The 72089-nt window shown below is 40.0% G+C and overlaps 1 protein-coding gene and 1 long non-coding RNA gene across 2 annotated transcripts; one reads left to right on the forward strand and one right to left on the reverse strand.

Moving 5' to 3' along the window:
* Nucleotides 1-18195: 18195 nt before the first annotated feature.
* Nucleotides 18196-34240, reverse strand: LOC123366155. The gene is made up of 4 exons (XR_006577946.1): nt 34105-34240; nt 30459-30550; nt 19242-19437; nt 18196-18822 (listed from the first exon to the last, which is right to left on the reverse strand). It is a non-coding gene; the product is annotated as an uncharacterized LOC123366155 (long non-coding RNA).
* A 30004-nt stretch (nt 34241-64244) lies between these two features.
* On the forward strand, nt 64245-64739 carry LOC123361741 (ribonuclease H-like). The gene has a single exon (XM_045001865.1). It carries the CDS (start codon nt 64245-64247, stop codon nt 64737-64739), a length of 495 nt encoding a protein of 164 aa, XP_044857800.1.
* Nucleotides 64740-72089: the final 7350 nt, after the last annotated feature.

Below are 72089 nucleotides of genomic sequence, written 5' to 3' on the forward strand. Positions count from 1 at the left end.
CAACACTGGCAGTTTTTAAAGTGTATGGACTATTCCAAGGTGACCAGGCAGGTGAGGTAATATCTTTTATTGGACCAACTTCTGTTGGTAAAGACACAAGCTTTTGAGCTATTCAGAGCTTTTCTTCAGTTCTGCGTAAACTGGAAAGTTTGTCTCTCTCACCAACAGAAGTTGGTCCAAAAAAGATACTACCTCACTCACCTTGTCTCTCAAATGTCCTGGGACCAACATGGCTACAACAACACTGCAAACAATATGACATAATATCTTATGTGTTCTATAGCACTGGCTGTAGTCAGAAGCACATCCCTCACTAGCACCAGAGGTTCCTCAAGCATCTAACAGTTTAAACCATTGAATACACTTCTTGAGAGCTCTTAATGTATCCATAAATGAATGGAAACAGGCAGTGAGGAATTAATTGTATCAACACTTCAGGGTTAAGAAAAGATCAACATACACTGTTGAGGCACAAATTGTAACTCCATATCTGCCATCTTTATAGCAAAATACCCAAAAGATGATTTGTCCTGGATGTTAGTTCCCTTAGCACCAAATTAGACATTCTGTGGAAAATGTACTGTCAATTGCACCAGCATAAATTTAAGGAACCCCATTGACTTTACACAAGTCAGACTGAAATCAGAATTCAGCTATTTCACAAGTTTGTAAAAAGGCAATTAGATTTCCTACTTTGTCAACCACTGTCAGTTAAAAAGGTCTGGAAATAAAAATCTCATTTAGAATATAAATGCCTGTTTTAAATCTCACATCTACATAAATCAAGAGTAATTCCATTAAAGTCAGTGGGATTACAGCGAGGTAAAAAGGGAGTGTATGTGAGACCAGAATCAGACTCCAGGTGTTTCCAGAAATGCATGACTGGATTTGAAACGAAAAGGTGGAAAAAGCTTTGTCAATTTTGGGAGTATCCAGTCAGCTATAATTAGAGGTGCCAACTGCTGACAAAACGCGGCTTTGCATGAAACTTCTCCATGGAAACAAAGAAGCCTTGCAAAGAAGGTGTCAAAAAAGCAAGAGACTTTTCTGAGCTTGGGAGCAATAATTGCCTTAATAGGAACTCCTCCTTACAATGGAAAATAAGCATAAGATATGAAAGCCAGCCATTACTGCCAACCAGACAACTATTGGATGTGAACTCTGCTCATAACACATTGTTATTCTTTATTTCGGCTAACTTTATACATATATAAGTAAGCTGGGAATATTCATGGAGAATTTGAATTTTCCAAATGCAGAAGCTACATCAGTTCTCATTTGATATCCACATGTGATCTGACGTGACGTGTCTCAGACTGGAGCACAAACTATAGCAGGCATTTTTCAGAACTGGTACTGTGTATGTACTGCAGTCAACATTCAGAATGCCAAGGAAAGGCATCTACCACATTGCCCGAGTCACTGAAATTTGGATAAAACAAAGCACTATTTTCTCTTGTGTCTTTTTCTCCTTAGTTATGTTTTCTTTCTCATCTTCTCTCCACTTCTTTCCTTCCCATCTCCATTTCCTTTTGTTTTGGCCCCTCCTCATCCTCTCTTATCCCCTTCTTGTCTTTGGCCTCTCCATTTTAAAATTATCTTAGTTGTACAATAACTCCTACCACACAAGATTTGGCCTTTAAGTTGGAACCTCAGCATTTTTATACACACATACATGGAAAGATTCAGTAGTATGGGGTACATCTGTACAAAGTGCGGAGACAAGTTTAAACGGTGCATGTTCTGTTCACAGCATACTGTCAGTACTGAATAGAGAAGTGTTTTGTTTCAGAGATTTTTTTCTTCCCCCCCTACAATTTTCATGTGAAAAGAAGAACTGTCAGAGAACAAGGTAAAATAACACCCAGAGGGAAGAAGGAGGAGTTGAGCTGAGGTTATCTGGAGCTTGGGCTCCCTTTGAGCTGAGCTACAATACAATGGGACAGCTTGGATTTCAGTGTTGGCTCCTCTCCATGTTTACTTTTCTTTCAAAAGCAAATGCTTACTTTGCAGAAACTAGAAGGACAACTTCTTAATGCTCTGCTCCCTGATTAGAGCCCAACCTGGAATTTTTATTTATTTATTTACTTATTTATTTTAGACAAACTGTATATTAGAAGCTCTTTAACTGTTTATCAGAATGATTTTGTGTAAGCCTGGCAATTTTCATGCTCTTCTCACACACCACACACTAGATACACCATTACATATAAACTGCCTATTCTCTTAAACTCCATTCCATCTCTTTTGTCACTCCAATAACCAAGGTATCTGAATGTCTTCAGATGGAAGGCTTTTCCCTGATAGGGAATCAAAAGCATCAAAATCTGGCTACTAAACCCTCTGGGAGGGCATGTATATATAATAATACTCTTGTATTTAGCCACATGCAACCACTGCAGTACAAAGAAGAGAAAGAAAAAGGGCTTTTGTAAATCTTTCAGGTGAAATATTAAACTTACAGTAAGTGCTACACACAATGATCCAATTAAAAACTTTATTACAGTTTAATTAAGAATATTAGTTCATGATTATCACACAAAGAACAAACAAAAAAACAGCATTTGCTCTTGTTTGTTTCTATATGAGGCAGTGGTCCAATTTACATTTTTTATTCAAATTAGACACTAGTTCATAGAATACCATGTTTGGACGCCAATAAGATTGATGGTTTTACTTTCCTAGAAAGACATAAAACTACCTACTTTTAAATTCATTTTGGAGCAGTAAATGTCAGATTTGGTGAACAGCAGCCATATAATGGATGTGTTACATTATTTTATCATGTGAGATTTCTGTAGCTTCAGTGTCTGAAAGTATTCAAAGAGGCTGCAAATTTTATATACTTAATGAAGTTTGTATATCTGACATCACCGGCAATGTTCCAGAAAATAAATAGTATATTTAGCCACTCTAAGTAATTATTTAAAGTAGTGTATGTGTTTCTGAAAAGATAATTCAAAGATGACAGTTTTAAGAAACTATTAATTAGGGTGAACTAATTAGAAACAGATCACATGATGATAAATGAGCTAATTTGATATGGTGGCTTGTCTGCAAGCATGTAAGTATGTGGAGTGATCCTGCAGATAATTGTATTAGTATCTGTGCTAATTAGGGCTTAGGGACATCCAAGCCACAGTGTATTCCCAAAGCAATCAAACAATCAAACATAAAGATTAAGGTTGTAAATATATATAAGCTAATTTAAAGTGGCATTATTACAATGTTTCAGCTATTTTAAAAAAGTGTTTGAAAGCTTTGTGCTTTGACAAACAACCTTAACTCTGACCCAGCACCCTGCTCTCTGTTCACCTAACAGTGATATTGGTATGTCATGAGTATTGCAATGTCTGAAAGTTTTTACATCATTGACATCACTGTCAACAAAATTAAAATGTAATTCCACAGAGAAGCCTCCGTCTGTTTCAGTGATCATGATACTCTGATGTCTGTAGACAATTTTTTTAGAAATCACTTTAAAATATTAGAATATTAGATATAGATTTTATATATTCTTTACTTTCATAAACTCTTTCAACCTGATTGGAGTAGTTCATAAACTCCATAGCCACAAGGAAGGTCAAAATAGGGTATTTAGTTTGGCTTTGATATGGCCTAACTAAGACCTTGTCTACATGGGGAAATTTACTAGTATTACTATACGGATATAATTATACCACTATCACAATACTGGTGTAACTTCTTCTGTGAACACACTCGTTTGGAACAAAAGTGGCTTTTTAAAATTTAGAATTAAGCTAAACCAAAAAAGACACTCGTATTCCAAATAAGAGTGTCTACATGGGAAGTTATACTGGTATAACTATATCAGTATAATTTTACTGGCATAACTATAGCTGTATAGTAATGCTGGCCTGAGATACTTATATGGTAACTCACTCATTCCCCATTATTACCATAGTTTTGAGCAACTCATAATCTTTAACTGGACACTCCTGTGAGGTAGGGCAGTGCTATTATCTCATCTTACAGTTGGGAACCTCAGACATACAGAGTAGCTTGCCCAAGGTCACATGGGAAGTCTATGGCAGGTTTCCAAAGTCCCAGGCTAGTACCACTATCACTGGGCCATACTACTTCTCTCTTCATGGTCCTATCTACCAGGAGTGGGCAGATATGAATGAAAGAAAACAATGGAAGGAGGCTGTTTCCTTGTTCCCTGAATATCTGCAAGGGGTATGTCTACACTGCACACTAAGTATGGGATCTAACTCAGGTTTGAGCCCAAGCCTCACTTCTGTTGACACATAAATCAGTCTAACTCAGCTAGGAGGTCCAAGCCCTATCATTTTGCAGTGTGGATGCAGGTTAAGCCACAGACCCGAGTCAGAAGCTCTGCATAATGTAGTATGGATGCTGTGAAACCCCTGTCCAGCAATTGTATACTCAGGTTTACAGTACAGTGTGGATTGTAGGCTAGATCCATTTGAAGAGTTAAACAGGACATTTAAACAATAATTAGGCCTGTGATGCAACCAGCAGTGCACATTCTGAAAATACATTTAAAGAACTGCAGCAGCTGACAAAGGCACAACTACCATGAAAGCAAAAATAGGCCTATCTATTTCTTCCCGGCTCACTTGAATTGAATTAGAGACATTATTATTAGAGCTGGTCAAAAAGTTTCCATCAGATCTATATGTTTTTATATATATATAAAAATTGCATTTGTTTTTTTTTTAATTAAATTTTTGTTTCCCTCAAAATTGTTGTTTTTTCAATGAAGAACTGAAAACATTTTTTTTCCATTTTTTCTCTCTTTTGTGTGTAGAAAATATTTTCTGACGATCTCTAATTTTTATTATGCTATTTGTGTTGTTAATTTATCCTTTAAAAGTTATACTCTGAGCTCTGAAATCAACACAGCAACTCAGAGCCTTGTTGGAAAAATCCTTCTAAATGAGGCAAAACCAAGTGACACTGAGATGCCTAGATTCCAAGGCCACAAGGGACCATTGTGATCATCTAGTCCAACCTGTGTAACACAGGCCATAGAACTTTTCCTAAATATTTCTTAAAATGCCTCTTTTAGAAAAATATCTATTCTTGATTTTAAAAATTGCCAGTGATGGAGAATCCACCACCACCCTTGATTAGTTCTTCCAATGGTTAATTACTCTCAATGTTAAAAATGTATTCCTTATTTCCAGTCAAAATTTGTCTAGCTATAACAAGAGCCATTGGATCTTGTTATATTTTTTTCAGCTAGACTGAAGAGCCCATTTTAAATATCTGTTCCCCATGTAGATACTTGTAGACTGTAATCAAGTCACCCCTTAGCCAACAGACCAACATCAAAGAACCTCCTATCAGGTAAATGCCTCTGGACAATGAAAATCCGTAGTGTAGTTGCATTTGTAAAGGAAATTCGGTTTATAATATCTGAGCACTGTACTACCTAGTCTGAACACCTGATGGAATGTGGCAACTGCTTTTGCAGGGTATTTTTAGGAGCTTCACCAAACAGGTCACTGCATAGATGCTATTAATTTTTGCAGAGATTAGCTGTGTTTGAACATTAAGGCGGATTTTCTTCCAGAAAATATTTGGAAGCTAGTTTTTTTACAAAACAATGTGCCTCCTTCCCCACTTTTTAAAAATCTATTTTATTGAAGGGAAAAGGAAGTGTACTTCTGTTATTCAAAAACATATATAGAACCCTCCAAGTAGATGTCCCACAATACTCAAAACAATTAGAACAGTTACAGTAGCTAGCATTACAGTCAAACTTACAGGTTTTAGTCTCAGAACACACATAATATTGAATTAATACACAATAAATAATTAAAATTAAATAGAACACACACACACACAAAACTCTCCAAAAGATATGATAATAATAATGATGATGATAATAAAATATAATATAAAATATATGGAGATATACCTATCTCATAAAACTGGAAGGGACTCTGAAAGGTCATCAAGTCCAGCCCCTGACCTTCCCTAGACAGGGCCAAGTACTGATTTTTGCCCCAGATCCCTAAGTGGCCCCTTTAAGGATTAAACTCACAAACCTGGGTTTAGCAGGCCAATGCTGAAACCAATGAGCTATCCCTATACAATACCTGAGGTTGTATTGCAAGAAGGGTCCACTATCTTCAACCTACTAAATAATGCAGGCCATACAATTTCACCCTCCTATAAAGGAAGAAATTATCCTTCCTTCCCATGTAAGTGAACAGTATCAAGCACAATAACTTGTGCTTGAAATAGGGCATATCTGCTGATTTAACAAATAAAAGTGTCAATGAATTTACAGCATCTCTTGGTGACATGTTCCAACTGTTAATTCTCCTCGTGTTAAAAAGGTTGCAGCTTATTTGCAATTTGGTTTTCTCAACTTTAGCATCCAGCCACTGGATCTTGGCCAGAAGGGGAAAAATGAAAAAAATTGTCAGCAATTTAAAAACATTATATTGTTAATCAAACTTACTCATCATAATGAACTGAGTCATTGCCCATGGGATCTCATAAGCAGCTATAAATTGCAGAAACTTTATTATACAAACAGAAAATTATGTTAACCTTTGGGTCTCCCGGCATTTGGGAAATTACTGTCCATGTAAGTATAAAATGGACATGGAGACCAAGTCACAACAAAGTTCTGAAACTTGCCCTGCAGGCACAACATGAATTTGTTCATGACCAAAGTGAACACTAGACTTTTCACCCACTGTCTCTGTGGGAGGCATGACTCTTCTTCAAGCTCTAATGATTACATTCTTCATAGAGATGATAATGCTTTTTAACACATCTGTTATACTGCTGGCAAGTTTATACATGTTAATGTATTGATATATCACTGTTCTGCAAAATGACTTCACATTTTTCCCCTTGCTCGTCCAACATAAAGGAAGAATCCCATGGTCAAACCCTTCTCTTGCTCCTAGAGGCAGTATCTCTCCTCCCTTGCTATATCATGCCACCTGCAACCATTTCACCCAGCAGAGTCCTAGAGAAAGTGTTCTTCACCCAACAAAAACTCTGATTACTTCAGCCTAGCTTGACACCATTTTAGCAGTACTGACCAATGGCTACACAAAGTGCAAGACAGTGGATGAAGCCCATAATATCAGCCATGCTGAATCAAAACACTGTATCCCATCTAAGTGACAATCTACTAGCTAATCTCCAAATTACGTTTAACTAATTTGCAAGGTAGTTTACTTGCATATCTGCTGCTTTCAGGTATATTGCCTTTCTTTTCATTCCACTCTGTCTTTTTTTCATATATCATTTTTATCTCCCTTTACGAAAACTTGTCACTCTCCTTTCACTATTCCTTTCTTTATAAAATATTTTGTATACGCTGCAATAAATAAAGTGTATTTTAGCATCAAAGGCTTTTTTGTGTGAAAAGGAATGCTAGGACAGAGAGACCTGTATCTTTTGTAATGAAATATTGTATTTGTCTCCATAAATTGAATATGGCATTTCAAAAGAAAATAGCTAGGGCAATAGAAGAAGCAAACCCTAGAGAACACCTGCAGAAGACCATTTCAAATCAGAACATATGCCACCATCTTAAATATAGTTGTTTCCCATTATTATTTAAATATGATGATAACCAATTTAGGGATTGACATAAAACCCATATTGCATTATTTTGAGGCTTTGTTAAGAGCAAAGAATGTGTGACCAAATGAAACATTTCACTAAAGCCAATAAACACAGCTTCAGTCATATATGTGGCCTTTATCCACTGCTTGATTAATATCACATTTAACCTAGAATAAGGCTGAGGTTATGGAGTGCTTTAAACAAAAGACAGATTGAAATGGAGGCTGGGGAGAAGTAATATGTTTAAATTAATAAAGTCATTGATCTGTCTACGCACCAAACATTTGGAAATATTAGCTAATGGCATTAAAACAGCTGAGGGTCTATAATTATTTAAATCCAAGAAAACATCACACCATCTTGGTGTGATATGAAATGTCTTCCAAATGCTTTAGGGGTTCAGCAGGCACTTAGATATACTGAATAAATCTTGAATAGGATGTCAAGGATTGTAGCTGCAAATAAGAATCTCATGCATCAGTCTGATTACATGGCAATTAATTATGTTTAGTACCTCATTAAAATGCACAGTAACGAAGAGAAAATTGATCAGATAAAATCCCATAAATTTAACTTCTCAAAGGGTCAGTATTCTCCCAAATTTGTTAACGGGAAGAGTGATGATTATTTAATCTCTTAACTATTTGTTTTGTCTGTTACAAGTTAGCCCAAATCTTTCATTCATTAATATGAGTCGTTCTAGCTTTGCAAAAAGTTCTTTCATTCCTTTCCAAATGTTCTCAGACTCATCAGCCTTTTCAACAAGATAATCTAAATAGAATTCAGTTTTTGCTTTTCTCAATTTAATTTTATTTCCATTTCAAAGCAGAATATAAATATCCAAATCAGCAACACATCTGCTTTGTCTGTTATTTTTGCCATGTCTTATCTCCCTGATGAGAAGCATCATTTTGTCGTGGGTCATGTGAGGATAACAATTCCTTGCCTTAACCTGACTAGTAGTTATGAATCTGAGAGGATTGAAGAGGTTCAGCATTCAGAAATAAAACAACGACAGGCATGGAGACTGTGTAAATATGTCAATTAATAGGCAGTCAGTCCAGCAGTTTGGTGGCATCCAACAGCTATGCCATAGAAGAGATTAAAGATTCCCCCTTCCCAAGCTGGTAGATACTAGAAACTGATTTATAGCAGACAATACCAGTTAGATCACTCCTACAGCATCCCTTGCCAGGCACACGGGGTGAAAATGAGCCCATGAGAGTTAACTTGCATGATTTGAATGTGGAAATACAGTATTGTGTTGTTATCATCAATACATCATTTCAGGGATACATAAAAGCAGTAGAAAAACTATTCCCTTTCTGTTATGTCTTTAAATTTGTTAGAAAAGGAATTCAAGAAATAACTCAATTTCTCACCAAAATATCAAGAGCAAAAGTTATTAAAAGCATTTCTACAGAGTTGAAAGCAGAAGATATTTAATCAGTCCTGACAATCAAAGCATGATCCAGTGGAAACATGGACAATACTCACTGCAGGGAAGAAATCAAGAACCATCCTTTTTTAAGTAGCTCTGATTCATAGAATATGTCCTGTTAATGTGCACACTTCCATTTACAGGGCTCTAATCCAATAAATTCTACCCAATGATACATGTATTTCTACTGGTTTACTGGGCTTTTGTAACTGGTGCCCTTGGTGAACAGAGCTTGGCAAACACCCCAAAACATTTTGTAGAACTGACTGAAAAATGGAAATTTCATCCCATGGAAAATATCAATATTGTCCCCAAATTGAGACAGTCAAAATATCAAAACTTTTTTCAGAAAGAAGACAAAAAAAATTGATTTGGAAATGTCATTTCTATGCATTTAGTCTAAATGAAACTCTCTGACATTCCTCAATCTGCTACCTGAAGTGTGAGTGGGGCTTTTGGAACCCACCAAGGGCTACAGCTTGACGAACCCACTCATAGCATCTACACCGCTTGCCTCTGAGCATGTGGTACACCCAGCACATGACCACACATCTATGCGACTGGCGTACAACAGTGACACTGTGATATGGGGTCAGCCATAAGCTCTTCCAAGCCTTCACTTGCCATGAATGCTCTTTAGAATAAGCTTCTCTGAATGTCCAACAATTTTCCAGGTGTCTCCTCACACCTTCATCAGCCTTGAGTTTCACTTCCTCGTTTTTTCCACCTGTATCAGCTTTCCCTGCCCATACCCATTCTTCTTCTTCCTAGCATGGCCCTGCAGGCCTCTCACATAAGAGCTAAATGAATAGCATGCTGCCCATGGCCTAGTTTGGAATGATACCTCTCATTCTAACTTTTCCTTGAATAAATAATTGAATTTGACATTATTTTACACATGTTCCTTGATGTGGATGTCACTAAATTCTGCATAAATAAACAACCAGTGAAAATATGGCCTCCATTCTTCCATGGCACTACATTTTCCCCACTTCAAATCCTTCCTAGCTATATGCATCCAATGCAAGCTCTTTATTGTTCCTTTCACTGCACCATACAAAAGGGCTCTTTGCTCTCACCACTTTACACCATCCTCCTGGCCACCTAAGCTCCACCCAATCCACAAAACTAATGGCAGTCTTGGGGGCTTCTCCCATAGAACTTGAATCCCCTCCCTGATCTGGTCTGCCTATGCTGATCCTTCTTCAAGTCTTTGCTGAGAACACATTTCACCACAGAATCCTATAAAACTAAGACCACCTCTGTTCACCCTCCTTAACTTCCTGGAAATTACATGCACATAAAAATACACCTCTACCTCGATATAATGCTGTCCTTGGGAGCTAAAAAATCTTACCACATTATAGGTGAAACCGTGTTATACTGAACTTGCTTTGATCCACCAGAATTTCCCCCCTCCCCCAAGCACTGCTTTACCGTGTTATATCCAAATTCGTGTTATATCGGGTGGCATTATACCAAGGTAGCGGTGTATATATTTAGTGGCAAAAAAATACCTCCAACGTCATTGACACACAGTTAAGGTTGCGTGGTGACAGGTCATATGTACAAGCTTTTCATCTCCTTTTACAACCCATTCGCTTTCACCCACAGGATTCCATCTACCACTATTGAAGAACAAAAAGGAAAATAGAAGTTGCTCACACCACCTTCTCTCTACCCTCTTGAGGCAATTCCTCAATAGCACATAGTCACACTGGCCCATGGCACTCTAAGATTCAGGTGGTTCCAGATCCTGGAGTATACACACTTAGCCAATTCCTCAAAAAGAATTACATGTGTGCAATTTCAAAACCATTTCACAGCCTTTTAGAACTCCACTTACTCACAGGATGCCATCTCAACCTACACGTAATCATCATTAAAGCATTAGAATCCTCTCACATTCCACCTCACTGATTCGTAATAAAAGCCTTATGCCCTGCTACCGACATAACCCACACAGTTCTGCACTGAAATGATGCTAACTTCATCCTGAACGCATAGGCACCCACAGAAAAAAATGGTGGGTGCTGAGCACCCACCATCAGCCCCCATTATCAGTGCCTCCTCCTCCCCCCAGTTCCTCCCACCCGCTGGCGGCCCTGCCAATGAGTGCCTCCCCAATAGAAGTTATGCTATACACTTCAGTGGGAATGGAGCTGGATGAATTCTTTTCTCACAGAGAACATTAATAGCCAGAGAGCAAGAGTGTGAATGACTCTGTAATCCGGTGATATGTAATGAAAGACTATATCATTAGGCATATGCACAAGGGAGAATATTAAAGATTGGATATTCATCCATTCCATATTGTCTACATATGGGACGATCTGCCAGGGGAGAGCCAGCACTTGTTTGGGGGAACCACCCCCACACCCCAACTCACTACCGCAGCCTGGAGTCCCGTCCTGCACCCCAAACCCTCATCCCCAGCCCCATCCCAGAGCCCCCCCACACACCCCTGCACCCCAACCTCCTGCCCCTGCCCGGAGTCCCCTCCCACACCTCAAACCCCTTATCCCCAGCCCCACCCCAGAGCTCTCAGCCCCAGATGGAGCCCACCCCCCCCCACACACACTCCGATCCCCTTGGTCCTAGCCCAGAGCCTCCTCCTGCACCCCAAACTCCTCATCCCCGGCCCCACCCCCGAGCCTGCACCCCCAGCCCAGAGCCCGTATCCCCTCCCACACCCCCTACCCCAGCCCAGTGAAAGTGAGGGTGGGGAAGAGCGAGCAATTAAGGGAGGAGGGATGGAGCAAGCAAGGGCAAGGCCTCAGAAAAGGGGAAGGGCAGGGGTGTTCGGTTTTGTGTGATTAGAAAGTTGGCAACCCTATCACCCACAGAGAATGGATTTTGTAGACCCTTCCAAACAGACAGAAATGCAACTTCAGAAAATTAAATGCAAATCAGAAGAGAACGGTTCCAGTAATGCACGGCAATGCAGACAGCTCATCTGTAGCTTCACCGCATGACAGACCCAGAGGAAAATCTGAAACTGCCAGCATAGCTAAGTGATGCTTCTGCCAAGGAGCCAGCTGCCATGATTGGAAATATATCTTCCACAGTTTTGCATCTGAGTCTTGTGATTGTGATCCAAAGAGAAGGAAGAATGGTAAAATACACTATCCCTCTTCCCTGCATATAAATAACCTATGCTACATTATTTGTTTAAACTTCGTTTCAGAATTACATCTGTAACAGAGAAAACTATTCTTTAAATACAGAAAACATTTGAGCCTGATTCACCACTTTGTTCCTCGAGTTTTATTCCATTGGAATCAATAGAATAAAACTGGAGTCATGCAGTGGTAAATCAGGTCCACTGCCTTAGGAACATCATATTTAAATATAAAACATGAGTGAGTTACTACAAACATAGTGAATAATGTAAACAATGAGTGGATGTATATAGCTTAGCATTGTATTAACACTTTGTCTCACAGAAATAGACAATCCAAAGAGGTTCATTTTCAAAAGGGTGGCCTCACTTTTCCCAGGGCAAATTTTCATCGGCATTTTGCTTGTGAACTCAAATACAAGTGGGTTGCATCTTTTTGTACCTCACTGTTGGCATAAATCAGGGAATGAGAGTTGCAGTTGCTCAGATTTGCATCTACAATTCACTTTGTGCCCACAAATTTGGCAAATTGCATCTGCAAAAAGGCGGCAGCCTCTTGGAAATGTGGACCTTAAAATTTAGCAGTTTCTTTGAGACAAAGTATTGCACCAGCATAAACAACACCAGCACAAAAGAAAGCTGGGACTCAGGCTGAAAAGATAACTCAAAATACATACAATTAATCCTCTTTACAAAAAAAAAAAAAGTATTATACTTAGACACCCAGAGGTGACTAATGAGAACGCATGGGCAGTACAAATAGATAATCAAATACTGAATAATTCTTTTGGTTTCTGACTTTGAAACTAGCAGAGGCTATAGAGGGTTTTATGTAAAACACTTCATATGAAGTCTCGCTATATACGGAAACCCTGGGATGGCTCCAGAGAGAGCTGTGCTATCTACCCAAAAACTATTTGGCAAGTCAGTGGACTCTGGTATTGTATGAAAGTCTGGGCTTCAATACAAGTTTTCAAAAAGTGCCTGTTGGCTGAGCTACCACAGTAAAGCTATTTATTGGCAGAGAAGTTATATGGGAAGCTGAAATGAAGACCCTGTTTCTTTTCCCACTGTGATTTTTTTCTCACCACAATTAATTTATTATAGGTATTTCAGTCCAGACCTTCTGCACAGTGATCAAGGGACAAAGTCTAGACATAATTTATTGGCCAGTGCCTGGTGAAAACAGAATTGCACCATCCACATTTTCCCTCTGTCGCTCTTTTTTTTTTATTTGCCAGTCACACAGAGTGCATTAGATGATAAATGATATCTGGTATCTGATCCTAAAATAACTGAAGAAGGATTTCCTTCTCTAGAGCTGAGCTGTGTCATATTGTGAACACTTCTCTTAATTTTAAACAGTAAACAACAACAAACTCAAAAACAATGATAAAATAATCATTGTTATTCTTATCATTTTGTACTTATTAAGAATCTTTCATGTCAAGCCCCGGATAAAGCACAAGTCCTGAGTACTTGTGTTAAACATGAGAACACACTGCCTCTCTTTGGATAAATGTTAATTAAGCCATTAAGCCTCAAAACACTTCTGTAAACTAGATAATTATTTTGATGCCCATTTTACAAATTGCCAAACTGAAGCCCAGAAAAGCTAAATGACTTGGTTAAAGTCAGGCAGCAAAGCAGTGGCAAAGTTGGGTATAGAAAGCACAAGTCCTGAGTACTTGTGTTAAACATGAGAACACACTGCCTCTCTTTAGACATCTGATGTTATAGAGAAGTATCAAAATACCAAACACTATGGTATGGAAACAAGCCAAGAATACTAATATCTTAGAATTTACATAGTGCTTTCCATCTTCAAAATGCTTTACAAATATTAATTTAAGAGTCTTCAAAGTGTCCCTTTGACGAAGGCGTAGTATGGTTAACTCCATTGTAAGGGAGGGGGCAGTGCCAAGCAGAGAGATTGAATGACCTGCTCAAGACCACACAGCAAGACCACACCACAGTGGCAGAGTCAGAATTTAAGACTTCCTGTCTCCCAGGCCCATTCTCAGAAGATTAGACAACATTCCCTCTCTAGAAGCACATGCAGGTCTATCCTCTGTTCTTTGAGCTAGTCATTGCAACTCCATGCAACAAACCTGAGTTAGAGCTATGGCAAGGGGACTGGGCAGTCCTGTGCTTTGCTGTGTTAAGCAGCACCCAATCCCATTGAAATCAGTGCTGAAGGAAATGCAGCACAGTCAGCCAGAGCACTCTGCATTAGCTCAGAATACATGCAGAGAAGCTCCCACAGAACTGTACACAGTGACCAGCAAGAGTGCATGCAAAATAAAATGAGCACTGGGGCAGCAGGGGCATCATTTGCTATGAGGCAACAGGGGGCAGTTGCCCCCCCAACCTTGGATCACTTACTTTACCCCCACTTACTTGACATGAGTCTCTATGCTCCATTTCCCCCGGCCTCAGACATTGCAGGATGTAATGTAATTACTTATAATGCTCTATATGCTAACAAAATTTTGCCCCCCATCCCTGAATCTTCCAGACATGATGACCCTGGTGGGGAAAAGGGGTGAAGGGTAGGTATGATGGGGTCAGATAGAGATGGGCTGTGACCAGGATCAAGCACAATACAGTAAATGCTTATGATATGGACAAGCAGCAAAGAGTCCTGTGGCACCTTATAGACTAACAGACATTTTGGAGCATGAGCTTTCGTGGGTGAATACCCACTTCATTGGATGCATGTCACATGCATCTGACGAAGTGGGTATTCACCCACGAAAGCTCATGCTCCAAAACGTCTGTTAGTCTATAAGGTGCCACAGGACTCTTTGCTGCTTTTACAGATCCAGACTAACACGGCTACCCCTCTGATACAAGATATGGACAGTGGACAGTTATCACAATTTTCAGGTATTTTGCCTGTTAGCCAGGATCAGTGGATCACCCACATATGCTCAAGGACAGTTTTCTTCTGATTATGTAAAAATGGCACCTTTTTACTCCATAGATTTGCTCCCAGTGTGTATTCAGGGTCACATCTGCTGATTTAAGTCACAAAAATGTGTGTCTGCTTTGTACTCCTGGTGGAACTGCGGAGCCAACACAGGTTAGAGACAGCAAACAGGATTCTAGTCCTTCTTATACACAGATTTACCAACGTGTCACTCCAGGCAGAAAACCTTTATTATAGGTAAGGATGTATGTAAGGACTATAGCCCTGTTTCTCTTTCAGATACCAGAAAAATTTGCAGGGCTGACAGTTAGAAAAAATCTTTTTACTCATAAACTGAGCATATGAAAAATTATCACTCACAGCTCAGCTGCTCAGTGCCCCGTGCTGGAGAATTGGCACAATGTCATTGCCATTCCACCTGCCTGCCTGCAGCACCTGCTCCTAACTCATTTCTCCTGCTGAGAAGCCCTACTGGTGGTTCAGCACTGCTCTCTGACAACTCCCATCTGCATCCAGAATTAAGTCCTTCTGAGCTTTTGAGGTACTTGCTCTCATCTTAACTAGAATTCTTTTTTTTTATAAAGAAATAAATATATTGGGCCAAACTCTTCTGTCCTTGCTCAAAATTCAAAATGATTTCAATATAAGTTTCGTCTGAGTAAGTGGGATTCATAACATGCATTTTTATACAGTCCCTCTATCAGGCTGTCCTTGGGATGTCCTTAATGTATTTGTGGGTAGAAATCAGCAGAAGTAGAAACACCCCATAAATCTTTAGAAGCCATATTATAGAAACTATTATGCAAACGCCACCTAGAAAGTGATCATGGAAATCGCAAAAGTACTCATTAAATGTGAAACGAAGACCTAGTGAGGAGCTTCGTACAGCAAATATGTTTTCAAGAGCACCTAAAAATACTGGAATGAAGTTGCTGGAGTAAGAGGAATTTAAAGGAAGTATCTCTCAAGAACTGCCCATTTACAAAACAGATAATGCTGCCATAAACCACAAGTGGCTTCTTTAGATAATCATCTTTGATATATATGTTCTAGCAGATCACGCCAAGCTCTTACTATGTAGAATTAGCACGAGATAGTACAAAAAGCAAAACACATAATAAAGAAAAGCCCTAGCAGCTTAAGGTGATCTAAAGTTATCATTGTGAGCTTATCACAACACACCTTCCAGTGCTCCCAATCCTTCCAACCAGTTCTTACTCTTACAGGCAGATGGGCAAAGGGCCAACTTTTCAAAAGTACTTAACACCTTTGAAAATCTGGCTCCAAAACCTTAGTGCCAACATCTACCAAGCTTCTTGAGTCAGAGACGATTAATCTTGAGGTAGTTACATAAAACCTCCTGTCCAAGAAAATATAACAGAAGCAATAATGTGACAGAATGCCAAATAGTCACCCTCCTGGCACGTGAGAGCGAATGTTAAATCTCAAACAAAAAGCAACTGGTAAGCTGCCAAGCAAACAACTGTACCACTCATGCCAAGGCCACGGGTCATACATAGCCACTCTTGGGGGTCAGTTTTATAAAAGAAACAAGACATGTAAACAAAACCAGAGAATGCTCTCTGTTCCTTGAGGACATCCAGAATATTACCAGCACTGTTCATGAACTGACAGCATTACCAACCAGTCAATGACAGTGAAAAGCACAAAAAGCCATTTTTTATATTCTCATGAGCATATGAGGTCCCCAGTTAAGTCAATGGGAGCACCATTTGACTATCGGAAGGCAAAATAAGGCCCTGTGGCAGGAGATCAGAGCAGCACCCAAACATAATAGCAACCAGTAATACAATATTACATCTCAAAGTTAATACCTGTTCCCTAGTGCAAAAGTACATGTGGTAAATTTTTCTGTTTCCCTGGTGTTTGGAGAATAACTTTCAGTGGGACTACTTGTGGGGCAAAGCAATAATCATAAGTAAAAGTACATAGAAATTCATTTTATATTACTGTCCCTGTTATTTTTACATCTTTGATCTACACATACCATTCCCACTGATTTCCAGTGATCTCACAGATTTGTCTAACTAATCTAGTTAAAAGTAATACTGTCAAGTTACATGAGATTATTTTCTTTAGACGTTGCATCAGGACCATTCACATGCAGAGAAGCACAGTTTGGCACAGCCCTTGAGGAACAATAAGAGCTGCACCGCTGAGTTTACAGTGCTGCTAGGGTTGCCAACGTTCTAACTGCTGAAAACCGAACAACCTTGTCCTGCCCCCTTCCTCGCCTCTCCCCCTAAGTCCCCGCCCCTGCTCACTCTGCTCATTCCTCTCCCCCTCCCTCCATTGCTCTCTTTCCACCCCCCCTCGCTAAGTCCCCCCTCTCCCGAGACTCACCTGCTGTTTGCAGAGCCAAACTGGGAGGAGCTGACACAGAGCCTGCCCACCTGCCCAATCAGGGCACAGCGGGGGTTGGTCCCCAGAGCAAGGGGCCAGGGTGGGGAGGGGTCAGTCCCTGTAGCAATGGGCTAGGGCCAGGGCAATTGGGGCATGGTGGGGCAGAAGGAGGGGGTGGACAGGATCCCCTCCCCCATCCCCAGGCAGCAGCAACTACCTCTTGGAGCCCAGTCTGGAAGCCAGCCACTGCTCTCTGTCAGGTGGCATCAGCAGCTGAGCAGAGAGTAGCTCAACCATGTGACTCCAGCCCCAGCTGCTGCTCTTCCCCCACATCCCCCAGTGGCAGAGAGTGGTTACTGTGGCCAAACAAATTTTTAGTGTCTTGTCAGCTGTGCTGACCGGATGCTGCCAGGTTCCCTTTTTGACTGTTCCGGTCGAAAACTGGACACCTGGCAATCCTAAGGGTGCTACTAAGGTTGATCTAGAATTCCCAATTGGAATTTCTGTGGTTTCAAAAAGCAATCACCTGATTGTCAAGAACAATAGTGACCATGGGGCCATAAGAAATTTTACGAAAGATTTTTGGAAAAACAGAGGCTTCAGCAATTTACCACACACATACTGAAAGGGCTTCATTACATCATGTTACGATTAAGAAAAAAACATCAAAACATATTATCACATGCAAGAATAAAACAATGGCTTATGTTGAAAAGCATCTGCTTCAAGTTAAATACAGATGTGAACCGTTGATAGAAACCATGACTATTATCATTGGTGTTTTTGTTTTACTTCACTTTCTGTCACAAAGGACTTAACTGGTTCAGGCATCTTTTAATAAAATTGATCTTAATCCAATTAGGCAGAAATATTCAGACATTTTTAAGAAATGGCTATAGTTTTGGAGTGCTTTCAAATGAAAACCTTTCCCCAATGTCTATTCAAATACAAGGAAGGCATTTTTATCTGTATTGTATATGAGCTATGTGAATGCTATAGACACTTTGTGCTGATTCAGCGCTCACGAATACCTGTTCTATATCCTTCTAAGTCCAAAGAGTTATTTCACTTTTGAACAGTGGGAGAATGGAATCAGCCCATTTGCTATTCCTCTAGAGACAATTTGCAAGAAAAAGTAAAAGAAAAAAAAACTACACAACTTCACTAATACAAAGATGTGTAATCACCAGGAAATAGGGCTGGCTTTAGGCCAATTCCCCTGATTCCTGTCAATTGGGCCCTGCGCTTCAGAGGGCCCCGCAGTGTCCGCTATCTTCGGCAGCAGCTCAATCGCTGCTGCTGTCTTCGGTGGCATTTCGGCAGCAGCTCTTTCGAATCGGGCCCCACATGTCCTAAAGCCGGCCATGCCAGGAAAAACTAGAGAAAAATAATATATGAGACAACTTTACTTACAAATGTACATGTGGGTGAATTTATAAGCACACAGAAAATACAGCAAAAGGGCAAAGAATAACTGAGACACCATTTCTGCGTATCAGGGGTCAACCTCCAAAATAAGTTCAGAGGGTTATTGGTGAAAATGTATTTAATTAGATCAATAAGACTTCATGCAGGAGGAAGTATGTATGGGAAAGTACTGGTTTGCAAGATTGGGCCCAACAATGTGTGTATTGTTATTAAAATAATCTTAATTTACAAACCCTAGAGTCCAGTTAGTTTGGCCCTATCCTACTCACATAGTCTTGGAAGAACAAACCAAGAAGAAGCTATTTTTGACCATAAGAGATGCATCACATAAACTGTAAAAGTGCTTTCTTTAACGTTGAGTCACTTACCAAAACATGATGATATAAACAAAGGATGCCTTGATCATTTCTGTAATAATGAAGCAGATGAAAGTACAGTTGTGATTTGTTTTTAAAGATTCAGTCAAAAGTTGGAGGAGAAATCCATGCAGGACCATCCAACCAGAGGATTTGTGCCTCTGCAGTTCTTTCCAGATCTAACCCCAGCTCTCCAGAAGCACGGATCCTGCAACAGCCATTATCCAATGTGTGATAGGAGAAACTACATAATGGCTTACTCAGCATTCACTTGTACCCCAAATCTCTGCCACACTGCATGCTGCAGCCCTACCCCAACAGCCCCCTCTCACATTCACCCCCCCAGCATGTCCCCCATGCTGAAGTTTGCAAGGTGGTCATCAAGAGGCAACCTACAGATGTCTTGCACAGCACTTGCATGAAAGGAATTATGCCTCATCTGAATATGGGAAGTTTAGGGTCCTTTTATGCTCCTCCAGTCTTGGGTGGAAATGAGGACCTCATCCTATTGGCCTGATCCATTATGGCAATTCCTGTGTTTCTAGGGTTTGGTTCTCCAAAGCAGTAAGGGACATTTATTCGGTTATTTATTTATTTATTTTAATTGAATAGACCAATTTATACTAGCATACCATCCTGAATAAGCCCCAGTTCAGCAAAGCACCTCAGCATGTGGGACATACGAATATTAAGCTTAAAGTTAAGCATATGCTTAACACTCCAATTCAGCAAAGCACTTGAGTATGTGCATATATTTAAGCACATTCTTAAATACCTTGCTGAATGGGGATGGACTTAAAATATGTGCTTTCCTGAACTGGGAGAACTTCAAGCTTAAGGATCTGGTTCAATACAGTTCAACACATCTATTAATATTAAATACATAGTGCACTTTAAAGAAATATATTTAGACTGAAAAGAGTTAATCTTTCTAAAAGCAAGGTTAACACCTGAGACAAGTGTTAATTTATTCCTATAACTATCTGAACAGGGTACTATAAAAAAATAACATTGTTTTTTATTGTTTTTAGATGGGTGCATTTTATTTATAGCAAATCTGACACCCTTATTTTAATCTTTTTATAAATCAAGTAAAAATTCAATCTGTATCTCTTAATTGTGGATGATTAGGTATTCATATTTTTAAGATAACACTTAGTATTTAAGGTAGTATTTTAAGGCTACATCTTTGGTTTTTAAGGTACTATTCTCCTATTGAAGGCAGTATTGGAAAAATATATGCAAAAGATAACATGATGACTTTATCATGGATCACCATGAGTTAACACTATTAACACTTACGATCCTTAGTATTTGCAACATACAGTAAATACAGCCATTTACTGATAACACATTCCAGGTTGAAATGATACCTACAAAATGCTTAAATATAGGTAACAGCAGGTAGTATTTAATAAGTTATAATGCATAGGTTTTTTTGAAGGTAGCATTGTCTGTTTTGTCACTGATGAAGTAAAAGCCGGGCACCCACATGCATTCAATTGCAAGGTCAGAGCCCAAATGAAAAGACAAGATTGCTCATCATAAACCACCAAATAATCTCAATAAGGGTTTCTTTGCATGACTTATGGTGACTCAAATTTTGTGGATCACTGAGTTTTTAAACTTCATATCACTAGTACCTCGGTTTCCTGCTGCTCAAAGATCTATAGTCCCAGAAACATGATGGAAGGAGTTTCTCAAGAGTTGTGATAAAAATTTGCATCTCTGTTGCTTACATGTTTTTGCACATCTGAAAATAGTTAAACTAAAAAATTAATGACTGGATCGAGAAAATCCCCTTCAGGCCACAGAAAATTAGTTTAATCTGTGAATGTGATTTATGCCCTTCAGGAGACAAAACTTTACCATGACTAGTACAGCTAACCATAAAATGTGGCTTTATATTTGTTCTTCTTTATGATGCCTGTCTTTGTCATGTAGGTGCCTGATTCTTTCTCTGCACGGAGTGGTGGTGGACTGAACAGTGCTGCTTTATTGGCAGAACACTAGTTTATTTAATGATAACGTAATCTATCCATACTACTGATTTTGGACAGAAGGTCATCTTAAAATGATATTAGGCCACCTTGAGGAATAAAGGGGTTAATTCTGTTTTATTAATTATATTTGAAATATAATGGGGGGGGGGCAGATGGGAGAAGCAGATGTGAATTCAAAGAGAGCTCAGATGGACAGATTCTGTAAGCTTATGTTGAATAGTACCTTACTCCATGAATAGTCAAAGTGATTTAAGCAGGAGTTGGGTACTATTCAACCAACATAAGGCTATAAAAATTGGTCCCAAAATGAATTATTTTAAAATGTTATGTTTAAAATATAGGCAGATAAAACGGAAGGTAGCATGAGCTCTTTAACATTTAATGCTTGTTTATATTGATGCATTTTGAGTTTAATGACATTTTAATAGCAATATTTTGAAAGCAATATAATATTCCTGTTTATATACAGTTGTGGTCGCAGAAATCTGCTACTGTCCCACAATGAGCTTACAGGCCCATGTGAATTCCTCCAAAAAGCACACTTCCCCAAGGGGCAATGAGGCATTCAAGAAACAACAGCTGCACATATTTAATAGGGTTGGAGTTGTTTGTTTGCTTTACATGGAAATATCAGGATACGAGGAGGGCAGGAAAACAATTTTCTGAATTCTTGCGATAAATGTGATGAAACCACCATATGTCTTCAATATGTCATTGCTGTTTCATATCAAAAGCATTCAGCTGGTGCACTAGCATCTCTGTGATGGCCCAGGTTTCAGAACCATACAAAAGGACAGGAGCCACTGCTGTTTGATAGATACACATCTTAGTTCGAGCTGATATGTGGCATTGACAGGGTAACAAGCCTTGTGGATAGGGGGGAAGTGGTAGATGTGGTATATCTTGACTTTAGTAGGGCTTTTGATACTGTTTCACATGACTTTCTCATAAACAAACTAGGGAAATACAAACTAGATGGAGTTACTGTAAGGTGGGTGCATAACTGGTTGGAAAACCATTCCCAGAGAGTAGTTATCAGTGGTTCACAGTCAAGCCGGAAGAGTGTAATGAGAGGGGTCCCACGGGGATCAGTTCTGGGTCTGGTTCTGTTCAATATCTTCATAAATGATATAGATAATGGCATAATGAGTACACTTATAAAGTCAGTGGACAATACCAAGCTGGGAGGGATTTCAAGTTCTTTGGAGGATAGGATTAAAATGCAGAAGGATCTGGACAAACTGGAGAAATGGTCTGAAGTAAATAGGATGAAATTCAGTTAGGACAAATGCAAAGTACTCCACTTAGGAGGGGACAATCAGTTGCACACAAACAAAATGGGAAATGACTGCCTAAGAAGGAGTACTGCAGAAAGGGATCTGCGTGTCAGAATAGATCTCGAGGTAAATATGAGTCAATAGTGTAACACTGTTGCAAAAAAAAGCAAAGATCATTCTGGGATGTATTAGTAGGAGTGTTGTAAGCAAGTCATGAGAAGTAATTCTTTTGCTCCTCTCTGCACTGATAAGGCCTCAGTTGGAGTATTGTGTCCAATTCTGGGCAGCACATTTCAGAAAAGATGTGGACAAATTGGAGAAAGTCGAAAGGAGAGCAACCAAAATGATTAACAGTCCAGAAAACATGACCTATGAGGGATGACTGAAAAATTGGGTTTGTTTAGTCTGGAGAAGAGAAGACTGAGGGGGACATGATAACAATTTTCAAGTACATATAAGATTGTTACAAGGAGGAGGGAGAAAAATTATTCTCCTTAACTTCTGAGGCTAGGACAAGAAGCAGTGGGTTTAAATTGCAGCAAGAGAGGTTTAGGTTGGACTTCAGGAAAAACTTCCTAACTGTCAGGGTGTTTAAGCACTGGAACAAATTGCCTAGAGAAGTTGTGGAATCTCCATCATTGGAGGTTTTTAATAGCAGGTTAGGCAAACACCTGTCAGGGATGGTCTAATTATTACATAGTCCTGCCTTGAGTGCAGGGGACTGGACTAGATGACTTCTCGAGGTCCCTTCCAGTCCCACACTTCTACAATTCTCTGATTCTATGCTTGACACCACAGTAGTTTCTAAAGAGCATGCATAACATATATAGTCTTGCTGAGTCAATGTTTCATATCAGCAATGCAACCTTCCTCCTTGGTGACCATGGAGCCAAGATTCCAAAATGAATTGACAAATTCAACTTTTTGTCCATCAAGTATGATGTGTAGGGGGAGAAGTCCATCAGCCACTTTCATCAGTTTGGTCTTCTTCCAATTGACTTGAAGAGCGAGGATCCTCATTTCTACGGTAAATATTTTCAGGGCATTGGTGAGATTAGTTCATGAGGGTGAGAATATAGCAGCGTCATTTACATACTCCAGGTCTGTTACACAGAAGTCATGAAGTACCCATCCCCTGGCCCTCCCCGTATGTGGCTAGTGACAGCTTCCATCATTTGGTCAATAATGATGTTGAACACATCAGGGGCCAGCCATGCACTTTTGATGGATGCTGCTGTTGTACTCTGTTTTCTGAGCAGTTTTAATTATGAAAGTTTAATTATTTTCCTGGTTAGAGAATGAGATCTTCATGCTAAAAAGATCAAGATGGTAAAATATGGGTCCTGTAATGACTTCTTTAGGTAGAGTCTACAGGTAGGGTAACAGAAAAGCACTCAGCATTGGCCTAGCTCTGCTCCCAATGAAGTCTAACAGGACTTAGAAACAAACAGAAGCACTTCAGAACTCACTTCCATATGAAAGCATAATCTTCTCCTACCCCAGCTTTTTATAAGACTACAGACCGAGAGTTGGGATTCCCAGGTACCTAGCAAGCTGATGCTGTTTACAAATAGAGCCAACAATAGTTTTTAAAAACTGATCATGAGTAATCTGTGTGGAACCTGGAACTTTCCCTCTGTATCTCACGTATGTAATCCTGAACCAGACATTTACTTTCTTCTCTCTTTTTACGTGTCTCTGCTTTAACGGGAGAGATATGTGGTACTGTGTACTACTGCCTCCCTTGAATCCGTAATAACAGATTAGTATCTCTGATCAGAAATGTTCTCATTTCCAGAAGAATTGGTCACATGGTCACGTATTCAGCAACCATGTAAGCTATTACAAGAGGAGCTAGGAACAGATCATATTGAATTTCTGCCTTCACGTTGCCTCCCCATCACAGACTGGGTACCTGTTCATCTATGTGATGTACCCTGCCTTAGTGGTGACTATCCAATACCTCTTTAAGTATGGAGCACAATGTTCTCACATATACACACACACAAATAGCACCAGACATTCATAAATGCTCCTCACTTCAGAACTTTCCTCTATAATTTTTACAAGAGCAATGGGTAAATAAAATCCCTTATTCTGGAAAACTCCCATAGTCATCATACTTAATATACTTGAGAAGAGGCTATCTCAGTATCTGCAGTATTCTTCCATGTAATCTCTATAGTAAATATACTGAGGTATTAGTGAGGTTTGATAGATAGATAGATATTGCAAAGTTTATATGAACAATGCTATATATTAACAAGAGATGGGCCTGAGCTTCAACATTTAAATCTGGTTGTCCACATCCTGTGCCTTGGTTCAGGCCATTTCTAGTATTAATATTATTAAATCAACTAATTTACTATGCAACATAAATGCTTTGTTGACTATGACTCCAGGGTTTAGGTTTACCATATTAAGTGTCACTAATGCAGCTTGTGATTGCAGGGTAATAAAGAATGCAAAAAAGAAAGAAAGACATGCTGTGTTCAGGACCACTTTGAAGGGAATTATGATGAAAGTGTCTAGTAAAGTTCCTAATAAATAAGACACCATGTACGGTATAGTTTACTGTACTTGAGAATTTGAGCATTTTCAGGCCAATTTTGCTGTAATCCCACATGTGCCTGGCAGCTGGCACATGTGTCACTCTGTGTCTGCTGAGAATTACTGAAGTAAGGGAATTTTCCTTGGGTGCAGGGAGTAGAATATAATCAGAGTTCTCTCAACAAAAGGAACCATCACTGATGAAATTTACCGTTACTAGGGAACTGCAATAAGATGACATCAAATGGTCTTTGACTCATTTCCCAATGAACAATGAGAACTGAAAGAGTTACCGTATGCCATTAATTTAAAATACATCAGAGAGGACTCATAAGAGTGAGAAATGACTACCCTGAGTAATTTGCACATATATTAAGTCAGATTATTTTTGAATCCTGAGTGATATGCAAATAAAAGGAATAAAGTTTTTAGAAATTGTCTTTTGTTACTAAAATACTATTCTTTTCAATGAAGCTCTATGAGTACAATAGCTATCATTTCTTCTTACTTGGTAGAGAAAATGACTGGGTTAAAACAATAGGCATCAATTCCTTAATTTTTAGTGGCAGTGGGGTTTGAAATACAATCAGCCCCACGTTAAGAAGATAAGAAACCAATCCAAGGCATAGAAGCTCACATTGTTCTCCCCCTCTAACTCGACAGCTGCTTGTCTGAGGATCTCTCATATGGAAAATATGTGAATATGATGAAACATCTGTTAATGTATCTCTATCCCCACCCTACTCCTTAAAAGCAAAAACTGCAGGCTTGTTACTATTTTCAATAGTACCCAGACACTTGTTCTATTTATTGGAGTATTAGAACTTTAGATAGAAGAACATGCTGGGGCTGTCTGTTTGAGGATGGAATGGACTTTTCAAAGAACAGTCTCCATTAAAGAGCACTGACACTACAATAATGTATGAAATGTGAGGTTATTCATATACAGCAGACAATAGTCCTAAAAGGTATCATTGAAGAGGATTTCTATTTAGAAATGCTTAGCAGCAGGATACCTAAAAGCACAATTTAGCTACATTGGCTTGGTAATATTCTTTTACTGGCAAAATAATTACAAGTCCAGCTGCTTGTGTTCTCCCTTCTATTTTTTATTAGATGGCTACCTCTCTGATCTCTTGCATGCTGAAGACGCATGGAGTTCATAGCTGCTGGAGACACTGGCAAATTTTCCTGGCATTCATTGTGTTTTTTTTTTACTGGGAAAACTGGGAGAGTGTCAGCAAACTTGGTGCAATTGGGAAAAAAAGTCAACTCCATTTTCAGATAGAAAAAGAGAATAAAAGAAAAGAGTCCAAACATTTGTTGCTCTTGGCTTTAGCAATAGCAAGGCAGCTTCACAAACTTAATAAAACGCACTCATAGTGCTTAATGCCTATAAAGTATATATCCTGCTACAGAGACAACAATCTCACAGTAAGTTGTGGTTTTGAAAACAATTATTTTGGATCAACTGAGAGTTATTTCTGGGACTATCATTTACTGACAGACAAGGCACTGTCTGTCATTTTCAGATCTAATACCCCATATATCCTTATTTGGTTGTTTTTTTCACAGCCTGTAGACACGGCAGTAAGCAAGTTCAACCACAAGGGAAAATTTTAATTTTTAAAATGAAAATGAGATGATAATCTGTCTTGGTTGCTGCCATAATCTTCCATTTCCACTTGACATGTTTATTCTTTGGCATTTAAAGTGTGGTACAGAATGCCATGAAGGAAGTAGGCTATAAATGTTAGTTTTGATTGAGTATGACATTGAAAAATAAACAAGCCAATGTGTGACGTATGCAGTATAGTTGTAGCTGTGTCAGTGACAAGATATTAGAGAGAAAACGTGGGCGAGGAATATCTTTTATGGGATCAACTTCTGTTGGTGAGACAAGCTTCTGAGCCACACAGAGCTCTTCTTCAGGTGGTCCAATGAAAGAGATTCCCTCACCCACATTGTCCCTCTAATATCCTGGGACCAACATGGCTATTGATACACTGCAACAGACCTCAAGAAGAGCTGTGTGTGCCTCAGAAGCTTGTCTCTCTCACCAACAGAAGTTGGTCCAATAAAAGATATTACCTCATCCACTTCATTTCTCTAATGTACAGTGTAGCTTTCTCATCTTCTGTCATCCTCACTATGCTGCATATGATGATGCTGAGCACTTGCTACCAATAAGTGGATAGAAATGATGTGGGAATCTGTGGTGGGGCAGGTTCCCAACCCAGTCAGGAAGGGGTTAAAGAGCTCCTTTGGATGCAATCACCCAGTGCATGTGTGAGGCTTCCTGCACCTGGAGAGGGGCAGCTCCTTAAAAGGAAGGATCCAAGCCCAGTCGAAGGTGGCACTCAGAGGAAAGCCGAACAAGGCTCCCTAGTGCCATAGAGCAGGGGCTGCTTCCCCAGAAAGCTGCTGAAGAACTTCTCCTGCCTGGACTCTCTGCAGAGATAGAGGGACCATCTTTGCTTTCCATTAAAGGCCATGGTGCTCAGCCTGGGCCTCTCAGTCACTCAGGGGGTTAGGAACACAGCCCCCTTTGTGGAGACGATTTAGCTTTTGCCTTGTGAAGAACAGCGGGATGAGGCCAGATTGTTTTGTGGGCTGCAGGATTATTTTGTTTCCCTTTCTTTTGTCTTGGACTGCAGTCACTGGCTGAAGGAGGGGAGCCACCTCCCTAAGACTTACAGCTGTGAGACCGCACCCCCGACTCCAAATCAGTGTTACAGTGACAGCTACACCCACAGAGAGACATCTGGGATGAGAGAGGTGCCCACTCTCATCCCTTAGGGCACACAATTGGTCAAACCTATGACAGCCTCAGACCAGGCAGAGATGTCAAAAGCCCACAACACTAGTTGGTAAGTTTAGATGCTTAACCACAATGCTGGGAAAGAAAATTGTAAAAGAACTGGAAAAAACACTTGACAGTCAGTGTGAAGATTCTTAATATCCAACATTCATACCCTTTTTGAGAGAAGAAAAGAGAAACATTTGGTGGCAGAGAGAAAGAACTGACAGAAAATATGTATCATCACCCGCTGCTAAGAAAACACTTCTTTAAAGAGCAGCCTTCATTGTGCTACTCCCACTGTAAAATGGGTGTAGAGACAACTCTCATACAATGACGAAGGTGGAAAAATCATAGCAAATCTCCAAGTCGGTGCCTTTTGTTTTTACTGCTTTGGATGTGCGTATTGCAGAGCTGTAAAAGCATGGAAAAACCTACCAAACAAGCCAACTCTCTTCTTTAACCCTTTGGCACTGGGTGAGTAGTGTCTGGAAATCTTGACTTCTAGTGTCAAAGGTATCAAAACAAAACAAAAAAAAACCTGCACAACCCTCAGAAGTCTGGCAAGAGAAGTGGAGAACATAAAAGCTGTGAAAATGAGGCTAGTAAGAAAAAAAATAAAGAAAAGGATTGGCGCTAGAAAATATTAGGTCTTGCTGACTGATCTCTGAACAAAGAAAGTTCTTTAAAGAGAAAACGCTTTACATTATTTCTGCAAAATAGAATCGTTGTAATGTCGTGATTTAAAGACAAAAATGAAGTCTGGTTTATAGAAATCAAAATTACAATTAATGAAGTTACATAAGCTCTTGTCTTATTCTGATGCGCCCAAAAGCTCATGGGTAAGAGTCAAAATGAGATGATGCAACTTAGTATTATGTGATCACTTTGCTTCTTGTATTTGCAGAAGCTTTGGAACTCTTGGCACCATTATTCCAGAGGAGGAGAAGAAAGAGTTGGTTTTTGTTTTAATGTTGAGTCAATTTGAGTCACAAAGTCAGTTTGTGAGCTTCTTTTTACTTATGTAGTGATGAAACACATAAAACCAATGGGTTGGATGCTCAGCTAATGTAAATCAGTATATCTCAATTAAAGCCAATATAGCAGCATTTCTCAAACAGGGGTCGCCGCTTGTGTAGGGAAAGCCCCTGGCGGACCGGGCCGATGTGTTTATCTGCCCCGTCAGCACTGGGAGCCACAATCAGCCAGACCTGCCAAGAGGGCAAGTAAACACAGCAGCTCGGCCTGCCAGGGGCTTTCCCTACACAAGCGGCGACCCCTGTTTGAGAAACCCTGCAATTTAGCTATGCCAATTTACAGTAGCTGAGTATCTGGCCTTGTATTGAACATTACGGTGCTTCTACAAGTAACATGGATACATACACATATATAGGCCAAATCCTCAGCCTCATTCAGGCAAATGTGGAACCTTTTCCATGCTGCCCTGCCCCTGCAACTCTTGTGCCATATTTCTGGCCCTGCCCTACATGCAAGTCCTTACTGTATTGCTTGCTCTCAGTCTCTCTCTATGTGCATTTCAATGTCTGTCTGTCTGTCTCTCTCTCTCTCTTTCTTTCCCTCATATGCTCTCTTGTGTGCTTCAGGTTTTTAAATAAGATTTCTGGTGGGGTTGCTGGGAGTTGTGATGTTCACAACGACCAGAAAGTGCCTGGTGCTTGAGTGGCTTAACTTGCATCTCCTAGCTTAGTTGTGCCTCTGATGTGACTAATTCTGAAACACCTGGCTAACCACATGGGTGCTTCTGAGTGCATCTGAAAAATACTGAGATGCCAGACTCTGACTGAACCAGGCCCTACTCCCACCCTCCTGGGGTGTTCCGCACAGAGTGTACTCAGAGGAATACGTTGTGACAAAATCTTTCTTCTGAACATCCAATGAGCATTCAAACATGCACTGGATCCTGCTGAAGCACACAAGAGGCCACCTGCATGGAAATGAGACTTTAACTAGAACTGGGTACACTGTAGAGAGTTACTGTACAAGCTTCCTCTGACAGCTCTGCCATCACACTTCATTTCTGAGCTACAGTATCCCTAAAATTCCAATCTTGTGACCCTTGAGCAGAGATTACCAATCATGCCACATTCCTCCGGATTGTCTTGTTATCTGTGATGTACACAAATGACAAAAGGACAAGGAGTAGCCTAGCAAACCTATTTTGGCCTAAATTAGTTTGGAACCGAGGTCTCCAGAAGTAAAAACAATCATCAGAGAAAAACTTATGGGAACGTCCTGTATAGTGCAATAGAAAATTATAACCTTTCTATAGGATTTCTATAACATTTCTGTAGACACTGGGGTCCCCCCACAATTTAAAAGTCTTTTCTATAGGGGAATGTTTTTTCATTTGGATGTATTAACCCTAGAGAGAAACCTTTTGGATTGGGCCCCACAATCAAAAGAGACACAGGCAGAAGCTAAGGATTCAGAGCGTCTGCTGGGAGCACACAGCAGGCCCCCTGCAGAGGTAGAATGAGCTGCCTCACTTGGAAGGAAGATCAGGTACTCAGAGTGGGGGGAGAGGAAGAGAAAGGGCTGGGAAAGAGGGTCCATCTGAGGTTGTGGTGAGGGCACTAACCTGGGAGTCAGGAGAACCAGCTTCAGTTCTTTGTTCTGCCACAGATTTCCTGCGTGATCTTGGGAAAATCACTTAGTCCCTCAGTTCCTCATCTGTAAAATGGAGTCATAGTACTTCCATGCCTCACACGGGTATTATGAGAATAAATACATTAAAGAATGTGAGGTGCTCAGATACTATTGTAGTGAGGCCCCAACAAGTACCTTTGCTGGATTAATCTCCATATTCCTCTTAATCTGTCCCTAGACACAAGAATTCTGAAATAAAATCTAGCATGTTCATACCCAGAATGATCTTCTAGCTCACCCCTCTTTCAAAGACACACCGCTGTCTCAGTGCTGGGAACAAAATGACTGGTTTGGGCAGCCTGTTGGATGTATAGAATTCTTCTGTGTTTTTTGCAAGCAAAAATCATGGAAGGCTCCAGTTCTACACTGCATGTGTGTCACTAGAAAACAAATAGGCTAGAGCAATTGTGAGTGTATGAGCTGTAGGTGGGTGTCCCATACTCACACAAAGAGCAGCTGGGAGGTCAGGAAATTGCTAGTTGTGACTTGGAAAGTACCAAATAATAAATTTCAACTAAAATTAAACCATCTCTTCCCCTTTTGAAAAAATCAAAAGCATTGTTCAACCTGCAAATCATCACACTGTATATTTTACCTGCATCGGATTTGAGCAATTTGACTCTATTCAAATTATATTTCTATTAGAGGACATATAGATACTGTCCATATTTTTGGTCTTTTAACCTTCTGCCTTCTGCACAATTTTATTTAAAGAGGCAGTGTAAACTTGAAATCTAATCAATGTAAAAAATATTTGCAATTCAGCAAGTACCTTCAATTTAAAGATTACCTGAAAGAGGGGAAATGGGTTTGTGCCTCTTTTTTATAGATATGTAATATATAAAAAAAAAGCTTGAAACTTTTTATTAAAAAAAATTCCGCTTGCTTTGTGCTTTAATATTTCAGGAATCTCAAGTCTGGTCACTCTTGGTTTTGTGAGAAGAATCACTTGCATTTTCAGAATACACTGTGAACTTTCTCAGCACTTAATGAAAGACAAGAAAAGGTGTTGAAATTTTGTATAAACATACAATTTTCTTCAAAGAGTTTTAAACAATCCCAATCAAAATCTCTTCTCTCAATTAATCAGGATTTAATGGCTCACTAATGGTGATGTCATGATCCTACTAGTTCTCCAGGTGTCCACAGTATCGTCCAGGAAAAACAGGGTAGACAAGATCTGAATTTCTAATGTAAATATTATGATACAGCAGCAAAGAGTCCTGTGGCACTTTACAGACTAACAGACGTATTGGAGCATGAGCTTTCGTGGGTGAATACCCACTTCGTGCATCCGAAGTCTATAAGGTGCCACAGGACTCTGCTGCTTTTACAGATCCAGACTAACATGGCTACCCCTCTGATATTATGATACAAAGATCTATGTTTAAAAGAACGCTAAGGACACAAAGTAAATCATTCAAACAGGAAATGCCAGAATTAAGGTTGCCATTACAACCTTAATTTATCCCCCGCAAGCCGATGCATCATGATACCATCTTTAATTATATGATCAAATACTATTTTTCCACAGGACTGCTGTACCATTGAGTGCACAGGATGGACATTGTTCAGGGACTGAATCAGGATTCTACAGTGAAGGAGGCTGTTGAGTGTCTCGAGAAGTTAGTGGGAGCAAGAGGCAGACTATGCTGGAGAGAGCCCAGAGGAAGTAGAGGAAGGACTAGGAAGGGGTTCTGCCCTCTCCTACCCAGCCTGTCCACTTTGTCCCTGTCCCCCACCCCTTCTGTTCTCCCCTTCTGTTGCCCTTGTTTCTCTCTGATCCTGATTCACCCCTAGCATACACCCCCTACCCTGCTTCATAGATACAACAAGGCCAGAAGGGACCATTGTTATCTTCCAGTCTGACCTCCTATACAACATAGGCCACAGAAAACTTACCCCAAAAAATTCCTAGAATAGATCTATTAAAAAAACAAATCTTGATTTAAAAATTATCAGAGATGGAGAATCCATCACAATCCTTGGTAAATTTTTCCAGTGGTTAATTACTCTCACAGTTAAAAATTAATACCTTTACTTTAAAGCTACAACACAGCAATAGTTTGGAATGCTTTAGCAAAATAGTACTGTTGCAATTACCATTTTTTAAAAAATCAGCTGTGTAGTTTGTCCAAAGTGTCAGTCACTGGTGCAGCCAGCCAGTCTCTGGGAAATTGGGGGAGAGTACACGCAGTACAGAAACTAAATCCTTTCTCCTCCTATTAAATGAGAAGGAGACATGGTGGAACAATGAAAATGTGGACATTTTTCTAAAATTTGAAGGCTCTTAACACCCCTGCCTTAATCCTGCCATCAGTTATGCCCATTAAGGATATACAATGTGTTGATCCTATTCTACTAGCTTGTAAAAAGAAGGGGAGGAGAGGGTAGCTATTAACAACAGAATTCTAAGAAAAATGCAGCACATTTCACAAAAACACCGTTTTGTACAGCTAACATTAATGTAGCATTAAACATGCTGCCAAACCTGCCACACTATGTTGGTTTCCAACTTGTCCCTTATTAGCAGTCTGTTTTCTTATGTCTTCAATGATAGCACCAAAATAAAAATAACACTGAGGTTTTTTGTTTTGCTTTGTCATCAGTGGAATAATGTTTTGACTACGGCTATTCAATATCATATTCTCCAAGTGGTTCCAAAAGTAATACAGCCAAAATTAGCATCAATCGGACAACACACGGTAGGCAGAAAAGGGCAACATTATGGGTCATTTTTTCTTTCTGTTTTTTTGCATCTATAATCAAGTGCAGGTGCAAATAATGCCACTTAGCTAATAACTCAATTGTGCCTGCAGTTCTGATAGTTACATGTGTATTTGTCATTAGGGCCAGCAATTAACTACACATTTTGTTGCGGGTGCAAAAATAGAAGCCAAATTGATGCTCTTTCAAAAGTTTGGCCCTGGGTGTCACTATATCATATACATATTTACAACTCTGAATCATAAGTGGAAAATGTTCTGATTTGATCTTATTTACACTTACAAGATATGATTGGACTTTACAAGCTACGACACAGAATAAACACATACTCCTATTATAGACATAACTAAAGGTTACATATGACTAATATGATTTGATGTTCTAAAGTAGAAAAGGTAGATCTAATTTTCCTGCACCTTATCTGCTAAGCATGTGAGTAGTCCCACTGAAATCAGTAGGTGTGCTTATGTGCTTGAAATTAGGATTGTGTTTATGGGGCTGAAGAATTAGTAGTCTCTTCCTTCACACATAATGGCCCCAATCTTGCAGTCCTCACTCAGGCAAACATCCCTTTTAAGGCAACTGGAGTTTTGCCTGACTGGAGGATCAGTCCCAATGTTTCCTCCTCAGATGATGGACTCAGACCAGGTTGACAGAGAGATAGAGAGATAGATAATCTCAAATCAAACTGCATATAGATATTTACAGATCATGGATAGAAGAATCTAAAAAAGAAGCATACTTATAGAAAACAAGTCTAACAAAGACACTATGGAATTTGAATCCTATTTCCAAGATGAACTTAGAGCAGTAACTGTAAAGAAGTTACAGAAACAGTATTAATTGTCCACCTGTGTCAGTGAAGAAGCCACAGGCTTCCCTGAGGTGCCTTCTGTCTAACCTCAGGAAGGTATGAGTCCTACCACAGATCTCACCACCTTCAGTACAAATTGTAAAACCCATTTCTTTGGCCTAGAGATCTTCTGTGTGTTTACTTTTGGAATGTGTATGGTGTTGTCATAGCACATTCTAAATGGATTGACAACAAATGTAGACCCTGCCACTCTGGTGTGACATACTCTGATTATCTGCCATATTTAGCAGGCAGCGTCCTATGTTCTGAACCAGCTGAAACTTCTAAGCTGCCAGATTCAGCAAGGTACCTAAAATACTTAACATGTAGGATAACTTGTAACTAAACACAAAAGAAAGATTCTTACCAGTTCTTATAAGAGAAGAATGGACTCAGTGGCTGGGAGGGCATGACAACACTTGGAATCTCCAGGTCATTTAGTCCTCTCATGCTGAGTAGAGCTGTGTTTGACCATCTTAAGGACAAAGTATCTATATGTCTTTCTCTAGCATTACTCCAAAAGGATGACCACAACCTTCGCCATTGCCAGGAGTCCAGTATACAAGGCATCACACTGGTCTCCAGGTCATCAGTCTCCTTGTAGAAGGACTAGAATGATATTCTTTTGAAAAGCATGAGGATGAGGGGGAGCAGAAAGAAGGAGAAGCAAAATGGAGGAGTGTAGAAAGTAGGTGGATATGAGTTCAGAAAGCTAGAATGGAAAAAAAATGGAGAGCTTTAAAATAAAAAGGCAATTTTGCAATAGATGTGGAGCTAGTGAAGTAACTCTACTAGAGGTGGCAATTAGGTGGGGCCAGAATGAGAGAGTAGGCTCTATTCAGAAATCTGACCCTGGTGGAAAGAACTGATCAAAGTGTGCCCATTGTGAATAAAATATCTGACTAATGTAGCCTTTTCTGTTCATGAATCATTTACAAATGGAGTCTGAATTCTGCAAAGGTCTCACAGGTAATTGCCTTACAGTTTATGGAAACACATTTCAGTCTTTTATAGGGTGTTCACAAACTGTTCACTGAATAATTGCTATTCTTTATTTGAGGGTTGTGGTTGGTCAGCTCAATCATATGTTATAACTTCTGTGCCCTGATTGGATGATTGAAACTTTTTAACAGAAGTATAACAAATAACATTTAGGGACTTATGAGCAATGAATATTCCTGTCTGCACAAAAATATCTCTGTTTGTAAGTGAATATGGGTATTGAGATTAAAAGTAGCCATTCCCCAAATATTCACGTAAACAAAAATCCATCAAAGAAAAATGTTCATGAGTAGCAAATAATAAAGGGTTTTGATATAGCTGAATTGTACAGCCATTCAGAAGGCAAACAAATGCTTATAAACTCTGGACTAGATCCTTAGTGGGTGTAAATCCAGTGATGTTGATGGAATTGATGGAGCTTTGTCGGGAAGCTTAGAAAGAAAGGATTTAGGAAGATCATAATAAGATGCAATTGGACCAGATGAGCTGGGAAGTGATTAAGGTATGAATCAGGTATTCAAGGGGGGCAGAAAAAGGGAAAGACAACTTCTGGCAATGTTGCTGAAGTGGTGACAGGTGGACTTACGGATCAGGGAGATGAAGGAGACTAAAAGAAAGTCTGAGGTCAAGGATGACTCAGTTTTATTTAAGATTTAAGACTTAGGAACAAAGTCAAGGTTTGTCAGAAAACTGGGATAAAAAGAGTCAAGCACTGTTAGAATAACAGTTACATTCAGGCATGTCTAGAAATATAGATTGATCTAGGTTCTATAGGATTTTAATATTAACATTAGGCAGCAGATGAAACTCTTAGACAGATTAACTGAGTAAGTGATACACTGGATGAGCAAAATGACTGGTCAGCAGATTTACCACAGTGCAGATTTAGCAAGATTTAGTTTACAGAATTTTCTCTGTAGTGAGGGTTGGTTAATTTTTTTTTATACTGAATGAGGACTATGAATGAATGCCCTTTTCTCAAAACCCATCTAAAATCACAGTGACACCACAGGGCTATTTCTAGCATAACACAAAACCTGTCCATATTGTAAATATGAAATATTTTCCACTAAGGTTAACTCAGAGCTCCCATGCTGTGATGAAAAGCCACACTGCCTCAATTTAAAAAACAAAAACAAAACAGTGTACGTACATACGTCGTTAACAGGCAGAGGGGAGCAGAATGCAAACCCTATGCACCATCTCTGCCATAGCAATGTACTGTTACACACGCACATATCCCTTCTTTTTTGTCTCCTAGACAAACATGAGTTGGGGAGGGACTGTTATGGGAAAGAATAAAGAAATATATCTTTAAATCCAGGAGCCAGACCATCCCTACTCCTCCTCACACAGATACCAGATTCTGCACAGAGTTCTACACAGGGTCCCTAGAAGTGGGAACAAAGCCAAGAAAATAGCAAATCACCCCCAGCACATGATTGATGGATATATGTGCACAGCGGGTTTCATTCATATACAAATCCAGGTCCATGTTACTAAATTTGATGGGTTGGAAACAAAAATCATGCAGAAGGGAACATGACGTAAAAGGAACCCTGGCTGCATATCTTCATTACAGGCATCCCAGGCATTGAGGAGAGAAAACCCAGGGCCACCAGCACCAAAACAGAGCCCTTACTACTTGAGCTGAAGAAAACTTAGTCAGCTGTAAAAAAGTAATAGACTGTCATAGTCACTGGGGCCAGCCATGTGAGGAAGACATGATGGCCTGCAGTAGGCCAGTGTATTACACATATTTGACAATCCTACAGCTTTCTCCCACACGGACACAACTAGTAAAGTTTGCAGATAACACAAAAATTGATGGAATAGTAAATAATGATTGGGCAGGTCAATTATACAGGTCAACCTAGATCACTTAATAAGGTGAGCTCATCTGAACAACACATTTGAAAACACTACATAAAAGTCAGGTCTTATTTATTAATTATGATTATTATATTTACTATGCTATACTATTAATTATTATTATTAATAATAATACAGCCAAATACAAGGTCATACATCTAGAGCATACTAATCAGATGGCAGACTTTATCCTGGAAAAACAGTGACTCTGAAAAGAACTTATGAGTCACCTCAGAAAACCAATGGAACTTATATAAGCTCCCAATGTGATACTGTAGCTTAGGAGGCCAGTGCAATCCTTGGATGAATAGACAGGAGAATAACAAATAGGAGTAGGCAGGTGGTATTATCTCAGTATACTGGAATACTGTGTCCCGTTCCAATGTCCATACTTCAAAAAGAATGCAGACAATTTGGAAAGGGTTAAAAAAGAACTACAAGAATGATTTAAGGTCTGGAAAACCTGTCTTACCCTAAGAGATTTAAGGCTCAATCTATTTAATTTATCCACGGGAAAGTTAAGAGGGGACTTTATCACAGGCTACAAGTACCTATATGGGGAACAGATTTCTGATAATAGATAACTTTTTAATGTAGCAGAAAAAGGCATTGTGATATCCAATGGTTGGAAGCTGAAGCTAGACAAACTCAGACTAGAAATAAGACACAATTTTTAAACAATGAGGGTAATTAACCACTGGGGACTTGGTGGGTTTTCCAACACTCAGAGTTTTTAAATTAAGACTGGATAACTTTCTAAAAAATATGCTACAGCTAAAACAGAAGTTATGGACTTGATGCAGAAATGACTGGGTGACATTCCATGGCTTGTGTACTGTAGGAGGTCAGAGCAGATGATCAGAATGGTCCATTTTGTCTTTGAGATTTAATCTACAGTTAATCATATGGTGCACCAGGAAGGAAAAGGCACTGAGAGGTGCAAATATATTGTGAGTTTCTTTGTTTCCCTGCCATTATAACTGAACGTTATTTTTATGTTTGTACAGGCTTCTATCATTTCTATTTTACAAAACAGCCACTGCTGGCTGGCGCTGCATAAGCATCTCGACCTACACAGCTGCAGCTGAAGCTCTCTACAGCACTACAGTGACAATAATATTGAGAAAAGAAGCAAAAGAAACTGTATGAACAACTAAGTAAGAAAATAAGCATAGGCCTTACAGGGAATGCCCATGAGTTTCAGCCTATGAATGAAGCAAGGAAAATATGTGCTTCTAATGGCATCCTTTTATAAAAAGCATTCAACTCCTAAGGTTTTTATTTTATCAGTGAAAATCCTTATTATAAGCTCTCCCATCTCTTCCTTTGTATTTGGCAAAATAACCATAAGTAGATTGAGTTGGGGTACTTGTATCCTTAAGTACAACCCAAGGTTTGCATAAACAATTCATGTTTTGTTATTAATTTTGGAAACAGAGGCTGGAGACATCCCCATCAGATTCTAACTCTCTTAAAGCACATTAAATTTGGGCACCTTATCTATCTACTAGTACACCTTTCACTCATTTTCTAGAAGTATCCCCCTAGAATGGATAGCACTTTTGGAAGAATCTGAAGACAGACTGTGTCATTTATATCAAGAGGGATGCATAATTATTTTTCAATTTGCAGAATGCTATTTAGAGGAATCCTAACTGTTTAAACACTGTTTACAAAATTCAAACTCTAACCAGATTCAGGTCTACATGTACAAATTATACGTAAATATTAGAAAAAATTGTAATATCCATCAAGTTATTGCCTGCAATTTCTTACAACACCATGTTATTTTACCATCTTCAGGCACAAATTACATTGTTCCATACACATCACATCACTACTGTCAATTTCCATTGATATATTTCACTATTCACATTTTAAAACTGATGGTTAAGGTCATTCCCACACTGTCCAAGATATCATATATGCTCTGAATATACAGTATTATGGAGGTCTAAGCATCAGAGTCAACATTTTCAAAAATGGCCACTGATTTTGGGTGCCCAACCTGAGAAATATAGGGATTTATTTTCTGAAGTGCTGAACAGAAGTTAATGGGACTTGCAGGTGCTCAATGCCACTGAAAATGAATAATCTACAATTAATTACCACATTTCAAAATTTGGCTGCAGGTGTGTAACACCAAGCTACAGCTTTAAATTCTGGTAGGGCTTCAAATTCTGGTAGGGTCAATTCATTCCTTTTAACTTTCCAAATTGAGAAAGTTCCTTTGCTTTATGGAGAGTTTTCAGATGAGATCTTATATTAAAAAGGTCATGTATGCTTCTCATGAACATTAAAGAGAGTACAGCACTTTTTCTAAGAGCAGTCGTTTGTCCAACTGTAAGGCCAAAACTTTTCCCACTCTCTAACTATTTTGCAATGTGTTGCATTTGATTGTCTGCTTGACTTCATCCCCGGAGTGGCTGCATTTCAGAGATGCTTTGAGTATAGCTATATAATAAGATCCCAGGTCTGTCACCTCTTTCTGTGTGTCACTCTAATGGCTAGAATGTCAGTTGAGTCAGTGTGAAGTAATGGAAACAGATACAAGCTGACAGCAATTTTTGTTTAGAATATTACCAGGTTAAACCATTACTGGGATTTGTGGTGTGTTACCATAAAATCTTAAAGTTCTCAGCCATTTTAACTTTACAAACTATACCTGCACCACACCATGGGCTTTCAGCTACAGTAAGGCATGTATCCATGCTAGGCCAAAAGTACTAGAACACTGTGATATCAGCGGTAACTCAACTAAACACCGCCTTACTTTATAGCTAATTTGCATGCAACTAACTGAAATGAAACTGGTGGTATGAAGGAGATTGTACAGACGGTGGACTGTCTGACCCATCTGCCATCCCTGTGCAACTGTACAGGCTTTCAGCTACCTGTAGGTTATTAAGCACCTTTAGGAAGGAAAGGCAGACTGGGGCCCCATCATTATACAAACATGAAGGAGCCCCGTGCCCTGAAGAGCTAACAATCTAATTGAGGCAAGGATGTAAGAAATGGATGTAACAAACAGAAGGAGGGTGTCAAGAGGTTCATGGAAAGAGATGTACAGCGGATGCCATTTGCAGTGCACATCAATAACTTTTATTGGTGATAGAAAACCTATGTGCAATGCTGCATATTCTTGAGAACCATCTTCTGGCACAATGCCTGTTAACATATATACCAACACCTGTATTTTAGAATACTCTTGTAGGGAGCCAGGGTGGCTTCCCTCCAAACCCGAGGGTAAAAAGCGGCTCGCTCAGCCTGAGTGGGCGGGGCCAGGCCAAGCTGACTCCACCCCCTGGAAGGGGAGGAGTGGAACAGGAAGTACAAAAGGCAGGGCCCTTAGCTCAGTCAGGGCAGCACCAGGGAGGGAGGCAGATGCAGGCCGCTGCCTGCTCCCTTCAGACCCTGCTGCCACACCAGGGAAGGCCCTGGACCAGGAGAGACCTGACCTGGAGGAAGGACTGGGGCTACCAGGACTGCCCACCACCGAGTACCCGGAGGAGCCTGATGCGGAGGGGGAGCTGGAGCTGCCAGCAGCTGAGTACCCAGAGGAACTGGAGGGGCCGGAGGGACTCGCTCAAGCAACTGGGTCAGAAGTAGCCCAGGGACAGAACTGCACAGTGCGGTGAGTCTATTTGGTCAGCGTGCTGTGGAAGGAACCCCGCTGACCCAGTGGCGGGACCCTTGCCTGAGGGGCGCACTACAGACTTTTGCCGGCGCTCCCCTGCCTGAGGGGCGCGCTACAGACTTTTGCCGGCGCTCCCCTGCCTGAGGGGCGCGCTACAGACTTTTGCTGGTGCTCCCCTGCCTGAGGGGCGCGCTACAGACTTTTGCTGGTGCTCCCCTGCCTGAGGGGCGCGCTACAGACTTTTGCTGGTGCTCCCCTGCCTGAGGGGCGCGCTACAGACTTTTGCCGGCGCTCCCCTGCCTGAGGGGCACGCTAGAGACTTTTGCCGGCACTCCCTTGCCTGAGGGGCACTACAGACTTTTGATGGTTCTCCCTTGCCTGAGGGGTGCTACAGACTTTTGCCGGCACTCCCCTGCCTGAGGGGCAAGCTACAAACTCTGGCTGGCGCTCTGCCCACCACTAATTCCCCAGTGACAGGGGCATGACCCAGGCTGGCCAGTGAGTCAGTAGCTCCCCACCGCCCCCTAGCGGCTTGGTGGGCCAACCGACACAGCTCACAACTCTCCTAAAAGAAGGAAAGGAGGAAGTAGCATGGAGGTAAGTGTGACAAGAACATATGTTTACATAGACTACCTACATGTACAATTTGGTCATTCTAAATCATTGGCTTTGTATGTTTATATAAAATATAAATAAAAAATAGATATCATCAATCCTGCTGGCCATTTACTTTGCCATTATCAGCTGGCAAAGTCCTGTAGACCTCACAACAGAAGTGGGTCCTGGGAAGGGATTTTCAGGAGTAGATAATGACTTTGCAACAATAGGGCTCCATGCAAAAGGGGTGGTAGAAAATACAATGGTGCTTGTGGGTGAAATGAACAAATATTTGCATCTTCCTCTATTTTTCTGTGTCTTTTCCTTAACTATTTTCCTCTCAGACGATCTCTTCATTTAGGGCTTGATCTGGCTGCTCATCTGCACACAGACCTCCTGCCTTTGTCATGCCTTTATATCTAGAGCTCCCTGCCCTCTCCTTCATCCACATCATCCGACTATCACACTGGCTTCTTCCTGGGTTTCTGTTAATGTTGTTAATTAGTCATTGTAATTACACTGTAACCAGCCCCTCAGCAGGGTGTAACCATGAGAGCTGTGGTACACTGGTCCCCTGGATATTTGGTAGCACACGGGTTGTATCACATGCTTAGAGGCACAGAGCACTAGGATCTAGCCCTCAGTGGGTTCCCATAAACACTCAGTCTGATGAAGTAACAAAGAATTCCTTCCGTAGGGGGCTGCCCAAAATAAAAGTTGCTGTCCCCCCAGGTACGATTGCTTTAAGGTACAAACAAAAGATGAACCAACAGTTCCTACCTCAGCCCCTCAGAGCAGTTCAACACAGTGGGGCTATCCTGGGACTCCTCCAGCTTAGTGCCTGGATACTCGCTCCAGGCCACCCTTCTCTGAGAGAGAACCATGCATTAGCCTGCAGATCTCCTGGCCAGAGTTCCACCTACTGCAGCTACTGCTGGCCCCCTTGGCCACAACAGGCACTCCCAGCCTTTCAGTTGCAGCTCCTAAACTGCCTGGCTTTCTCTCTACCTCCAGTTCCCAGGCCGCTCCTCCTGGCCTGCTGCTACAGCTCCCATGCAGCATTTCACACACCCCTGAACCATGTCCCCAAATGGTACTGCCCTCTCCTGTGCTGGAAGGATCAAGGAGCTCTCTACAGGCTGGATAATGTACTGGAGGGTCACAGTGCTCAGTTCAGAGACAGAAAGTTCATGACAATAGTTAGGACATTTTTTGTTTTATTCTTCTTGTGTAACTAGGTCCTTATTCTGCAAGTATTTGGTAGTATGTGCCTTCAATTCCCATTGACTTTAGAGGGATCTAAGGAAGCTCAGCAACTCAGAGGAGACATCAGCATCTTGCACATTTGGATACTAGATGTAGCAAATAAAAATAATATATATTAGGGTATAGTTTTCTTTACTTAGCTGTGAAACAGTGGCATCTACTTGTGCTGCACCTTTACATTGATATAACTCTTCCTGTTTGCAGAGACCAGCTATTTTGTTCTCAGAGATGCTGCAGCGGGATACAAAGGACACACACATACACAGTGCTCTCTTTTCTGGGGCCTTTATTTTTCTTCTTTCTTGTTGTCTGTTTTCCCTTAATCTAAAATAAAAGTCATCCATTTCTTCCCAGCACTACTGTGTGTCATACCGCTATTACACTGGGACGCAAGCAGAGCACAGGAGAAATGTTAACGTTCTCAATCAAATAAAGAATTTCACTGTCAGCGTTGCTTGCTGCTCTCTTGACCTGAAATACAAACACAGCAACAATGTAAAAAGTGTAAAAAAAAAATAAAAAAAAATAAAATAAAAATTAAAAGCTTTGTGCAAAAGAAGTCATAAGTCATCCCATGTAATGATTTAGTAGGAAAATATTTCATGCCTCAGTCCATTGAAACTAGACTGAAGTTACGCCTTTGTGATATCTGTATTTTAGCTGCTGACAATTGAAAGGGAACACATCAGCATTTACTTATCCTGCCTAATGAATGTTATCGTGTGGAAACAGTAAACCAATAACAGCTAGGATCAAACATACCAATCTCCTTTTGAACATACAATGCCCTCATTTATATAAATCTTAAAACCTGACTGACTTTCTCATTGATCACAGTGAGTGAACCATTGCCCAGTAGAAAAGGCCTTCTCTCACAAGAATTCTCAGTGCAGTTTGAAACAGTGGCTCAAATGAATTGCTGGAATGACCATCCGAAGGGCTACTCATTAGCTAGGACTGTCCTTGGGAATTAGCCAGTTGTGAGGTAACAAGACCACAAAGTGCTGTTGGTATTGGCAGGCGAAGCAAGGTTCATCGTAGCACCTCTCGTCTAGACTAAGGGTGTAAAAGGGAATAGAAAACAATTCTTTGCTTATATGCACTTGATGTTCCTGCCCATTTTTCTATAGAAAATTTAGGACATTTGGAACTTTTCTCTTTTATTTCGGAAAGACAATTTATTTTGGAAACCAGAATGACTCACATTGGAAACTGGCTGGCAGATGATCGTCTATTAATGCTAGAAACTTCAGAGCTATATGAATAGTTTGAAGAAGGTGTGTGGACTCAGTTTTTATGTGAATTAATTAATATTATTATTGATTTGTTTGTTTCTGGTGGCACCCACATAGTGCTAGAGATTGTGTTAACATAAAGGAAGGCATGTTCCTGAGAGCTTTGGCCCCTAGCCAGCAAGCTGTTGTATGTGGGTAGACCCCCTGCCCATGAGGAAACTCAGTGAAATCAGCGGGCTTGGCATGATAAGGATCTAGCTACCCAGAACAGCTTGCAAGATCAGGGCCTAAAAGGACAAATAAACATGCAGGAAAAGGGTAGGGGAAAGAGGCATAACATGCAAGTAAATTTGTCAAGTTGATCATGCAATGATTTGAGGTTTTTTTTCAAAAAGACCTATAAAAACTACCCGCAGTTGCCCATTAATAATAATGCAAAGGTATATGAATTCAGTTTTCCATATGAAACCCATGCACAATATCAGAATCTTCCTGTAATCTAATTATAAGTTAATACCTCTGTTTTTTCCTCCCCCTCTCTCAAGACAGGAAACAGCAGAGGCTGAGACACCTTGTGTTATAGAAATGTAGTCTATCTAGCTAGACTAGCCAGGGGTGGGGCAGAATCAGAGCCCAGTGCCCGGCACAAAAGGTAAAGCAAGGGGGACAGATTTATTTCTGACCTAGGACTGTGGTTGGTGCAGCCAGGGTTAGAGGAGAGGCTGATTGTACATCCCTTATTCTGCTGCTGAAGGGCAAGGAATAGTTGAGGGCAGCCTGGAGGCTTGTCTCCTTCTGTCCTCATTACCACACCCTTCCTTTCTTGGGATTTCCTTATGCTAGAATGCCCTTGCACTGGGACTTCTGTGCAGGTGATGTGCTTTGTGCTAGGGAGAATTTATGAGAGGCTGGGATTACACCTAATCACATGAAAAGACCATAAATTATCCCCTTCCAGCCAAGACACAGTTCATCTATTAGTCCTGGAACTCACAGTAAAGAGAAAGCATTCACTCTTACCAACTTATTCTTTGGGTGCCTTCAGGCCCCCTGGAGGAGAAAAAGGTGCATAAGGGCCTTATAGAGGGTGGAACCCTAAGGAGGAAGTCAGGCACAGCCAATCTGATATCCTTTTGGGGGCTCTTCTTGAGCAGCACATGCTGAGGTAACAGTTCCACCACCCATGCAGAGAGAAGAATGATTCTTGCTCCACTCCCAGAACATTCTGCTGGCCAATGCCAGCACAGCCATGGCATACATTAAAGTTTTACCATTTTGAATGTTGCATTTAGTTGTCCAGTAAATTATTCCTTTTAATGATTTAAAAATAAAATTGCTATCCAGCATCCTAGAATAAATGATTGACATGTGCTGAGGTTACGAAATCTAAAATTCCAACTTCCTGTTGCCCACATGTTTTTTTTTCTCTGTTTGCTTAATGTATTATTGGATTGTGGTAGAAGCTAGAAGCCCTGCTCAGGGACTGGGGTCCCATCACTACAACAGTACAAATAATAATAGTATTAAGCACTGGAAACATGTACCATGAAAAGACAGTCTCTGTCCCCAAAGAGCTTACTATGTAAAGCCCAGATCCTGCACACATTTATACACGTGCTTAACTCTACTATCATGATTAGCTCTATTGATTTCAATGGGACTACTCATGGTAGCAATGTTAAGCATGCATATAAGACTTTGCAGGATCAAACCTAAGTAAATTTATCCCATGTGGTTGAGTTCTCTTTAGGAGCTGACAGTTTAAAATTTTGTGGTGAGGAGCTAATCCCTTTAAGAGGGCTAAGCTGTGTTTTTATTTATCAAATATGTCTTTAGATATCTAAAGCATTATAACTAATCACAGCAGTTTTCTTTTAAGTAAAACAGTCTCTCTGAACAGGCTTAAATTAGTGCAGCAGTGGGCATGTGTTATGTGCTATATAAGAGTTTGGTATTAATTATTATTGTTGTTGTTGTTATTATTAAAGGCAGTTTTTCAAGCTGGATCTACATAAAGATGAGCTCACTATAGTCCTGTGTTCGATGTAAGGCATTCATCACAGGCCCGTGATCTTCGCTCAGTTCCATGAGGAACTGTCCTGTGTCAATTATATAATAATTAGAATGTGTAGTGCTGTCCTGTGTAGACTCTAGTCAGTGATCAGCAGAGATAGGGTTAACTTTCCCCCTCAGCAGAATAGCTCATTACAGAGATTGCTAGAGAACTCAGCTGAAAGGGGAATGTGGCTGAGTTCAGCTGGAGCAAATTAATCTGTCAGTGGAGGGGCTATAAAAGAAGGTTGCATGGAAGCACTGCTTTTTCTTGTTTGGGACTGGCTGGGGAAGCAGATTCATTCTAGTGCATGGGGTTATCATGCATCTGAAATACTGTTTAGCTGTCTTCATTTCCATTAGAGTAGCAGCTACAGCAATATCCTTGTCACTTACTGAGCTCTGGCTTTGAGCACCCTTTTACCTCCATGTATTTGAACCCCAGACTTATGGGTGGTTTCTCTTTCACTTTTATTTTTCCTTCTCTTTACCTGATTTGTCAAGGTTAACTTGAATTCTGTGGGCACAAGTTACTGCCTCTGTCTGCCTCAGTTTTCCCATCAGGGGGAGGGATAGCGCTGTGGTTTGAGCATTGGCCTGCTAAACCTGGGGTTGTGAGTTCAATCCTTGAGGGGACCATTTAAGGCTTTGGAGCAAAAATCTGTCTGGGGATTGGTCCTGCTTTGAGCAGGGCATTGGACTAGATGACCTCCTGAGGTCCCTTCAAATGCTGATATTCTAAGGTTAAGGGTTAGGCAAACAGTGAGAAACATTCTTCACAAATACTTCAGCCCATCAGAAAGTGAATTCTATTTCTCTGTATTATTTTTCACAAATATTTGAGTGCTATAAATAACTTCATTGACTGCCCACTGGGGGGAAATTTGAGAGTTGAGCTAAAATTCATTTACTGAAGAAATACATTAGTTCAGTTTGAGGAGAACTGTATCAACAACTTAAACTAAGGCACATAAATTTAATTAGAGAACTATCTGACAGATCAGCTAGAACTAGAATGCTCCTCCTTCATTATTTCCATTTTTACAGGAGGTTACAGTCCTTTGTTTTTCCATGACTGAGCTAACTCCTCCCTCCCACCAGTCCCAACCTTGCTTGGGCTTTCAGCTTAAGCAAACATGCTGCCCTTTTCCACAGCAGAATGCCGATGTTCAGTAGAATAATAGTACACAGTGATTGCCAACCACAGGACATATGCATAGTAAAATATATAAAACAAATACAAGCGGGGGGTACTTAAAAATATTGAAATTGGGGATGTTTGCACACAACAATTTGCATGCATACAAAGAAATCTTGCATGCATACAAAGAAACAATGAACAGAAGTGCTAGATATCAAGCACCTACAATGTGCTCAGAAGTTAACAAGATGCTAGGGAGAGTTCCTGCCAAAAGAGCTCACAATATAAGGGCTCCCACTTGCAATGACTTATGCACATGTATAATCCTATTGCATCAGTGTTTCCTGAATTTTTCCCCTGCTGTGATTCTCATGCTCTTCCTCCTTCTCCTCAAGAGTAACTGACACAGTGCTACCATCAACTTCTCCCTCAGAAGAAGAATACCGTGGTATGTCATATTTCTCAGTGAAAAGGATAAACTCCCCCATTTCTACCTGAAGGTGCGGAGGAGTAATAACTTACCACCTTCTTAGCAGTCCTTTCAGTGGGCACCTAGAAGGCCTTGTGCCATGTGTAGAGGTGGTCCCCAGGGCAGTTGGGCCTGGATGCTGACCCTCTCATCTAGTAAACACTTTGCTCCATACTATGAGGCAAAAAATGTTCAAAGTGTCTCGGGAAGCAAAGAAAATGTCTGCTTCTTGAGATTCCCCTTCATAGACCCTCCATCCTTCCCCAGCACTGCCATTTCATGCTGAGTGATCACTCCGTTACATGTATTTAGTTTGCAAATCATGGTCTCTCTCTCTCTCTCTCTCTCTCTCTCTCTCTCTCATATTTTTCCTGCCTCTGATGACCCTAGCCTCAAATACACAAAGGCAGTATGTTTAGCACATTCAGGACAAATATGCTCATTCTTGGGTAAACACTTGCGTTCATGCACAAATCAAAGCACCTTTCCAAACATATACGCAAACAAAAATTGGTCACACAAATGTTTTGTGGGAAAGCAAATAAGAATAGGCTTGAACATAGTAGAATTGAGTCATGATTTCACATACATGACAGTAAATCATACTCTCCCCCTTTGGCCCAGCAGTAGTCTCCACTGTGTGTTTGTTTATATAAGCAATCGTTACACTTGTAGTCACGCTACGGCTAGGAGTTAGTCAGCCGTTGAACTCACTTGCTTTTTCCCAGCAAAGACACCACATACTATATTTGGGGATTTAGTAATGTGGTGTTGACCATAGAGGTTATGCTGAGCACAAAATGTCACTCACAGCCACACGACACGAAAACCTGTCTGAGAGAGAAGAGATGAATGTTTTGTCCATGAAGATACTGAATCCTCTCCACTTTTTAACCTTCTTTCCTATACTGTAGAATAAATGTGAAAACTATTGATGATGGACTGATAATAATAATGGTTTATTATTAATAGTCTTCATGCATTGGTCATTGAAGCTACAGAAAATAAACAAACAATGATGTCAGACAGTGTATAATAGAAAAAGTAAGTCTGTAAAAACCTACCCTTTCCTGGATATAATGACATGTTTTTGTTGCAGCAAAACCCTAAGGCTGATTTCTTACTCATGACTTCAAAACCCCACCATTCAGTAAAAGCCTGTGGAATAAAACTGTCCCTGGAATCCAGTTATGTTTTTCTGAAAATCCCACTTTTCCATGTAATGCACAGCAACAGTGGTCACTCACAGTTTACCCTAGTGGCTTTTGGTGTGGTACAGCAAGTTACATGAGGTGACATACACAATGCACCAGGTTAAAATATGCTGGCATTTTCTGTAACATGGAGAAATGAGCCAAAGATACAATCTGTTGTCAGCCTGTGTTTGGCCATATATTATTTTTACTGTGGAGGTTTTTTCTTCACGTATGTTACCTTTATGAATGTTTTGAGCATATACTGTCTTAGAAGACACGCATTTACTAAATAATTCATCACTGACGTAGAAAAATAGCTTGGCAAGTCTCCTTCCCCTCCCCCCTTCAGGCTCATAAATTCCAGAATTTTTGCCCCACCTTTTTGGCACATCTTTTCTTCATTTTCTGTGAAGAGCTTAACCCTGAAAAACACAAACTATCTGAAGTGTTTTGTCAAATCTTTTTTGAGCTAGCTCCTCAAACAGGGTCCCATCCAAAGCCCACTGAGTCTTTAACTTCAGTGAGTTTTGGATCAGGCAGATAAATTGGATGGCTTCTGTTACTTCACATGCTTCTACTGAAAGCCAGGACTTTGTACACATGAAAGGAACCTCTGTCCCTAGTATAAACTGGCCTGGTGTTAATCACTTTGCACTGACTGACATCCTTTCTGCCCTCTTACTATTCAGATCATCTGTTTCTCTCTTTCCAGCACTCACAGACATATCTCATTTTGTTTGTTTCAGAGACTCCAATCATCTCTAACAATCTTTCACTCCTAACAACTTCTCAATACTCAGTGCCCCACTAGTACACATGGCTCTGACTGCATTTGACTAATTGAGATTTGTGCAGCTGCCATTGCTTTGGATGAGGAAAAAATATATTCCTTATACAAGTGAAAGAAGGGCTAACTCAGTAATGTGATCTCTTACTAAACCACACCCCATGCTAGGAACAGTTAGGTAAAATCCATTACACAAAGAATTTCAAAGATTCTTTTTCAAAAGCTATCAGCAACAATGCAGCCCATTGTTTACATTTTAATTAACTTCTGTTTCACTGATTTATATATAAGATTAATTAACCTTACGCTTTTAGCTGAATTATTGCAATTTGAACCTATCCAGGCTTTAGTTAAGATCTTCAAAGCCTAGCACAGATTGTTTATGTAGAGGAAATCAAATTAGCAATGCTGTTTCAGTGATTTAATAGCTTATGGTTGCTGCCATGATGAGGAATAGTAACTGGAGAACCTGTACCCCACCTTCTTGTGCTTGCAAAGGCTTTTTTTCCTTTACCTTTGCAACAGATACAGCAACTGTACTGTTGATGTTTCAGTAAACATGGGAAGTTAGATGATCACAGTGGTTCTTCCAAATGTTAAAGCCTGTAATTTCATAGCCAGAGCCAGAAAAATGAGGGAAGTGAGGTCAGGGTAAATGTTCACAACCTGTTGTACTGTGTAGGAAAAATTAAAGTTAAAAACAGAAATATGCTTGAGTTTGTGTTGAAAACATACCGTATAGCTGGTATTAATGTTAAGAACAACTCAGTGAAAACAAAAACCAATATAGAAGTAATGCAAAAATATCACTTCACCATGGTTATTCAAAAAACGCAATGGTTCTTTTAAAAATCCCACCTGAGATTTCATTGCAGCAACCTTAACTCTGAAGAGTTTTGTTCCTTTTATTATATTGATTTTGGTATCTCTATTTTATTTTTAAAGGATATTGTTAAGTAGGAAACATCAGCTAATGATTAATAAATGGTGAATATTTGTAATTGCTGTTTCTTGAGAGTAATGTTGCATACTTGACGTTGATCAGGAAAGTCTATAGATGCAGATGTATAGGCCCAGATCTTCGGCTATGACTAAGTTGCACTTTACACAACACAGGACAGGGGTGCAAAGCAACAGCTTTGAACAGCTTACCAAGGGTCATGGTGGATTCTCCATCATTGACAGTTTTCAAATCAAGATTGGATGGTTTTCTAAAAGATCTGCTCTAGGAAATATTTTTGGGGAAGTTCTATGGTCTGTGTTATACAGGAGGTCAGACTAGATGATCACAATGGTCCCTTCTGGCATTGGAATCAATGAATCTATGAAAGGCAGCTTCAGGTAGCTATGCAATGCCCTGCCCACAAGCCAACAGCATGCTGAACTGGTCTTCCAGCACAAGCTGTGTGGTCTAAATTATGCCTCCTGCCAGTGGCCCAAAGGGGTTGTTACAGCAGCTAGGAATTGCCAGTTTAACCCTCACACCCCCTGGCTGTGGTGTTCTGTCCCCTCTAGTGGCACCAAGACCACTTAGAGATTAATGAGTCCACTCTACAGCCTGAGCTAAGAGCCATGTGGCTTTTAGCTCATGCAATAGACGCTCATGTACTAAGCTTCAGAGATCCCAGCTTTGATCCTGCTCGCCAACGATCAGGGTCTGTCGGTGTTACACCAGGAAGTAGGGAAGCCTCAGACATTACGTTTTTCCTCCAGCCATGGCCCCTACACATCTTCATCCTCTACCCATCCCTCCCCTCTGCCCCCATTCCCATCCAGTCCCTGCATCACCTTCTGTTCCTCATAGTTTCCTAGAGAGTTTAAGGCCAAAACAGACCATTAGATCATCTAGACTGATCTGTATATCACAGGCCCTTAAATTTCACCCAGTCACCCCTATATTGAGCTCAAAAACTTGTTTGACTGAAGTAAAACTTGTGCTAGGCCAAAGCCTAACTTCCAGAAAAACATCCACTCTTGATCTGAATACATCCACAAATGGAGACTTCACCCTTTCCTTTGGTAGCTTGTTCCAATGGTGAATCACCCTCACTTTTAAAAAACGTGTGCCTTATTTCAAATCTGAATTTGTCTGGCTTCAGCTTCTAGACATTGGTTCTTGTGCCTTTCTCTGGTAGATTAAAGAGCCCTTTAGTACCTGGTATTTTCTCCCCATGAAAGTACTTGTACACTGTAATCAAGCCACCTTTCAATCTTTGTTTTGATAAGCTAAACAGTCCTCTCCGCCTCCTCCATCTTCTGTGCCCTATTAACAAATTATTTTATGCTTATTTTTAACATTTATTTTTTAAACAAAATCCTTTGCATGTCTCTCTGATCTATCGGATGAAGAGCGAAAACAACCTACGATGCTGAAAACACCTAGATTTATGACCTTCAAAAACTTCAGCATCCACATAGACAATGTCATAAGTATCTTAGCACCCTGTCTCCTATCCCACACAGAAACCGTAACTTCACTCAGACTGTCACCAGCTCGAATGGCTATCAGAGACCTTAAAAATGTTCACTTTTCTTTTGTGATCACCACCCCATTGAGGCAAAAATCAGAACCTTTGCTCCATTCTACCAAGGAGATGAACAACTAAAGCTGGTTAACCTGTGGGAAAAGGTTGTTTATAGTCAACTCTTGAAGGGAAAACCACTCACTCACAAAGTCAAAAGGCCAACAACCTGGGAGAACACTAAAATTATCTGATGACCAGAAACATCAATGCCTTGCTCTCTTCCCCTTCACAGACCAAAAAGATCTCTGGGGTTCACTGAAGCACTTTGACAGATGAAGAACACAGGAAGACTAGTATGCCTATAGCATAAAACCAACTCTGAACCATATGTCAGTCATACAAAAACTATCATACAAGGACTACCTTATGTGGTATTGGGGACTGTGCCTTTAAGGGCAGAGCTTCCCAGACAGAGTCTGAGCAGTGTGCTGGTAAGCTCTTGTAGTTGTTATGTACAGTCAGTTGGAACTGGACACAGAATAAAGCGGATCTCCTACAAGCATTATAGCAGTGAGTGATAACTGAACACCAAACACTACTATAGTAAAAGAAGCAAGAAGAACCCTCTGGTTCACTATCATCATATCTACAACCCCCACACATACCACAGTGAAATGATTAATCAGTCCCAGCTGCCTCATCCAGACTTCTGACCCCATTACTGATAGCTGCAAGGAGCTCTCATCCTACTTTGCAGAGATGATAAACTAACAGAGAGAAACTCACCAAGACAGAAAATTCCAAATTGGCCCAGACTCCCTTATCCACCATGCTGCCCTGACACAGTTTGACTCCATGCAACCCATCCACTGAAGCTCAAGAAGCCCTGATAAACATGTAAGTCACTATGCAAGATAAACCCATGCCTGCCTTTACTGGTGAAAAGCCAGCAAGGAACATGTATGCCCATAACTACCTGAAAGATTCATAGGTTACAAAACCAGAAAGGATCACTGTAATAATCTAGTTTGACCTCCTGCATAACACAGGCCATAGGATTTCCCCATATTATTCCTGGTACAAATCCAGTAGCTGTGGCTGAACTAGAGCATAACTTTTAGAAAAACATCCAACCTTAATACAAACATTTCAAGTACTGGAGAATCCACCACAACCCTTGGTAAATTGTTCCAATGGTTAATTATGCTCACTGTTAAAAAATGTGCCTTATATTTCTAGCTTCAACTTCCCACCACTGGATATTGTTTTACCTTTGCTACATTGAAGAGCCCTCTATTATCCAATTCTGTTCCCCAAGGAAGTACTTAAAAACTATAATCAAGTCACACCTTAGCCATCTCTTTGATAAGCTAAACAAATTGAGCTCCTTGAGTCTTTCATTATTAGACATGTTTTCCAGTCTTTTAATCATTGTCATGACTGTTCTCCAAACCATCTCCAATTTTTCAATATAGATCTTGAATTGTGGACAGCAGAACCGGACACAGTATTCCAGTAGCAGTCGCATCAGTGCCAAATTCAGAGGTAAAATAACCTCTCAACTTCTACTTGATATTTTGATATTTATGCATCTAGGGATCACTTCAGGCCTTTTAGCCACAATGTCACACTGGAAGCTCATGTACTTTTGATTATCTACCATGATCCCAAAATCTTTTTCATCCACTGGCTTCTAGGATAAAGTCCCCCATCCTATAAGTATGGCCTACATTATTTGTTTTTAGATGTATGACGTTATATTTGGCCATGTTGAAATACAGGTCATTCTGTATCAGTGACCTGTCCTCTTCATTATTTACTAGTCTTCCAATCTTTTGACATCTGCAAACTTTATCAGTGGTGATTTTATGTTTTCTTCAAGGTCATTGGTAAAAATGTTAAATAGTTTAGGGCCAAGAACCAATCCTTGCAGGAACCCACTAGAAACATACCTGCTCAATGATGATTCCCACTTCACAAATATGTTTTGAAATCTATCAGTTAGCCAGTTTTAATCCATTTAATATGTGCCGTGTTCATTGTATTGTTCTAGTTTTTAAACAAAATGTCGTGCCATACCAAGTCAAATGCCTTACAGAAATCTAACATCAACACTATTGCCTTTATCAACCAAACTTGTAATCTCATCAAAAAGTTATATCAAGTTAGTTCAACAAGATCTATTTTTCCACAAACTTATGTTGATGGGCATTAATTATATTACCCTCCTTTAATTATTTATTAAGCAAGTCTCTACCAGCTATTCCATTATTTGCCTGAGATTAATATCAGGCTGACAAGTCTATCCAGGTCATCCTGTTTACCCTTTTTAAATATTGGCAGAACATTAATTTTCTTCTGGTCCTCTGGAACTTTCTCATGTGTTCCAAGATTTATTAAAAAAACAACATTAAAGCCCCAGAATACTCCTCAGCCAGCTCTTTTAAAACTCTTGGGTGCAAGTTATATAGACCTGCTGATTTAAAAATGTCTAACACCAGCTGCTATTTCACATCCTCCTTAGTTAATGGTCCAATGGAGAGTATTTCATCATCATCCTATGATATGGTACATTATTTGGCTTTTTCCCAAATGCAAATCAGAACTATTTATTGAACATGTCTGCCTTTTCTGTATTATTATTGACAACTCTATCATTTCCATCTAGTAATGAACCAATACCATTGTTAGGATTTCATTTGATCCTTATATGCTTGAAAAAATCCCTTATTGTCCTTAACTCTACTCACAATAGAGGTCTCCTTGTGTTCTTTAGCTTTCCTTATAAATTTTCTACAATTCCTAGCTTCTAATTTATATGCATTGCTATCAACTTTCCCTTTTTCCATTTGTTATATATTGTCAATAATGCTATTATGATGATACATGTGATCATTACCCACTTTTCATATGATCATTACCTCTATATAAACATGTACCTTGCAAAATGCAACAGTCTATCCAATCTTCAAAAAGCCAACACTTGATAAAGATCTTTTCAATTATTACCCCACTCCCAACCTTCTGTTCCTAAGCATAATCATTATGAAAGTGGTAACAGCTGAGCTCCGACAACATATAACATCTGACAAATCCTGGCTGCTTCACAGTAAGGATTCAGAATTGGGCACAGCAAAGAAAAGCTTTTGACAGCCATCTACAATATGCTACTGATCTTCCTTCATGATATAATACGTTCCTTTTCAACAGGACTCAGAGAGTGGTGATAGGCACTTCTTACCCAAGGGTCCTCACCTGTGGTGTCCCAAAGAAACCCATACTGTCTTTACTCCTCTTTTATAGTTTGAGACCTCTAAGATATATGGTAATCTGGGCTCCGTTGCCAGCAACATGCTTATGGCATCCAGCTGTATATCTCATTGTCTAACAGCTAAAAGTAGTAACTAGGACTCTTTCCCCTTTGTCTGAAGAACACGTGCTTTTAACATTTTCACAATCGAATTAGTACTTAACAATATAAAAAGGATAGGCAGAAAATTCAAGCCCCGTTCAACTACCGTGCATTGTTATGCTTAGAAGAAGTGGTAATGACATAAGGTTACCCTGGAAAGTCAAGGGACAAAAAAATGCATTTCCTTTTTTTTTCTTCTTAAAGAATTTGCACTTTGAACTCAAGGAACAACCCAAAAAATTCAAGTTCTGAACAATGCAGTCTCAGTAAGTTCAAATTTCAAGCTTGAAAGGGTTGAAATGGGAAATTTGAGAATTTTGGCTGTTAAAAGCAGAAACAGACAAATATTTTCCTAGAAGAATGGGGTCTTCAAAGAGTCTAGAGAATCAGGAATTGGATCATCTAATTATGAAAAAGACAGGGAAAGAGAAGATTCGTTTTAAACATTTTAGTGCCAGGGCTGTATTTTAAATGAAACAAATCACTTTCTGGCCTTCTGTGAAAAGCAGTGAGCCCAAACCCAGCACCAGAAAAAGCAGCAAAGTGGCCAGATTTCCCAGAAGAAAGGGCCAAAAAAGCAGTAGTCTGCTGGGAAAATCAATAGACTTGGCAGTTCTCTTAACGTGCTCCAAGAAGTTTGTACATTATAGTATGTGCCAAAGCCAAACATGCAGAGTAATACCATAAAATTCTCTGAAGTGAATATCTGGTAAAAAGATATCAGCTAAAGAAAAGTTTACTCTCTATGCAACAAAGCAGACATTAGTATGTAATAACACACTAACCTTACCTGTTAAATTAACGTTCCTAGTGAAACAATATATTTTCCATCGACTACACTAAAACTTCTACTATAGTCTAAAACTACCCTTTTTATGACTGTATCTGAACCCTGATATACAGTAAAAATTATATTTAAGTTTGTATACTGTACAGTACTACTTTGTCTCCATTAATTTAGCTTAGTTATCTGAACAACAATAACATTTGCACTGATGTAGTTAGTGTCTTAGGATTTCAAAACACTTTACAAATACTAATGAAGTAAGCCCAACAGCAACATCATTGTGAAAAAGGTAAGTTACCTTAAATTTACATAAATGTAAATCATGTCCCCATTCACTCAGACTCTGATCCAGCATAGTAGCTAATGAATCTTACTCCTATGCTTTAAATTTAAGTAAGTTCTTAACTGCTTTGCTGGATCAGGGCAGAAGTAAGTCTAGGGCAGAGTAAGGAAAAGATCCCCTGAGTCTGTCTCTGGGTCCCTTTGCTTTAATCACTAGATCACAGACCATGTCTATACTACCAATTTGTGTTAACAAAAGTGATGTTGACACCCAAAAGTCAACATAATAAAAATCGCAATTTCATATTCACACTTGCTTCCTCTGTCAGCAGATCGCATCCACAGTGGGGGCACCATCACTGACAGTGTGAGCAATGCACTGTGTGTACCTATCCCACAGTCCTTCTGTTGCTAGGTGCTGTGGAACGATGGAGCGGATCGCGGCGCATCTTGGAACAGTGCAAAATGTCCTGTGATGCATTGCTTTCTGTCCCAGAACTCCATGGGCTTCCAGCTTTGTTTCACTGCATTTTTTCGATGGCCCTTCTTTGCTGTGCACTGTGGCATCTTTGTGAGAAGGGATGGATCCAGCACTGCTTTCCTATGCTCTGTCAACTGTCATCCAGACCTCGTGGATGGCAGTACAGTTAATCGTGAAGTTTCTAACTGAAGAAGACTCACAGATGCCTGACACTCTGCATGTTATGGATAGGAGCAACTTTAGGTTGCTTTTGGGCTCATGAAACAAGCACTGAACGGTGGGATCGTATCATCATGTGGGTGCGGGATGATGAGCAGTGGCTACAGAACTTTCGAATGTGGAAAGCCACCTTCCTGGAACTGTGCATAAAGCTTGCCTCAGACCTGTGACATAAGGACAGCAGAATGAGAGCTGCCCTCTCAGTAGATAAGCATGTAGCAATTGCTGTGTGGAAGCTGGCAACTCCAGACTACTACTGGTCAGTCGCAAATCAATTTGGAGTGGGGAAGTCAACCACTGGGGATGCGTTAATGTGAGTGTGCGGGGCAATAAATCGCATCCTGCTATGAAGGACCATGACTCTTGGAAATGTGCATGAAATAGTGGACAGTTTTGCAGAAATGGGTTTCCCTAACTGTGAAGGGGTGATAGATGGCACATGTATTCCAATTTTGGCACCAGACCACCTTGTGACGGAGTACATCAATTGGAAGGGGTACTTCTCCATGATGTTGCAGGCGCTTGTGGAATCACCATGGGCATTTCACTGACATCAATGTAGGGTGGTCTGGGAAGGTGCATGATGTATGCATCTTCAGGAGCACCAGCCTGTACAGAATGCTGCAAGTGGGGACTTTCTTTCCTAACCATGTCCATAGTGATCCTGGGGACCCTGCTTACCCCTTACAGCTGTGGCTCATGAAACCTTACATGAGACACCTGGACAGCAGTAAGGAGCAGTTCAACAACAATCTCAGTAGGTGCCAGATAACAGTTGAATGTGCCTTTGGCAGATTAAAGGCGCGCGCTGGTGATGCCTTTATGGCAGGTTGGATCTCACTGAGGATAATATTCCCATTGTCATAGCTGCATGCTGTACATTGCATAATCTCTGTGAAGCTAAGGGTGAAAGGTTTGCTCAGGGGTGGAGTGCTGAGGCAGACCGCTTGGCCGCTGATTTTGAGCAGCCAGACACCAGGGCTGTCAGAGGAGCCCAGAGGGGAACTATTCAAATCAGGGAGGCTTTGAGGCAGCACTTTGACAATGACCACCAGTAATGTATATCTCTGTCTGAATTGCTTCAATGTTACATTACATGTAGTTTCCCTAGGGGGCAATGGTTACATTTGGGGCCTTATATTCCTGTAATAAAGTGATTAAAATGCCTGTGAATGTATTGGCAAAATAAAGATGATTTACCATTATAAAAGTTTTCTTTTATTGCACAAGAAACAGCACACACAAATACACAGATGCTTGGCAGGAAAGGAGGAACCAGGGAAGAACAGACTTTTACAGCTGTGTGTGGGTCCAGCTATCATTGTGAAAGTTGTCCGAGGGGGTGGAGGGAAGGAGAAACCAAGAAGTCCTGGAAGGTAGAAAGGAATGTGTTGGCGGAGTTTGGGAGGTGGGGGAGCACGGAAAGAGTTCTGAATGTGCTGCAGTGGAGGTTAAGCACTGATCTGCTCAGTCTGCAGCATTATTAAGGACTTCAGCATCTGTGTTTGCTCCTCCATTACTTTAATCATCCACTCAGTAGCATCCTTAATAAACACGTGATTCTCTTTTCTGTCCTGCTGTTCGGCTTCCCAGCACTCCTTTCATTCCCTTTTTTCTGCATTGGAGCTCTGCAGGACCAGCCAGAGCATGTCTTCTTTTCTGCATCTTGGGTGCTTTCTTATCTGGTGGAGATTCTCAGCCGGGGTGCATGGGGTGTTCCTGAAGGCCACAGCTGGTGAAGCACAGGGGACAATGCACAGAAGCGGGATTGTTAAATTCATGCACGGTATTGAAACATTTATGTTAAATACACCTTTTGCAACATTGCCATCACTTTCTCACTGACTCTAGCTAGGCACACATCTCTGCGAACACCCAAAGCATGCTGAGTGTTAGTGGGGTGGAGACGTTCCACAAGGGGAAAAGAGCACACGCTGTTTGTAAAGGTTGTGGTGCAGCATTCTAGGGAACAAATTCTAAAATTCTCCCATACTTTTCCACAGGCAGGGGTAATTCTAGCAGACATATCACTGCTAAGGGTAAGCAGGAAATGAGGTTACATCTGCTCCATATTTGTGGCTTCTGCCTTGCTCCCTATGCTGCTCGCCTGTGTGCTGCTTTGGTCCCTCAACAAGTGATTGCCGAATGGCATGTGAATATTTCTACAATTGGGGAAGGAACAAAGCTGCTCTGCCATGGAAACTTTGGCACAGGATTACCGAGTACCTTCAGAAAATTTTCCTGGAGATCTATCTCGAGGATTCCCATGAGATCTCGGTATGCATCAACACCCTGTTCCACCTTACCAATTAGCTACAGAGGGAAATGTCCAGCTCACAGAAACCCAGCCAGTCTCCCACATATCTATGCTCTGAACCCACCTCCACACTACACAAGCCACAGCCACTTACCAAAAGTCTCATCTCCTGCTTCTTGCTCACTGGAGAGCAACTGCTGAGACTGTCTAGACACCTCTCGAGTGGAGAACAGTTCCTGGCTACCTGCCCTACTGGGCGACGCCGCTGGGAGCTGCACATCCTCATCTAACTCCACCTCTTCATCAATAACTTTGTCCTCCAGACTAGGTCCACTTTCCGCTGTCTCCATGCCCTCCGAAGTATCCACAGGGCTCTTGGCAATGAAGGTGGGGGTCGCCACCAAGGATAGCATCCAGCTCCTTATAGAACCGGCAGGTCTTAGGTGAAGCACCGGAGCAACAGTTTGCTTCCCTCACATTATGGTACACCTGCCTCAGCTCCCTTATCTTCACTCTGCACTGCAGCATGTCCCGATCACAGCCCTTTTCACACAAGCCTCGAGAAATCTGCCCATAGATATCCCAATTCCTACAGTTCAAGTGCAGCTGGGACTGCACAGCCTCTTCTCCCCGTATACTGAGCAGATCCAACAGCTCTGCACTGGTCAAAGCAGGAGAGCATTTTCCCCAACAAAAGTCTCCTTGCAGTGTGTACGCGCTCATTGTTTGGGTCGACAAATGGCAGTTTTGGCAACAAAACTTGGTAGTGTAGACAAGGCCACAGTCTCTCCCTACGCTAACTCAGAAAAGGAAACAAAGCAGCTGTTAGGGAGGTATCTAGGAAATGGAGCATTAGACCAGAGGGATTGACTTATGAGGAAAGATTAAAAGAGCTAAATGTGGATAACTTGACTAAGCAATGACTAGTGGGGTGACATAAAATCTATAAATATTTGTAGGAAATAAACAGCAAGGGAGGAGAGGAATAATTTAATAAATTACAAAGCAGTATTTGGAGTGAAAGTAGAATGAAAGTAATATAATGCACTTCCAAATGTTGGGACAACCTGGAATTACTAATACTTTCCTCAGAATTTTTAATCAGAACCTCTGCTAGGTATTATCATCTGCTGTACAGTAGCAGTAAACTCGCTCTGGTGAAATCCTGAGAACTTGTTTTCTGTCAATCATCAAAGCTATTAATAAGGTACCTATTGCCTTAGTATCTAAGCACTGAAATAAATTATGAAGGAAAAAGTCCAGAATAAATAGTGTTGCCTGTCCCTGGTTATAACTCTTCCAAGTTATAGGAGTATGTTAATATATGTGTTGCAGGACTGTTACATTTTTGTATTTGTTTTGACATTGGTTCTGGGGAAGGGCTTTACTGAGACAGTGGGTGAAATCCTGGCCCCGTTGAATTCAATAGGAGTCTTCATGAGGTTTATTGTCCCTTCCAAATTGTTGATAGCATTGGCAATTATAACTCTGAACGTTTTCATTAATTGTATGTACATGTGTCCAATCAATTCCTCTTTGAATCTTGCTAAATTCTTAGTCCAAACAATATCCTGTGGTAATGAGTTGCATAGTGTAAGTGATGTGTGAAAAATGTATTACCTTTTAGCAGTTTTGCATCTGACATCTTTCAATGTAATTGAATATCCCCTTATGCTTGTATTATGAGACAGGGAGAACAGAAACTCCCAATCTACCTTCTCTAGACCATTCATTATTTATTATCCTCTTATTTGCCTTTTTTTTCCTACAGTAAACAATCCCAATCTTCTCAATCTCTCTTCCTATGAGAGTTTTTCCTTTCTCCCAATCATTCTCATTCCCCTTCTCTGAACTCCCTCGAATTCTGAAATATAATTTTTCAGATGGAATGAGCAGTACTGCACACAGTATTCCAAATGACTTCATACTGCTTAACAATGGCTCTTTCCAGGATACAAGGAAGGAAGGAAGAGTATATTTATCAACAATTACAACCAAAAGAATCTCATTGAAAGCCACTTCCCTGGCACTAGTTAGGAGATGATGTGTAAAATCAGCATCTTTTAATAGATTCCTATGTTCCTATGTTCTATTACATTGTGAGTCATATATCCATGTAATATGTTATAGGTCATTGTGGCCTGGTATGAATGACACATGCTTGACATGAATACATGCAAGTTGGCAACTGAAAGAACTTAAGGTCAAGAACTATTGTGCAAAAACAATCTTATGTTCAGAGAAAAATGCATAGAATCAACAGAAAAGGAAACAACACCAAGCTGGACTGATATAAATTTGTATAAGAATTGGAGGAAATGGCACATCTTGGATCACGGTGGCCCACCCAGGATTGTCTCTTTGGAATTGTGTGGGTAGAAGTTCTAGTAAACAAAGGCAAAAACCCAATGAGGCAACTGAATAGACTATAAATGGTTGCCTATGATTTCTGCAAATCGGAGTCACTTATTGATCCAGAATCCTGTGTGGATATTGATGTGGTTTTCACTGGCTCCCCACATATATGATCAGAAGGAATCTAGACTGGCCATCAGGACCATTCTGATCTTTGGACTTTGGTATAGTATGTTTGGGGTGTGAATGTGGAGTGAGTAAAGTTTGTTTTGTAATCAATAAAGAGCATTTAGAGTATTAGTATCTGCCTGCTCCCCATCCCGTAGGGAGCCCTTTATTGCAGGTCTAATGTGGTGGAGAATGTGGATGGGGGAGAAATGTTATGGAGTGCCAGATTTCGAGACAGGGTCTTGCAGTGTTAGGGGAGTCCTTATTTTAGACTAATAAGGGTGACTCCTTATTTGTGAAATTTGTGAGAAATTTTGTGAGGAAAAAAAACACGTGGGGAGATACCACGTGGTGGTGTTGTAATAATGTTTAAAACACTGTTTTAAAAGAAAAGCAATAATATATTCAAATGAGAGTGCTTATAGATCAGAATACTGTGAGATTCAGAATATCGCTTGAAGATATTTGAAATTGAGGGGAGTAGATATGGATAAGTGGAATGGGAGATGTACTGATAAATTGCTCAAAGATATGCAAAGGATGGAAGAAGAAATGTTTAAGGAGCAGAAAAAGGTTGCAGCTATGCAAGATGAGGGTTCAGAGAAACCTGTTCTATAGGGAAGCCCCTATGACCAGTTGCTCCCACTGGAAATGAGTCCTCAGGAGTGGGAGATGGTAACTAGATTCAAATGGGATTCAAATGGGAAGCCCAGGACAACTTTAATTGTGGGAGGTAATGGACCTGAAGATGGCCTATTGGATAGTGAGGCTGGTGTAAATATTGCAAATAAAAGTTGTGATTTGACTCGATATATGTCAGAGATCATTATAGCGGCCTCCTTTATTGGTGAAGGAGTGACAGGAAAAATGTATCATTCAGTAGAAATAGCTATACCCAGAGAGAGAGTGGGGGATTTTTGTTGTAAAGAACAAATGCTTCAGATAGATCAGGCGGCTGAGCCAGTAATATTGAGGACTCCTTTTTTGAAGAGGAATTGGTTAGTTTTGGATTTAACTAGTAGAATTCTGTGGCCCGGCTGGACAGAAAGTGTCCTGACAGCATGGTACATTCCAAGAATATGTGATGCAGAAGCAGTGGAGGAGATTATACTAGATCAACAGGATGTGTGGGTAAAGGAGTTTCCCGATGTATGGATTAAGAATAAAGCAGAATGTGGTAAAATCAAAGCATGTGTTAAAATCGTGGGGGATGAAGTGCCACCACAGAGACAACATAAATATCATGTTCAAGCACAGACAGGAATTGAGAAAATAACTGAATCGTTAGAACAACAGGGAGTAATTGAGAAGGGGAATTCTGCATACAATAGCCCAATTTGGCCCATATTAAAAGCTTCCGGAGACTGGAGATTGACAGTGGATTTTAGACAAATTAATAAAGCTACCCCCAACCATGGCACCAATAGTAGAAGATCTACCTCAAGTGATGGCAAGAATACTGGGGGTCCCTAAATGGTTCTCTGTCATAGATTTGGAAAATTGTTTTTTCACTATCCCATTGCATCCTGATTCTTGGGCCCGCTTTGCGTTTACTTTTAAGGAGCAACGATACTTATTTAAAATAATTCCCCAGGGCTTACACTGTGCTCCAGCTATTGTACACCAACATGTGGTGCGAATGCTGGATCAATTATCCAAAGAGGATGGGGAGAATGTCATATCATATGTAGATGACATATTAGTGTGGGGGACACTGAAGAGGAGGTGACTGAGCGGACTAAAAAAGTGTTGAGACTCATCCAGGAAACAGGTTTCAGGGCTAATAAAGAAAAAGGCCAACTGGTGCAGAGGAGAGTGAATTATTTGGGGGTGATCCTAGGGGAACAAGGAATTCAGGTAGATCAACAAAAAGTGAATTATTAATGAATTTACCAAGGCCAGAGGATTCTCATGCGCTGAGGGTGATGTTAGGAGGGTTTAACTAATTAAGGAAACACATCTGGAATTTTGCCATTATAACTGGACCCTTGTGGTATTTACTAAAAAAGAAAGTAGAATGGGAGTGGGAGCCCAAACAAGAAAAAGCTTTCTGCAAGTTAAAACAAGCCTTGATACGAGCCCGGCATTGAAATTCCCAGAGATAAACAAGACATTTGTGATTAAGTTGGCAGCAACCCAACAGGGTCTAGCGGCAGTACTGATGCAGGAAATTGACAGGAAGTTAATACCGGTAGCATACGAGTCTAGAAGATTAACCTCTATGAAGCAGCAGTTTGGGACCTGTGAAAGAGAATGTTTAGCTGCTGTGTGGGCCATTCAAGCATTTGCTTTGACTACTGGCACAGCCCCTATTATAACACAAACACCTCATTCTCCCTGGAGTATATTTTATCAGGGAAACTGCAGGGTAAAAGGAGTATCGAATACCAAGATGGCCCAATGGACCTCGATGTTAACTAGCTGAGATGTTACTTATGAGAAAAACAAACAAGCAATGATGTTACCATATGCCCTCCTGTCGGAAGGAGAGGAGCATGAATGCCCACTTCCAGAAACCGAACTGAAGTTAGTTGAAGAAGCACCCCCAGTAGATGAAGTATTAAACCTCCAATTAAAAGAGGTTTGGTTTACAGTTGGTAGTTCATACCATGAGAGGGGCAAGCAAAATATGGGATATGCTGCTGTACAAATTGATGTGAAAACTATTTCTGGTTCTATGAATATGACTTCAGCTCAGGGAGCAGAGGTCAGAGCTCTTAGTGATCTGCTTAAACTGAAAAATAATGTTGCAGACTGTCTTTATGTCTATATGGATTCAGACTTTGTGGTACAAGGACTGTTATACTGGATTGGGATTTGGAAAAAGAATCATTGGGAAACAGCTGAGGTGAAAAAATTGGTTCAAAAGGAGAATTGGAAATCTATCTATGATTGGTTGAAAAAACCCTCAGGAAAATTAAGAATAAGACATATTAAAGGTCATCAAAAGTGAGAGGGAATGAAAAATATTGAAATGATAAAGCAGATGCTTTAGCTAAAGTAGCAGCAAAGGAACTTTTTGGAGTTATGGTAGTTACTAGAGCTCAAGCCATAAAACAGGAGGTTAAACCTAGGAAAGATGGGGAAACTGGAATATACAAGGTGGCTAAGCAGTGAATAAGAAAACAGGAGAGGTAAAGTAGGTACCTGACAAACTTCAAAGAGAAGAGATTATTAACTTGTGTCACTCTATGGCCCAGCAAGGAATAGAGAATACTCTCTTTAAGGTAAAACAAATTGGAATATGGCCTAAGGTGCGAGAGGACGTAGAAAACTTTGTTAAAAATTGCATAAGGTGTGCAGCAGATGGGACTAGACCACGGAATTTGGGATCCTTGTTGCACCAAAGAATTGTGGGTCCATGGAGTAGAATACTCCATGATTATATTGATAAATTGCCTAAGACCCAAAGAGGGAATCTGTATTTATTAGTGATAATAGATTCCTTTTCTGGATGGGTGGAGGCAATTCCCACCAGAAATCATACTGCAGAGACCACTGCCAAAAAATTGTGGGAAGTAGTGTTTAGTAGATATGGAACTCCAAAAGTAATTGATTCAGATGATTGGTCACATTTTGTAGAAGAGTAATTAAAAGTTTATTAAAAGCTTTAGGAATAAAGAAACAACTATATACCCTCTATCATCCTCAATCGTCAGGGACAGTAGAAAGGATGGATCAAACTATTACACAAGCTTTACACAAAGTCGTGCAAGAAACTGGCAAAGATTGGGATGATAAATTGCCAATGGTGTTGGTGGCCATCCGAAGTAGTGACCGATTTGGGTACTGGCTACCAGCCTTATCAAATTCTCTTTGGAAGGCCTATGAGATTGCGGAGCTCTTTATTGTACCCAGAAGAAGAAGAGGAGGGGGTATCAGTTACCCAATGGGTAAGGGAGTTACTGATAGAACTTATGAAAATGGAATTTAAAGTGACTGACACCACTGAAAAAGCAAGAGACTATGCAGATTCTCGTGTGGCTCAGGACAGTAAATTATGGGAAATTGGAGATAGAGTAATGTATTTGAAATTAATATAGAAAAATCATGTTCTGGAGTCTAGATGGGTTGGACCATTTTCCATCATGAATAAAATTTCACCTACTTTAGTGCAGATTAACAAGGGGGGAAGGGAAAGTGGGTCCACACATCACAATTAAAGTTATGGCCTAAAGATTAAATAATGTTCTTTTCTTTTTCTTTTAGTTTGTTTTACAGAGGGAAAGGAATGCTCAATTGCACTGGAGATTATCCTGTATGGACCTTGGATTTGGAGTGTGGATACGGTGCTACAGTTTTTGTAATTGGCTTATTGCTTATGCTTGCTTTGCATTTTGTGCTTAGTAGAAGAATTGTGTTGTGTGCATTATATTTTAGGAAGAAGAAAAATAATACTGGAGCTCGAGAGAAGAGAGAAGAGGTTAATATAAGTATTTAGAATAATACAGCCAGAAGCATCGGACATTATTCTTATGGAATAATGGCCTTGGCTTCAATATCGAAGATACTCATCATTCAAAAGGGTGGAAATATGGTTTTTGGCTTTTATGTTTTTTTAATATTTGGGGAAATTAAGGGATACATGGATATACATATGGGAGCACCTCTAGGATGGAGGTATGGATTAAAGGGAATAATACATTTGACTATTCGTGGGACAGAATGGGAAAAACAGGACCAAACAAAACCAGATGTAAAGAAAAACCTTTTGAAGTAAAATTTGAAATATGGTGGGAAGATGGCAAAAAATGTGACTTGGGAATATCTAAAGCCAAAAGATTTGGAAGAGCAATGGAGGTATTGCACATACTAAGGGAGGAAGGTCACCTAATGTTTAGATTTAGTTATGATGAGAACAATCTTAATATGAGTACTTTGAACTGTATCTCTTGGAGTTTGGGATTTGATGTACTCACCCTAGACATGACTAATGAACATGTGGAATGGAATGAGTCAATGGCTCTTAAATTATGGGAATATGGTGTAATGGCAAATCCTTCCATAATGATAAGATTGAGTTGCTTTAGAAAAATTAATGGGGGAATATATTTTCGGGGATATGGTATTTTTTTAATGTTTATTAATCAGATACCAGTAAACAAGATTGCACCAAGAATCATGGCAGACGAGCACCCATATAGGAGGGGAGAAGTAATCGAATCCCCAACTATTGTGAATCAAACAATCTGGTTGGAAGGAGCGCAAGTAAACATAAGTGCACAACATCCAGAGTGTATTGCCTATATTACAAGCGTGGCAACAATAATGGGTAAATGGGACTATACAACATAAGAGAGGTATAGGGGGGTATATTGTAGGTAATATTGGTGCTGAAGCTGGAGTTTTAAACTCATTTGATATTGAGATGTTACAAGGAAAAATGTCAGCTTTGGGTAAGATTTTGGGGGCTATACAGACACATGTAACACAAAAAATTGGTGCATTATCGGAACAAGGAATAAGAAGTGTGGAACTCCAGTTGAAACAAGCCCAAGCCTTGTAAATCTATTTGGTGTGTCTGAGATTGACAATAAAACTATTCTAGCAACTGTACAGATGCAAACTTATAGGATACAATACACAGAGAGAATGGTTAATCTGTTAAGTAATGGGCATGGCCTTTTGAGTGGTTCAAAGATCCTCAGAGATGGAATCAATGAATTGCAGGATGGAAGAAATATATGTAGTTTAACTGGGATCAAGCCACTCTGAGGGGAGAGTGGAAAAGAATAATGCTGTTACACAACACAAGGAAGCAAAGAAAAGCAGCAATTGCCTGGGTTTTACCAAAAATTATTAATGAAGAGCTATGGCAAATAGAAAAAAGTGAGACACACTTGATTCAAGAAGAAGGGAATTATAGATTAGTAGAATTAACGAAACATTGTGAAGAGCGGAGACGAAGTAAATGGGTGTGCCCACAACTAACTTGGTCCCTAAAGGGATGTCATTTGAACAATTCAAGCAGACAACGTACCATGCAATATTTAGCCTCTAATGGTACAAGAGTGTTTGTTTGATTTAGGCAACGGGTCTATTTTTCTGGTAACCACTGAAAAACATTTATTTTGGGGAAGTATGACAGAAAAAGGCTCAAATGAGTCATGTAAATGTAATGTAACATAGGTCATTATTAATGGAATTATTTACCGAGGTCCTCTATTTTTAAAAAAAGAAATTGTTTGGGAACCAAAAGATGTGGACTGGTCCTTTGATTTTAGGATACATTGGGAACACTGGGAAAAATTAATTGATTGAAAGTGAAAAAATCAGGCAATATGCAAAAGATGTATCTAAGTCTGCTCAGCTGGGAAAAATAAACATTTTGATCCACAATGGTCAAATATTAAAATTGGGGAAAGAAGAATTGGCAATTTCTGATTGGTATGATGTTTTTAAAGGATGGTCTCCCAGTGTCACAGCTTTTCTAAATGTAATGCTACATCCCATTGTCATATTATTTGCATTAATGATTTTGTTAACCTTTTTTATGCTATGTTTATATTGCCAAATAAGAAAATGACAAGAAGTTTTGGAGCAGGTGACATATAAAATTTAATTGCTTATGAAATTATAAAGTGATACAATAATTAATGGCTTTAATCATGTATCAAGAGGGAGGAATGTTGGGGGAGATATATATATCTCCCCCAACATTCCTCCCTCTTGATACATGATTAAAGCCATTAATTATAGATATATATAGATATATACATTGTGTTTCATATATCCATGTAATATGTTATAGGTCATTGAAGCCAAGTATGAATGACGCATGCTTGACATGAATATGTGCATTGCAGGTTGGCAACCAAAGCAAGAACTTAAGGTCAAGAGCTATTAGAACAATTTGTGCAAAAACAATCTTCTTATGTTCAGAGAAAAATATGGAGAATCAGCAGAAAAGGAAACAACACCAACTGGACTGATATAAAATTGGATAAAAATTGGAGGAAATGGCATGCCTTGGATCATGGTGGCCCACCCAGGATTGTCTCTTTGGAATTGTGTGGGTAGAAGGCCTAGTAAACAAAGGCAAAGAACTGATGATGCGACAGAATGGACTATAAATGGTTGCCTGTGATTTCTGCAAATTGAAGTAGTTTATTGATCCAGAGCCCTGTGTGGATATAGATGTGGCTTTCGCTGGCTCCCTGCATCTTTTGAGCTTATGATTGGAAGGAATCTCGACTGGCCATCAGGAGCATTCTGACCTTTGGACTCTGGTATAGTATGTTTGGGGTGTGAATGTGGAGTGAGTAAGGGGTTTTTTTATGTAGCATTTAGAGTATTAAATACTAACACTGTGTCCGGTATCTACCTGCTCCCCATCCCAGAGGGAGACCTCTATTGCAGGTCTAACACCTATATTTTAAGGGCAGAAGGGGCCCACTGTCATCAGCTAGTCTCAATTACTGTGTAACACAGTCTATAGAACTTCACCCAGTGATTCCTGACTCAAGCCATAATTTCTGATTGATCTTAGAGCTTGTCTTTTAGAAAGACATCCAATCTTGACTTTTGGTGCTGTATTACCATAGTTCTGGATTTCTAATGACTGAAGCTATAAAAAGAAATGTCATATATAAATAAACAAATAATTGCAGAAATGTAAACACAATATCGCAGTTGGTGCTTTTGTTCCAAGTCTCTTAAAAAAAAGATCTCTTGAAATGTTGCTATATAAAACAAAAAACTCAGCTGAACCAAAATAATAACAGATGTACTGTAAGTGTTCCCAGACTAAACACCTTGGAAAGTTTGAGGTCACATTCATTAAAATTGATCCCTATCTGAAATAGTTTTGACACATACTTTTAGCCTCAGTGGTAAGCAACTGAATCCTTTGAAGCAATCTATACCAGGCCAGCTTGAGTCTGTCATGTAAGTTTTTTGTTGTTGTTTGTTTTATCTTATCTTATATTTTTGTATCAGTTTCTCCACTTTGGTTAAAATCATGAAGGTTTTCAAGTGATCTTTCACACTGATGATATTTTAAAGCAACAACTTGTGTGTGTATAGTTAGAATGGAAGGTAACCTTTGAATGTATAAAAACAGAAAGCTAAAATGATATAATTAAGAATAAACTGGTTATGACAGTGCTTTCAAATTACTGTAAATGTGATTAGGTAGTATTATGTTCTACGAAACTACAATTCTTCATTTGTTTAACATTTTCCTAATTATTACTAAACCAGTAAATAATTATGTAGTCTTTTTTAACTCAGTATTTTATGTTTTTCTGTAAACAGCATTACATCGTACTGTAGGCTGCAATATGACATGATACAAGATGATAAAAAAATCTGCCTCTAATGGGTGGTTCTAAATGTTACTCAAAATATTATGCAGTGATTCTAATTAAAATGTTGATATTTATGACCCAATAGTGATTAGTGACCCAAACGTCTGTTAGTCTATAAGGTGCCACAGGACTCTTTGCTGCTTTTACAGATCCAGACTAACATGGTTACCCCTCTGATACATGACCCAATAGTGTAATTTCTGACATCAAAGAAGAACCAGTAACAATTGATTCAACAGATCTATCTGAGCAGAAGACCAGACGGGAAGAGGGAACAGGTTATCATAACCCTCTAGACAACTGTTGGGAACCTCTTTATGGGCAAAGCTGGGCAAAAAGTTCATGAGACTTTCTACAGTTTGCACCAAAACTTTTACTGAAATTTTCATTAGCCAAAAACACAGATGTCAGTAAGAAATCCAGGTTCCATAATGAAAAATTTAAAATTTGCTACAATCTCCAGTAAAAGATAACACATTTTTTTTGTGAAAACCAGAAAATGTTGATACTGTTGACAAAAATTCCCCCCAAAACTGATTTTTTTTACAAGGGCCAATTTTCTTGTGGGGAAAAAAAATCAACCAGCTGTAGTCAGAAGAAAGCTTGCTACCAGCAAACCTCTAAGAAAAGGCAGACTTTATGCTTGATCCTACAAACTCCCATGTAAATACGCTGGACAAGAAGAGGCCCATTGAATTCAATGGGACTACTCATTATTAAGAACTACTCACATGAATAAGGATTATTAAGCTCAGGCCTATTATTCAGGAGTTGTGCCTTTAGGGACAAATCTTGCCATCTTTAGTCAGGCAAACTCTGAGACTGAGTAAGGATAGTTGAATTTGATTCTTAGAGTAAAATTTTCAAAACCACCTGATTGGGTTAATGGGATGGAGGCTAAGTGTTGAAGTCATTTTTGAAAATTGGATTTGGCTCCTAAGTCACCTGGGGCTAGATCAACAAAGAAGAGTCAGGCTCAGCATTGCGATATCTATCTTTAGATGCCCTGCCACCCAGTGGAATCCTCTGCCCTGCGTTAGATGCTCAAGCTCCCTATACAATGCTTGGTTAGGCATCTAAGAAAGGCATTCACAGAAGCCAGCACGCTGAGCATGAAGGGAGCCACCTAAGCAAGCCAGTAGGAAATGCCAAGGAGAGAGGTGGGCCTACTTTTTCTTAGCTTATGACAAGGTGGCACATGGTCAAGATTCATCACCAAATTTGGTCCACTGGTTGGATTATTAGCTTCTCTGGCTTGGGCCTGGTACTGATGGGGAGTGAGATGGGAATGCTGATTCATGCTGCTGGGCCCTAAGCATTGCCCCATAAAGGAAATGAGGTACCTACTCTGAGTCGGAGGGAGGCACCTACCTCTGCGCAGGATTCATAATCAGGAACCCTCTCCTGGAGTTATGTGCCTTGGCCAGGTCAGTCCTTTCTTCGTGTTGGTTTTCCTCCTATCAAGTCCTAAATAGTCTGGACCATTACTACCTGTGGTTTTAAATGTATCTTGTCCACATACAGTATTAGATGATCAGCTTTCGGTGAAGCTCTTTTTAGGATCAAAATAAAAATGAATGAATGAAGAAAAGAAAAATGTATATTGGATAACAGTAACACAGAGACTGTGTTTACATTTCAGATACATATTTAAAACAGATAAATCTGAATCCTTTCTAGGATTAAAGCGAGAGCTAACAGAAACTGCCACCTAAGAGCAGCTACCTGCAATGGTCACCTAAGAAAAAGCTAACTGGGTGGCCAGTAGGGAGTAATTACATTTATCCGATCATATCTTGTAATTCATGAAAAAAATCCAGAGTTTTCATAATTAATTACAATAACATTTTTGAAAGTGATATTAAGCCTTGCATATCAGGGCTTAAGCCAGTCTCTAACTATTAGAGATCAGAATGAAACCTGTGCGGGGGGGAAAGGGTGGATTATTCTACATGTGCCTGCTGCAGGGTTCTTACACTGTCCTCTGAAGTATC

The sequence above is a fragment of the Mauremys mutica genome, chromosome 1 (genome assembly GCF_020497125.1).
Source record: "Mauremys mutica isolate MM-2020 ecotype Southern chromosome 1, ASM2049712v1, whole genome shotgun sequence".
Classification (NCBI taxonomy): domain Eukaryota; kingdom Metazoa; phylum Chordata; order Testudines; family Geoemydidae; genus Mauremys; species Mauremys mutica.

Bases quoted from the DNA above. Each gene is read 5' to 3' on its own strand.
- LOC123361741 (XM_045001865.1), top strand. From the start codon at position 64,245: ATGTTACCATATGCCCTCCTGTCGGAAGGAGAGGAGCATGAATGCCCA.